The sequence below is a fragment of the Oreochromis niloticus genome, linkage group LG3, assembly GCF_001858045.2.
Source record: "Oreochromis niloticus isolate F11D_XX linkage group LG3, O_niloticus_UMD_NMBU, whole genome shotgun sequence".
Taxonomy (NCBI): Eukaryota; Metazoa; Chordata; class Actinopteri; order Cichliformes; family Cichlidae; genus Oreochromis; species Oreochromis niloticus.
Window position 1 is genome coordinate 450,960 of NC_031967.2, and position 72,089 is coordinate 523,048.

At 42.8% G+C, this 72,089-nt stretch overlaps 1 long non-coding RNA gene and 1 pseudogene across 1 annotated transcript; both read right to left on the minus strand.

Moving 5' to 3' along the window:
• Positions 1-10,698: 10,698 nt before the first annotated feature.
• On the minus strand, positions 10,699-44,553 carry LOC109195247 (NACHT, LRR and PYD domains-containing protein 12-like; annotated as a pseudogene).
• Positions 44,554-53,549: 8,996 nt separating this feature from the next.
• LOC112842749 (uncharacterized) lies at positions 53,550-53,878 on the minus strand. The gene is made up of 2 exons (XR_003214758.1): positions 53,818-53,878; positions 53,550-53,689 (listed from the first exon to the last, which is right to left on the minus strand). It is a non-coding gene; the product is annotated as an uncharacterized LOC112842749 (long non-coding RNA).
• Between the last annotated feature and the right edge of the window lie 18,211 nt (positions 53,879-72,089).

A 72,089-nucleotide genomic window follows, 5' to 3' on the forward strand; every position in this document is an offset into this window, starting at 1 on the left:
CTCAGCTCACCTCATTCCAGGCGCTTGTCTGCTGGAGACCATGAGCCTTGTTAGTCACACATTAGCACCGTGGTAGGAAACAGCCTCCATCATTTCATTAGATCAGAATTTGGACTGTTTCCCTCTGGATGAGAACCAAGTCTGTCAAATCTATTGATCCAACACAAACTATCAAACACATTGGCTCACAGTCAGATTGGCTTTGTATGGATGGTGTAACAGGGGCTGGGAAAGGATGCTGAAAGCTGAATATAATACAGAACAATAACAGGACATATAATCATGTAGCAAACATGATCTTCAACAGGCACACTTCTATTATTCATGATCACAAACACAAAGAACTTGTGCAGCCCTGATATCAGCCCTAATATATGAGTGTGTTTGAAACAGCATCAACATGACAGCTGTAAGAAATCTTCTCTCAGCCTTGTTTGGCAGAAGATCCCTGCAACAAAGATTGTAGCTGAAAGATGACGTGTGTAAAGTTTGTCTTTGGGAGGGTTGAGGCTGTTTTTAGACCTTTGATAGTTTCAATCCAGTTCTGAAAGACACAAATAAAAACAACATCATTAAGATCAGATCATGGAGCTGTTTCCTGCCTTGTTTCTAGCTTCACATTACAAGACTTTACTACAATAAAGATGCTAACATGTATCTGTAGGAACAACATCACTGAATCTAGAACAACTGGAGCCAAACCAGTGGCTCTGCTGGGATCACTGGTGAGCCAACACTTCCTTGTTGGATGCAGATTTCAGGGCTTCCTGTTGCTCCTCCGTTATAACTGTTCTCTCTTCTCAACACATGATGACACAAAGGAATCAGCAGTGACGAAGATGATGCTGAAGAGAAGCACACATGTCACACATATAACAGAGCAGTGCAGTTACACACACCTCTGCTTGACATTAGGCCTCAAACAAAGACACAAAACACTAACTTGACTCTAAATAGAAGAAACTGGCAGCTTTTTCTGTTCTGTGCTTCTTTATATTTGACACACATGCTTCTCTTTGTGCAAACACACATCGCACTATAAGGGTAACCTAGCACACAATGATTGGACAGCACAGTGATGATGCTGGGAGATCCTATACGAAGCAACACAGAAACACTGAGAACTTTAAACATTGATTATATTGAGATAAGCAGCCGACCCAGTCTAGATAAAGGCGAGCAGCTGGGACCGCTGCTGCACCAAAAACAGGTTTCAGTGTTTCCATGTGTGTGTGTGTGATGTCTTTACTTATACTGGTCAATAGACTTTAGTCAACACATGATTGAAAGGTGTTACACATGAAATAAAAACAGTGTTTCATCTTTATTCCTCTGAAGCAGCTGCATTATAACCAATCTGCTCCTTTGTGGCCTTTAAAACAGCTTAAATAACTGTTGTTATATTTGTTTCTGCTCCTCTTGGACAGACGACTCTTGAAAAGACATTTTTGAATTTCAATGTGACTTTAACTGGATAAATATGGGATATATAAACGTCCCTCTGCAACAAACTGATTCCAGCTTCTACCTCATGATAGGAATGTTTTTGTGGCTCAAGATGACCTGATATCTTTCATGATGGAGACATTTGACACATGTTTCACATATTATAGACCAACAAGTTATTCATAGCAGTTTAAATACGGGGAGTCACTTTTGGGCCCAGCAGATAAAACAGAGCCAATATTTCCTTCTTTATTTAAGTGACGTGTGTCACAGATGTGACCTAGTAAAGTGTAGCTGAACATTAGTAACGTTATTAACACTCTCAGCTCGTCCTTGTTCCAGACCTGAAGATCCTCTTCTTTCATTCAGCAGCAGCTTCAGGTCTCTGATGGTCCAGGCTTGTTGTTGGGAAACAGCCCTGCTGGGATGATGGTGTCCTCACAGAAACAGTCAGTGATGCTGTTGATCTCCATCACAGAGCACGTCCCAGTCTGCAGTCTCAGTCCTGCAGGGCCTCGCTGGCTTCCTGACTCCACCCAGTCAACAACAGGAAGTGTTTGCAGGAACAAACTGAGGCTGTGGTCAAACAGGAGTTTCTATCTCCTGGCTCTGACTCTCACTGCGGCCCCGCTGCTGTGTCAACATGTGTTTGTGCTAAACAATGATGGAAAGTGTTATAAATGACTTGTTGGCCTCTGATCTGTCACAAACAGCTGAAACGTGTCTCTCATGAGTCACATGAAGGTTTCTGACAGAAAGGACAAAAAGTAGCTGCAGTCAGTTTGTGTCATTTTTATATTTATTCATCTGGGAGAAAAATCTGAGGGACATTAAAATGTGTTTTTCAACAGAGACAAGAACATAAATATAACAGAACATATTTCAAGTAAACAGCTGGACTGATCAGGTCCAAACACAGAGTGATCAACAAACAGCTGTCATATCTTTATATATAAGCTCTTTATAAATCCTGTTCACTGCAGTCTGTTTACTAATAATGTCAAACTGTTAGAAACACAGATGGGCAGAAATCTGTGCCATCAGAAACTGAATTTGAATTAGTTTAATTTGAATTTGAATTACTCGGATTGAATCTGAATTGTAACTTGAATGAAAGCTTTTGAAAACTGAATTTGAATTAGTCTAATTTGAAATTGAATTTATGGTTTGAAAATGAATTGATTTGCTTTGAAACTGTATTTTATCCTTTAAAAATTCAGCTCTCGAATAATTTCAGATTCACTTCTCACCATTCAATTTCAGTTCCAAAATTCAGTTTTTTGGGACTTACATCCGGTTCCGGTTCAAGCGCAGATTAATAGAACTACAGACTGATAGCGTTACTGACGGAATCTACAGCGTCTTGAGCTGAATTAAGACTTCAGAAGTCATTCGTCATGCCGAATGACCAGCGGATAAACTCTCAGGTTGGTAATAAATGTATTACATGTATAAGAACAAGTGTCATGTTAACAATTGATAGCTGTACAGTAACCTTTATGCTTATTGTAGCTGTTAGCTAAAAACGCTAATTTAGCCTAGTTTGCCCTGATTTCAGCTTTGACAAACAAATATGATCGACTGTTTCTAGTAGAATTCCAAAGTTGTCATCTTGTACCTTCTCAGAGCCCTGTATGCTTGCAGAGACCCCTACAGTAAGGAAACATGCAAAACGCTGTCCAAACCTTTGTATTTGAGCTTTATTTATGTCTTACACAGCATCCCAACTCTTTAGCTAACTTAATAACTTTAGCTAAAGTGAATAGTTAGTCTAATTCATTAGTGCAGCATTACTGGATCACCTCTGTTTGAAGTGATATAATATGATATACAACTATCACTGTGTTTAACTATCATAATAATTCTTAGGGTACTGAGTGCATGCTTAATTAGTTGTTTTTTTTTTTTAAACATGCTGCTCCATTGCTATGTTTGACAGGCTGAAGTTGTCGGGTCACCTCCTAAATCGACCATCTTTTACAGGTGTTTTATGCCAGAAATGGAGTGTCCACTGAAGACTGAAGATACTGAATCTCTACGCCTTGCCATTGATCCCTCCTGTGCCTTCATCTAGACAAGAGACATCAACTTAACCACTCTCACATGCTCTGTACCTACATCACCTTCCCTGACAGTCGTAGCTTGGCTCATCTGAGGGTGAAATTATAAGAATGTGTTATTTTGCAAAGTGCTCTCTAGGGTTCCTAAATAAAATATGGCATTGAGGTCATTTTTTTTTTAATTAATCCCTTCTTCTGAAATATAAGAACCTCTCCTGGTTTAAATGGCACTTTCTGTTCCACTCCCAACCCCAAATAGATGCTGACACAGTAACATGGAAGAGGGAAAGAAGTTGGAAAGGACTACTACAAATAAACCCAATGCCTAACAATGAAAAATGTAAAATAAGAACAATAATAATAATAAAGATAAAAGATGAAGTAACAAGTTATTCGTTTTTTTGTTTATTCCAAATGATCATCCAGATGTCTGTGACATGTGATGACAAACACCATAATGGAAGGCCTTAGTCATCACATGCTTAAACTCATCATATATTTTTGCATATGCTGAACAGGCAGTCAGACATGCTGTAACTGTGGGGTAGAAAACTGCATAAACACCATACGGCAGGGGTCTCAAACTCCAGTCCTCGAGGGCATGGAAAAGTTGCATGAAACCGGCCCTCGAGGAATGGAGTTTGAGACCCCTGTCATATTCCATATGACAGGTGTGGTTGAACTGCATGAAGACTCTGAAGTTTCTCTTGTCTTCCGGCAGGACAGGAATGTAGCCTTGTCCTGTGAGCCACCGTAAGGATGTACTTAGAGTAGAACTGGAGTGTCACCGGCCTCAGGCTCTTCACCTTTTCAAAGACAAAGCAGTCATTTAGATAAAATATTAGATATTGTTTACCTGTAAATGCACAAAGAGAATTTAGAAATGTAATTATTGTCAAGAGTGAACAAGCACTGATAGTGTAATCTACAGCTGTGGCCAAACGTTTAGAGAATGAGAAGTGTTGTTTATTTACAAAGTTTGCTGTTTCAGTGATAGTTGTATATCATATTATATCACTTCAAACAGAGGTGATCCAGTAATGCTGCACTAATGAATTAGACTAACTATTCACTTTAGCTAAAGTTATTAAGTTAGCTAAAGAGTTGGGATGCTGTGTAAGACATAAATAAAGCTCAAATACAAAGGTTTGGACAGCGTTTTGCATGTTTCCCTACTGTAGGGGTCTCTGCAAGCATACAGGGCTCTGACAGGGTACAAGATGACAACTTTGGAATTCTACTAGAAACAGTCGATCATATTTGTTTGTCAAAGCTGAAATCAGGGCAAACTACGCTAAATTAGCGTTTTTAGCTAACAGCTACAATAAGCATAAAGGTTACTGTACAGCTATCAATTGTTAACATGACACTTGTTCTTATACATGTAATACATTTATTACCAACCTGAGAGTTTATCCGCTGGTCATTCGACATGACGAATGACTTCTGAAGTCTTAATTCAGCTCAAGACGCTGTAGATTCCGTCAGTAACGCTATCAGTCTGTAGTTCTATTAATCTGCGCTTGAACCGGAACCGGATGTAAGTCCCAAAAAACTGAATTTTGGAACTGAAATTGAATGGTGAGAAGTGAATCTGAAATTATTCGAGAGCTGAATTTTTAAAGGATAAAATACAGTTTCAAAGCAAATCAATTCATTTTCAAACCATAAATTCAATTTCAAATTAGACTAATTCAAATTCAGTTTTCAAAAGCTTTCATTCAAGTTACAATTCAGATTCAATCCGAGTAATTCAAATTCAAATTTAACTTATTCAAATTCAGTTTCTGATGGCACAGATTTCTGCCCATACAGAAACATCAGAATCGTCTTTGTTGACATAAACCTGTCTGGGATCCTTTGTTGTTCTTTGGATGCAGAGTTACATTATAAATATAAAGAGTTATTTCAGAGTCTCATCAGTTTTCCTGTATGTCTTTATTGAACACATCAGCAGGGCTGAAGCTCTCATGTTAAACACACACTGATCTATGGACACGTTCATGTGTTTCTAACAGCATCATAACCAGGCTGTTATCAGCCTGCACTAACATGATGTCACACACACTGAATGTAACAGTGACAGTTTACATCATCACACAATCAGCTGTGATTGTTTCACTGTCATCAAACTAGTCAACAGGAAGTAGAATCAATAGAAACCAATCATTTACTGACAGCATGTCTGATTGAAATAAGTGCAGATTATGTATGAAGTCTAACTGCACACAGTAACTGTGTTACAATAAGGACTTAACAGCGCCCTCTGCTGGAGTGTTTCAGTACTGCGTTAACTAGAATACACCACCTCCTCCTCCTCCTCACACCACCTGCTACAGCTCTACTCTTCTATGACTACAGTCATCCACAGCACTGATGTGAGGTCACATGGTTCATATGTAAGGAGCACAGAGACGTGCTAGCAGCTGACCTCAGGTCAGTTTAATGACTGTGAGCAGCAGCTGTGTTATTGTCACTGTGACAGGGAGACACTCTCAGACACAGCGCTCATGTCAGCTTGTTCTCATGCAGGAGGATCAGGAGCTCCATGTTTGTCTTCATGTTTGAATCATGATGTGTTTGTGCCATCAGAGTCTGTCATGAGTACTCAGGGTTTCACAGCAGCTCTTCTGGATGCTGACGAGGACTCCAACCTCATGTTTCACCTCTCTGAGCTTCTGCTGTCTGTGAACACTCGTGTTTCTTCTCTGGGCTCATCTGGACAAAAACACCTTTCTGTGTTTGGCTCCAGCCTCATTCTGACTGACAGGAAGTGTGTTATCCATGAGCTTCTTTGTTTCCTGCTGTGTTTCCTGTCTGTGGACAAACACGAGTGTTTCAGCTGAGGACTTGGTTCCTTCCACCTGTCCATACAGGACATCACGCTGTCTTTTCTCTTTAAATGCAGCTCCAGGTCCTTCCACGTGCTGCTCTGTATTTGTGCAGTTTGTAGTGTGTCCTGGGAAACGTAGCACACATGGTGTTCTTCTGGTGTTTCCTCCTTTCACTGAGTGTGAAACACTGACGCTGTGCTGTTGTTCACAGAGGGGAGCTGATTCTAGCTGCAGCTGGACTCTGTCATCTAACTGAATGTGTTGGTGCTGATCACGGGGCTCTGAGGGGGGAGCAGCAGGAGGACTCTGGATACTGACGTCAGTGTATCTGTGGAAGCTCACACAGCGTCTCTGTCATTCAATATTGTGCTATATATTGTATCTATGCAAAGATGAACAGACTGTGTGTTCACTGGTCTCTGTGCTGCTGACTGCTTTGCTACAGCTCTGATGTCATCATCACTCCCTCCTCCACCCTCAGCAGTCCCAGCATGCTGCTGTGGTGCACCCCACCCTCACTCTACACCTGAGCCATAGACCACACCCTCCACCTCAATATACACCACAGTTTTCTCTGCTATGGAAATGAGATCAGGAGGAAATCATTATTATTATTATTTAATAAATGCTCACATTAATGTGGGCTTATTTGTTTCATATTAGAAACATTCGTTGAGTGTTTTTAGTATAAAATGGTGAAAGTCCCTCTTTTTGCTCCTCCCCTCACCTGTGGATGGACGGTGCTGTTACCGTGGTGACAGCTTGGATGTGTTTCAGTCCTGCCTGGTTATCACTGCAGGAATCTTTACTTTCACATTTATTACAGGTAATAACTCTGATTTTTCTGTGTATTATGAACCAAATGTATCCTGATACACACAGAGATGGATGAGCAGAGGTCACATGATGAAAGAACAAACATGGAGTCTTTGATTTATTTAGATATTTATTGATGAATGCAAACAAACCCTGACACTGAACCATCGTCCAGCTTTCACAAAACAAACCTGATCACATGACCTGCTGACCCAAACAGTGAAAAGCTCCATGGCAACAACAACAAACAGCCTCACATATGTTAACAGAGGCTGTTAGAAGCACAGAGTCTTTACAGTCTTTCTCCTGTTTGTACACAGATCTCTGCACATCTTCATCACAGTTACTCACAGACGTGCAGAGTGTGTGGATATCAAAGCTAAGTTTCCACCATGTTTGTAGTCTGTACTGGGACTCATGGAGCATCTCTCTATGAGCACTCAGTGCTTTAAACAGTGAGTCCCAGTTTAACCAGCAGCCTTCACACCACACATCACACAGACATGGAAACTTCAAACCCTCAAACTGAAGACACCATCAGAAATGAATAGATTGTGATGAAGATGAAGAACTGGACCAGTTTGCTGTGGTTTCTTCTGTTCCTGTCAGAAATAAGAGTCTGGCAGCACTTTGCTCTCCTTCCACATGTTTAAGGAGGAAGTGAAGAAGAGTGAGTGAGTCGTCTTCCTCTGTGGGCCCAACATCAGGCAGCAGCCACGTATTTTTAAAAACCCAGCACACTGCTTCAGAAACACTGAGTCCAGGTGACCAGAGTCATGTGATCAGTGAGGTCTTCACTCAGGACGTCACTGCTTCAGGACCTGATTCAGAGGTTTATAAGGACGTGGATCATTGGTGCTGATGTTGTGTGAGAGCTGGTGAACCATGGGGAACATAAATAACAACCAGGCCATCAGCAGTTCTACCCCCAGCTCTAAAACCTACATAATACACTATACATATAGTTATATAGGTTATAGTATGTTATATATAAACGCAGCTGAAGCAGTTTAATTTGTAGCTTCACGCTGCACTTCATATGTTTGTCCACCAGATGGCAGCACAGAGGCCTGTGTTGGAAAGCTTTGAGTAATGAAGCGTTTTCAATCCAAGCTTCAGAAAGCTTCATGTGGTCATCAAGGAACCAACCAGGAAACATCTGCTGTGTGTAAAAACACCAACACAAGAATCCAGGATGAAGACAAGAAACTCAAAGCTCACAAAACAGGTGGAGCTAATTTTGTGACGTGTTTCTGTAAAAACACCACAGAAGTGAATCATCAAAGTTTCCATGTGAGCTGATGATGCTGCTGCAGAGTTTCTGTGAACCTCCTGTGACCCCGCCTCCTCATACAGAGACATCTGATTGGTCTTCAAACTGCATCACGTGGACACATATGATTGTGTAGTATTGATCCCAATGCTGGTATTAGTCCTGGATCAATAACACTGGATGGATGCGTTCAGCATGGAGCCCCTGAGCTGTGTTACAGACAAACATGAAACTGACAGGTCTGTGTCATTCACAGTCTGTAACACTTCTAAACAACAGAGGCTGACCCAAGTGCCTCAGAGCCAGGCACGCTCACATCACAGCTCTCTAAAGAAGTTTCAAAATAAGAGCTGAAAGCTGTGTTTGCTTGTGTTAGCTTATTATTGTGGAGACTAACATTCAGTGATCATGTGTTCAGACTCATAATGATTACTCTCATAAATCCTGATCTTTGTATTTACTGTGTGTTGGATCAATAACTGAGATTCATGGTATCACACAGCTGTGCTGCTGCTGCTGGTGATGTCAGCACATCTGGAACAATCCGAGGTATCTGCTACCAGACTGAGCAGGACGTGAGACCTGTGGACTGTTTAAAGCTGTCCCTCCACAGGTCACTCAGACCTGATCCACACCTCAGTGAGATTCTCTGACTTCCTCAGTAGAGACAGAAACCATTCAGATCTGGGACGATCAGCTGACTGATGATGTCACACAGACTGTGTTTTTCAGGAACAGTGATTCTGATGTGAGCCTGCTAGCTGACAGCAGACCTGATGAAAGCACATGTTGACATCTGTGAGGACAGACTGGACTCTTTGACTGCACCTTGGTTCTCCTCAGAGGTCTGTACAGGAGCATGTCCACCCCCACTGAAGATCTCAGTCACTGTGAAACATAGAAACCTGCTTGTGTGGCCTCTGCCTCACATGTAGATGCAGCTACAGGTTTCTCTGTCAGTCAGACTGAAACAGTGTCCTGATGCTGCATCATTCAGCTCTGTGCCCCAGTCAGCATCACTGTGTCTACCAGTGTCAGTGTTTCTTTTCCTGTAACACTCAGCACAGGCTCAGCTGGTATCCAGTGTTGGACTTTCAGCTGCTGTGATAGATCCTCTAACACAGATCAGCTCTGCTACATGTTGTTAGATCAGTGCAGCTGCCTGTCATGTCCTGATGTTTCTCTGGGTCAGCAGCTTCTCCATCAGAGGTTCACATGGAGCTGATCCAGTATCTCCAGTAACTGTGTTCTGTGCCTCACTGGTTCATCCTTCTGTCTGTGTGACGTCAGTCAGATGTTAAACTCTGTAATCTTCACTGTGTCACAGAGTTCAGTGAGTCCCGTTATTCACAGGATCAATCAGATCATCAGAGAACAGCTGATCAGCAATCAGTGGTGCCAACAGCGCCTCCTGTGGTGAGAGGATGCAATAATGCAATGGAGCATTTTTACACTGAACACTTGCAGTCATGGAAACTGTCTGTTGGATCTGTGTGACGTTGCTTTCTTGTGTTGCTTTCTTGGTTAGAGTTCCTCACAAATGTCCAGATGATTCTTCTAATGAGGCGTCGACCATGTTTTCAGTTCTTTGGAAGAAAACATCGCCCTTTGCCATCCTTACTTTTCTTTGACTTCTTCAAATGCAGCTGAACTCCAGCTGGTATTTGATTGGACTCTGCAGCTGTTTCTGGTCATCAGTTCATTCCTGCAAACCTCTGAACCTGAACAACAATGATGCTGCATTGCTGGCTGATCCCAAAAGGTTGATTCTGTTCATCTGGACGTTTTCAGAAACGTTTGCTCACTGATCAGGTGACTTCTTCAGTCTCAGCTGACTGCAGCTTTACAACCTTACAAACAGCACATTTGCACCATGACTGAAACCAGCAGCAGCTGATATATATGATACTAATATAATACATATACATATATAATCCATACTAATGATGAAGGAACTGAGCTCACAGTGTTCATTCAGTGAACTACTCAGTTTATTTGGGCCTCAGAAATGCTCACTCTGTTTGTACATCACTGTCAGCAATAGACTCATTCTGCTGTGTGGACAGGAACACATGTGACATCACTTCCTGTTTGTTTGTGACTGAAGAGGAAGAAGTTTACAAGGAATCATTGAGAAGAGTTTCAAACATCAACTGATTGAATCCATGAATGTGAAAACGTGTTTGTGAGTGAAAGAGACAGACATGTACAGACTGAACTATCTGTTCAACAGTCAGAGTGTTTCTCTAACAGGAGACACTCTTTACACTCAGCACAGGGACACTGAGGAACCAGGACAGACTGTAAACCCAGGATAAAGAGTTTGAGTGAATGTGGTGTTGAAGGTGTGGAGGTGGATCAGAGTGTCAGAGGAGACTCTGTAGAAGGACAGAGTGCCAGCAGGACAGTCCACATACACTGCTGCTCTGTTAGAGACAGAGGAGGAGGAGGAGGAGGAGGAGGATATGAGTGTTTGTCTGTTATTGTGCCTGACAGAACGAGGACCATCATCAGTGCAGCTCAGACTCCAGGACTGATCATTGTGTCCAAACCAACAGTCACCACTGCCTCCTTTCCTTCTGATGCTTCTGTAACTCACTGATATATAAACGTATCCTCTCCACTCGACCTCCCAGTAACAGCGACCAGTCAGACCATTTCTACACAGCAGCTGAGCCCAAACATCAAATCTGTCTGGATGATCAGGATATGACTGAACCTCCTCCACACGTGTCACCTTCCTGTTGTTGTCAGACAGTTGGAGCTTTGTGTGCACTGTGTTTGTGTCGATTGTGAGTTGACAGGAATCTGATGGAGAGAACAAACACAATCCAGCTGCAGTTATTGATCCATCATCTGTTCATTGATTGACACTTTGATGATGACTCCTGACATGATGAAGATGGTTGAATGTGTGCTGCTTTGTTTTCATGAATCCCATTAAAAACTCACTTACACTTCCTCAGACCTGGTGTCAACCATCGGACTCCAGCAGGCTCCGCCCTGAAAGGAGGAGGGGTCAGAGCAGTCAGCATGCACACATGGACATTACATGGCTCTCACACACACACTGTTACACACTGAGCTCAAAGCTCGGCTCCACTGTTTGATTCAAAGAAATCTACATTTATTTATCAGCACATTTAAAAACAGCTTGAGCCAAAGTGCTGCACAGAGTAGAGATAAAATAGGAAACATACACAGTAATTACTATAAAGACTCGTCAGAATTGAAAGCTACAGAGTACAAATGTGTTTCCAACCGGGTTTTAAACATGTCGAGTGTTGGTGACGACCTGATGTGAAGGGCGACTGTTCCAGAGTTTGGCTGCAGCCATCGATAAAGCTCACCTCTGTTTTTACGGCTAGTTCTGGTCAGAAGCTGCTTATCTGCAGACCTGAGGGCTCGACTTGGATTATTTTGTTAAAGAGAGATAAGATGGAGCCGATCCACTCAGAGATTTAAAGACAAACAACAAGATCTGGAAGTGGATTCTACCACGTACTGGTAACCAGTGGAAACAGCTGGAAAAGCTGGTGATGGGTTGTCTAGCACAGAGCCACCGCTGGAACCAGACAATTCATGAGGGAGAGAACTGTGACAGCGCCGTTCCTTCACTTGACCTCAGTCGCTCTCGTCTGCTCCCTCGTAACACTGCTCTTTATTGAGCTTACATGAATATGCATAAGTTCATTAACATGTGACGTCTTACACAGGTATGAACAAAGAGTACCAGTCTGTGCATAGTGTAGGTATGTGTGTGTGTGTGTGTGTGTGTGTTCCAGATGTGACCCTGTGACCCCAAAGCTGGTGCTAAGAGTCCAGCGGTCCCCCTAACAAAGGGCTCTTATACTTAACCAGACACAGAGTAGGTGTCCTCCTACACCATAAATCAGTAAGAGAAGGTACGACCTCTCTCATGACCTTAAGGTGTGTGTGCATGCCAGAGCACTCTGGAAGGCACACAGAGTCTTCACAGACTACTAAGGATCGAACCTCTATCATCATGCAATCGATTATAAAACTCATATATGAGTAAATATTTCTAAGCAAACCTTACAGCTGGTTTTAAAAGCAGAATTTATCTGTTTCACAAATGAGAAAGAGCTATCGAGAAACACTCCTAAATCTTTAGCAAACAGAGTTCTGAACTTTTCCAGTGGGCCAAGGTCAACATTATTAGATAATGCTAATTCTTTTCCCTTACATTATAACAATGTGAGGAGTTAATGCTAAGTATACTGCCATTAGCAGCTAATTCTAATTAGGGGTGAATAATTATTAACAGCTAATGCTAATATCGTTTTCTCTTCCCTTTTAACAATGTGAACAGCTAGTGCTAGGTAGGCAGATGCTAGGAGCTAATGCTAATTTGACGTGAATTAGCATTATATTAGTGAGGAGTTAATGCTAAGTAGACTGCCATTAGCAGGTAATGCTAATTTTAGGTGAATAGGAATTGGCAGCTAATGCTAATACCGTTGTCACTACCCGATCCGTACCGGAAACCCGATTGGTACCCCGCATGCGCAAATCTTACGTCACTTCCTCTCTTTGCCAACATTGCGACATTCAATATATTTGAATGATACAGTTAGCGCCCAGTTAGCTCCTAGCATTTCTCAACAGCTCTGCCTCCTTTTCGACTACCGGGACATTTAAACAATGGATAATCCGTATACAAACAAATTCATGCTTTTCTCCTCAACAGAGAGCGTCTCCCGATTGAACAACAGCGCAGTAAAATAAGAAGAATGGTGCCTAATTACAGAGTTAATAATACAGACTTTGTGATATGTCACGTGAAGATTCATCAGCCAGATGACGTGTTTATTGACAATTGACAGTGATAGCGGACATCATCATCACTATTCCAATCAATCCTCTCCACACAGACAAGCATAAACACACTCGACTATCACTAAATCAAATTTAACACACGTTTGTAATGACACTAATTCAGTTTACAATAGCGTTCATTTGCTCCATCAGCAGGGGGCGGTATCCTCGTACACTGGGGAGTAAACTACCATTAAACAAACAGAAGAAAAAGAAAACCCCTGCACATGCGCGGTACGGATCGGGTAGTCCCGATTTGTACGGTCCGACTTTGCACATGCGCAGTAAGGATCGGGGAGTCCTGATCCATAACTATCTTTTTATTTTTTTGTTTTTGTCTACATTATATTAAATGTTTCATTATCGGAAACATTTTAAGAGATACTTGTTATTCTTAACATCTTAACAGATACTCTGACCCGTAACTATCGTAAAACGCTTCGACCAGAAGTAGACACCTTTCGCGCATGCGGGGTACCGATCGGGTTTCCGGTACGGATCGGGTAGTGACAACCATATTTTCTTGCTTTATAACAATGTGACCAGCTAATGCTAAGTAGGTTACCGTTATTAGCTAATACTAATTTGAGGTGAATTAGCATTGTCCGTTAATGCCAACAATATTTTTTCTTACTTTTTAACAATATGAGTAGGTAATGTGAACACTTTTTTTCATTCAATTTTAACTTTTCCCCTGCGATGTGAAGAGTTACTGCTAAATAGGACGCCATTAGTGGCTAATTCTAATTTTAGATGAAACAGCATTAGCAGCTAATGCTCATATTGTTTTCCTTTGCTTTGTAAGAATGACAGCAGCTAATGTTACAAAGTCTACCATTATTAACTATTGCTAATTTGATGTGAATTAGCATTATCCAATAATGGTAACCCTTTTTCCCTGCATTATAACGATGTCAGGAGTTAATGCTAAGTAGGCTGCCATTAGGGGCTAACTCTAATTAGGTGAATAATTATTAGCAGCTAATGCTAATATTGTTTTCCCTTCCCTTTTAACAATGTGAGCGGCTAATTCTAAGTATGCTGTTGTAAATAGCTAACGCTAATTTAGTGTGAATTAGCATTATTCAATAATGCTAACACTGTTTTCTCTTACTTATTAAAAATGATAGTAGCTAATATTAATACTCTTTTCCGTTGGGTAACAACGATGTGAGGAGTTAATGCTAAGTAGGCTGCTTTTAGCGGCTTATTCTAATTAGAGGTGAATAATTATTAGCAGCTAATGCTAATAACGTTTTCTCTTTACTTATAACAATATGAGCAGCTAATGCTAATTTGATGTGAATTAGCATTATATTAGTGAAGAGTTAATGCTAAGTAGGCTACCATTAGCAGCTAAAGCTAATTTGAGGTGAATAAGCATTAGTAGCTAACGCTAATACCCTTTTCTCTTGTGTTATAATGATGTGAGACATTAATGTTAAATAGGCTTCCATGAGTGACTCCTTTCCCTCGCATTATAAAGATGTGAAGAGTTTATGCTAAGTAAGCTGCCATTAGCAGCTAATGCTAATACTGTTTTCCCTTGCTTTATACAACTTGAGCAGCTATTGCTAACTAGGCCACTTTGCTCTGCTAAGGATTTGTGTGACCATGATGGAAACTCTGATAAGCTAATGCTGCTAAGCTAATGCTGTTTATGGGCCCTGTTAGAATCAATATTTCATTCTCATTCTGTTGTTTGAGAACAATAACAGAAAAATGTGCACTTGAGAACAAATTTATTGTGAATTCAGCTGTGAATGTAGAGTTTGTCATTATTTAAGCTTTCATTTCCAAATGTTAGCTGACACTTTATTAGGTACACTGGCATCTATCTCAGGTACACCTGTGACCTAGATATTCCTGCAAACAGACTCCTTGGAGACCCCCTACATAAATATCCACGTACTATCCAGCTAGACTAGTGTGTCTGTCCCTGAAAATATTCCTGCATGTGTGATTGTTCATGTGTCATCTGCAGGAAACAAACAGGAAGTGAGTGAAAGACACAGGAAATGTTTCCAGCTCTTCCTCCTCTATCAGACATTCTTCATACCTGAGAGTGTCCAGCCTCCAGCCTGGTTCCTTCAGTCCAGCCGACAGCAGCTTCATTCCTGAGTCTCCTGGATGATTGTAGCTCAGGTCCAGCTCTCTCAGATGGGAGGGGTTGGAGCTCAGAGCTGAGGCCAGAGAAGTACAGCCTTCCTCTGTGATCAGACAGCCTGACAGACTGCAGACACACAAAACAACAATCTATCTGTCAACAATCGTTTTCTCTTTGTCACAATAACATCTATCCATTTACATCCATTCAATGTAACTTTATAAGTGACAATACCCAACAGACAACAACAGTCATCTGAAGCTGTTTAACAGTGTAAGGTAACAGCCTCCAATATTAGAGAGAAAGCCCCAACCATCAGACAATCCACTGTGAGCAGCACTTGGTGATGGTGGGAAGAAGAAGTCCCTTTGACACAAAGATCCTCCCAGTGAAAACAGGCTCCAGGAGGAGCATCTACCATGACTGGTTGCAGGGTGAGGGGAAAGAGAAGAGATGAGCTCAGAGAGACAAGAACAAAACACAAACTAAGGAGAGAGAAGACAAAAGTTAAGGACATGCAGTAGTGACATATAAAAGCATCAGGAGTGAAAAGAGGGGAGAAGAAAGCAGAGCATCATGGGAAGTCCACCAACAGCCTGAGCCTATAGCAGCATAACTAAGGGATGGTTCAGGGTCACCTGATCCAGCTGGAACTATAAGCTTTATCAAAAAGGAAAGTTTGCAGCTGATCTTCAAAGTAGAGAGGGTGTCTGTCTCCTGAACTCAAACTGGGAGCTGCTTCCACACCCAGTCCAACACAGCCAGGCTTTCTTTGCTGCTTTGACAAAACCTCAAATCCCAGTCAGAGATGATGAGCATCATCACAGTGATGATCATTTCTCTGTTAACCCAGGCTTTCTGCTTCAGGATCTGTGCACGCTCACAGAACAAGGAGAGCTTTAAACATCATTTCACTAAATGGATGGACTGAGCTCAGCCTACAGATGAACTGGTGCCAGAGATCATAAAGAACATCAAACAGTCAAATTCAACACTTTAGATGGAAATATGAGATTAATGCTGCAGACAATCATGAACCTGCTGAACTCATGGGATTATTTTACATAACCATCATCTTTATCATTGCATTAATTATCATTTTATTCAAGTGTTTATTGAAGTTGCTGGCATTATGTTATAATTTGTATTACAGGGGTTATCATAATCAAATATTAACATATTTATTACAGGTGCAGTTATAACCACTTTAAATCGTTGAGTTAAATCTATAATCTTAAAAGCTTATATGCTGAGTATTTTGTTACAGTAAAATAGTGGCTGAGCAAAGGCCTGAATGTAGTCAGCTTCTTGTTGCATTTGAGTTTGCCTAGCAACAGGTGACGCAAAGAGGAGGACAAGTCCATGGGGACCTCACCACCATATTTGGATGGATGCCAGAAAGGGGAACTCCTGTCTCTGCAGTTATCTCTTAAGATTGATCAGTGTCTGTAGAAGAGCCAAATAATGTTCTGTACATGCAAATTATGTGCTTGTAAACGCATGAGGGGGCGTCATAATACCCTGATGTTATAAAAGCAATCTGAAGTGTATTTTTGGTTGGGGATTTACAACTGATGGTTTCCAGTTTACATCTCCCCACGCTGCGTGTATTCATTAAAATCAATTGTTTGAACGGCCTTTTCTGGACTATCATTGTTTTACTCTCGTCCTCAATTTCGGACCCTTAACATTTGGTGCATTGGCCTGGGTTGAGGGGAGAGACACTTGGAGATTGAGACTGAGAGGGTCCAAGGTGCTCAAACAGGCAGACACGAGTCAGTGGTCGAAGTGAGTGGACATAAGCCGGCTTATTGAAAGGTAAGGCACTACCTGTTGAATTATTTCCAAACAGTGCTGAATTGGTTCTGACAAAATTAAAAGTCTACTCACTGAAATTACTGTTAAATGTCTGTTTTGATTTTGGTGAAAATCTCATGAGAATTGAAGTTGAAGTAATGATAATGGAACGTTAAGTAACAGTACTGATTAAAGGAAAAGCAGTTGGACTGCTAAAGAGAATTTAGAATAATAGGTAATTGGGCGTTTTGGGGTTTACACTTCCAATTGGTTATAAGGTTGGACCTGCGTCGGTCATACACTTGTTCTGAGGTGTTGATTGTTGTTTCAAAGTATTACAAATTTCTGTAGAACGGCAGTTGGACTGCTAAGAAGCGCATTTTCTCGGAGTTAACGCTCCGTCCTGGATGACGACGGTTATCCTTGACCTATCGTGAATAGGGTTAGTACGGTTGGTGACCGGGGAGGACTTGGGAATCTCCAAAATAACTAGTGGTTGGACCACTTGACCGTTTGGAACGGTATTTGCGCTTTTTTGGGTAGTAAAGCTTGGAGCTTGGGCGTTGGACGCTTTTAAATTGAGTTAGGGATTTTAGAGATTAGACCAGAGACAGGTTGGACCTGATACTGGGTAATTGACAATAAAAAACTTGGAGTTTGTCCCTTGGAGGGTTAACTTAAAATTGTCTAAATTGTCTAGGTTTTAACAGGCCTAATACTGCAGTTGTAATTATAAAGACGTCTGTGTGAATATATTAAGAGACTTGTCTGAGTCTGTGAGTCAGGCTGGTATTATTTTTAGACTGTGTGTGTGTGTGTGAAAATGCAAATAAGGCAGCTGCAAGGTCTCTGGAGTTTTAGGAAGTTTAGATAGAGACCGTACACTTTGCTGAATGGCTGTGTTTAAGACGCTTATTACAATATTGTAAGTAAAGTTTTTATTTCTTGCCATGACTGTATGACTGTTTGCTGGGTTTTAAGATGGGACATATAAAATGTTGATACTTATGACCGTTATTTGGGGTCTGAAGACTGAAATTGACTTTGAACTAATTTCATTAATAAAGATGTCTGTGAGTGATGTCTCTTTTGGTGTGTTCAAGTAAGATGTTCTAGGATTTCTAGATGGGTTTCGTTTCAGTTTGAGATAATATACACAGTTACAGTTGGGGTTTCTAATGCATTGTTGACTTTGAGTGATACATATAGGTGTAAGTTGTTTGATGTTTGTTGGGCAAAGGAGAACTTTAGAAGACTGTGAGTGGTTTTTCCTTTAGTCCGATGATATATAAGTAGTTAGATTTGACAGACTTGTTTACATTTTGGCTTTATGTTAATATAGGTTGCAACGGGCACAGAGGAAACACAGTACAACATCTTAAGGGTTTAAAATAATAGATAAATGAATGAAGTTTCTTAAGGGTTTTTGTGTGTGTTTTTAGGGATAGTTTTTTGTGGGTTTTTAGGGGGAGTGTGTGTTGGTGGTGTTTGTGTGTGTCAAACGGGAGATAACATGTAAACAGAGGAATTAGAGACTAGAATGTCCTAGAAGGCAATAAAATGCAAATTAAGAAGCTGTGAACTGCTTAAACCACAGTTGGTTTCACAAGTACTGCTGCAAACATTGTTGAATGCGTGTGTTTAAGACGCCATTTATGTTTATTAGAGGGTTATAAATAAAGTTTTGAGTTGCTGTAGTGGATGTATAGTAAGTGACTGAATTCTGATAGATGTATATATTCTGAGCCATGAATGGTGGTGTGTTTTATTTTTCAGTTATGTGTGTGTGGTGAGAAGTTGTGTGTGAGACGATGAGAGGTTTCAGTCTTCTTTTTTCTTTTTTTGACTTGCTCTTTCTGATCATGGAAGGCATGTCCAAGATACTCGTATGAAAGCGTATTTTGAGTGATTTTAACTGTGTGAATGCTGTCAGTATTTGATTTGAATCTCTCTGAATGATTTGTCTGAGTGAGTGAAAAAGGGAGAAGTTTGAGAGAAAAGGCAGTGGGTGTGAGATGATTATGAAAGTATTGTGCGAATGATGTGACAAAAACTGACAAAAATGCAAAAACTTAGTATATTTAAAAGTGTGTGTGTGAGAAGAGGGTGTATTGTTTTTAGACCAAGACCTAGTAAAACTAAAAGAGGGTTTGTAGACTGTAAATATGAAAAAACAAGTGTTTGATTAATTTGTAGAAACAGGAAAGAGAAACAGGAAATACTGTGCTCCTGTGTGTGTAAGAGGAAGGTGTGTGTGTGACTGATGATGTCAGGGGAGCACCCAGAGAAATAGACAGAGTTAAATTCTAAGAAGATGAAGCAAATCGAGGTTTTAAGATAAAAAAATGAATATAATACTAATTGTATGCTCTAGTGTGTCAATACAGGTGGGCGTCTCTCAACGTTGGAACCTTGAGTTCAGCAGCAGAAAAGTAGATTAAAAGAATTGGGAGAATAAGCCAGTTTTTGGCTCGAAATTGTGCGGCTGGATCTCTCACTTTGTCCCTGAAGCGGAGAAGAAGTTCAAAGGACAGTCAATCGCCTGATGAAGACCGATAGAACATCGTGGACTTGAATACAGCAGGCAAACGACAGTGCCACTGATCCATTAACACTGATGACGACTGACGACCAGCAGCAGCATGTAAGAGTAATGCAAGATGTACTGTGAAAATACAGGCTGGGCAGTTGAACAGTGGGATAAAGAATTGTGGAAGAGCACTGGACATTGAGTGATATTTTGCCATGCTGGGACTTAATCTGAAAGAAAGACTGTAAAGAAACAGAGAAGAAGACAGCAGCTGAGTTGAGACTGTGTTTGCTGGAGCTTTGAAGCACGAACAGGACATTGTGCAGAGAGGACCAGTGAGAGATGAAGCTGGACGAGTTTGACTGCGAGAATATAGGATATAATTGGATTAAAAATTGAAACCTGAACTCATGAATTGTTTAGGGATGTCCACCATAGCATAACAAAGAGGTAAACATTAGAAAAGGTAAGAATAATGAAAGAAATAATTGTCATTACCTTAATGAATAGAAAACACACATACAAATTGTTACATGTGAGATATTTTTGAAATGAATCAGAAGTGAGATAGTTTGAATCTAAAGCTCAGTGGTGAAATGCATAAATTAAATATGAACATATAGGATGCAATGAAGAAACAGCTGACACGTAGTGTACATTAACATGAATACATAGAAATGCAATGAGAAACTCAATGAATTAATTTAATGAAGAAGCAGTTTACACTCAATTAACGTAAAATGCAAGGAAGAACACGCTTACATGCATGGCATAATTGGTATTTCTGACTAGAGACAGAGAAATGGGTCATTTAAGTACTTGTGGTAATAATGAAAATGTCTTAGTTTTGTTATTTTCAGGGGTAAAGCAGAACCGTACCAACTCTCCACAGCAGCAGTCGGAAGAAAGTTAGAAGTTAACATCACTGGATAAGTTAAGGCAAGTTTCTGGTTGAATTGTTCACAGAATCATGTGTCCATGAACCTGGAAAACAGGCCCTAGCTCCTGGCTGAAGACTAGGAGTGCTTTATTTAAGGTGGGAAATCAAAACAGAGGGTTAGTAATTTGGGGAAAAAGAAAACTGACTGCTTAACTGGAGAATTGGAAAGGTGTCTGACAGATTGCGAAGCCATAGATGCAAAATACCACACACAAACAGAAAATGTATTAACCGTACAAAGACAAGCTCATGAAGCTTGTCTAATCAAAGCTTAATGCATAGAGATATTGATTTAAAACCTGGCTAAGAACATAAGCATATGCAATGAAGATCTGCTTGCTGCTTGTATGAGTGAGAGAATGGTGTGAATGGTTAATAAAATTGATGGAAAGATTTAAAATAGATGGAAAAACACAAGAAAACTATTAAAGCAGTTTTTAAAAGGGTGACTTAGGAGTGCTCTTGCACTGATTGATCAAAGTAAGTGATTAGTATAGAAAGAAAATGAAAATAATTGAATAATATGATAAGTTTAAACATGTATTTCTCTTGTCAAGTTGGCTGTTGAGCTGTGAGTCACTATGCAAATTAGCTCGAGTGAGTGACGACAGAGGAGCTTGCTGTGTGTGTGTGATTGAGGCCTTGAGGAAAGGAAGCAAAGTAGACTGTTCAGAGGTGTAGATTTGGACAGGAAATTTATAATTTAGTGTTGACACATTGTTATAACGTGTTTATATTTTAGGCTGAATCTAAGTATGGTGAAGATACATTGTGGTAAAGGGACCATTGTTGTGTGTAAAACGGTGCAGTTTGGACAAGGTTTTCAGTGGGTTGAATGGGTGAAATTTAAGATTGTTTGAAATTTTGTGGGGCTGTTGTTTTTCATTTTAGAGGGAGTTTTGATAAACATGGACATGTCTAAAAGGGCCCATAGTTTTTATAACAGTGCACTTAGAAAAAAACCTGTCAGGTGATTTTGTTTTGTACTTTGATGAGCTAATAATCAGCTCTCTTTTTTCATTTTTGCTCTAAGCAGGCCTGGAAGAGAGTGAACTGACGGCGCGGACAAATTACCAAGTAAGGATTGCAGCGAGTCAATCCAGTCAAAAGTATAGAGAACTATTTTCCTAAAAAGGAAAAACGAAATAAAACAAATGATTGAGCTCATTTTGCTGATGTGGAGCATCTGATGACGTGCCCGGAAGGCTGCAGATCAGCAAAAAATATCATGTGTGAATGCATGTGAGTGAATGTGAATGACTGGACTAAGGTGGGAACGAGTAAATGTGGACAGACAATTTACCATGTGAGGAAAAGAAAGGGGATGCTTTGTTTTGCTTTTGCCATGAGCAGGACAAGTGGAAGACTTAATTCTGGGGATGCTGATGTTTGCTTGGAGGGAATTTTTGTTTTATTTACTGGGGTTGGATTATGTTATTACATTATAAAATGCTAAATGCTAAAAGGGAAACATTGTTTGATATAACTCATGCTACCATTAACTGAAGAAACACATGATTGATAACTGTTCTGTTTTAAGTTTTCTTTGTTGTAACACAGATTGGATCATAAAGGGGGAGAGTTGAGTATGAAATATAAAGTATAGGTTTTGTTTCCAGGAAATTCTAAGGATCCAGACTTTTGCATGGAGCAAGGACTTTGAGAAGATTTGACATGATGATTAAATTGATTTTATTCCTTAAGCACAGGTTTTCAGGGCCGGAGCAGATCCACCGGAGAGGAGGATTGCTGAGCTGTTCTGAGAGATGATATGACTAACCTTTTTCCTTTAATTTCTTAACCCCGGGTGATGCATTTTGAGTTTTTTGAGTTTTTATTTATTTGGACACATTTGGTGTGTCCAAATATAAAGGGGGAATTTAAGAGGTAATTTGAGATGGGTTCTAGGATCATTATATGACTTTTGGGGTTGTTGATAATTTAGATATGGTAAAACTGAGGCAGAAATTGTTATTTTTAAATAGAGTTATTTTTAAAGTAAAATGAAACTCCCCTGCTTGATTTAAAATAGGCGAGGCCAAAGGCCTGTAGCTTTTAACTGTATAGCTCTTAACTTGCAGGGATGGCGTGGAGTGTAATGAATGAATGCAAAACATGCTTACAGACACAAACATGACATAGATTTAGTTTATAGGGCAAAGGTGGAACACATGGTGCTTTGTTTCTGCTTAGCAACTAGTGAGGCAGACGGTGTTAAAGATAAGTATGTAATAAGTGAACAGGAAACATGTGAGGGTGAGACGGGTGAAACAAAATGTTGTAAATAATGGAAACTTGTGTAACTGGCATTAACAGTAATTTTTGCATGTTAGGTATATGCTTGAAGCAAAAAGAGGTGTAAATCCTGATAGAAATTCTGAAGCGTGCTTTCTAGCGGAGAGTTAGGCTGACATGGGGATGGTGTATATTTTACCCGGGGTGTGTTTAATAAAACTAAAAGTATTGCTCACACACATAAAGAGTATTGAGATTAAGTAAAGTTAATAAAAAGGATAAAGCCCAGAACATGATATTGTGAACCAAGTTTGAATAATTAAAGGAACATTGGATGAACACAATAGATTAGTGAGGTGGAGCAGAGAGAGGTTTTTGTTTTCTATCTTTTACAGGAGAAGATTTCAGGACCACAGCGACTTAGGGGGGCGAGAATCCTGGAAGCCCCAGACCGAACGGAACCAACCAGAGAAAGGAGAAAAACAGAGCACAAATACACCTAGTTGTTTATGTTACAAAAAAGGTCAAAAGCTTGTTAGACACAGGTTATAATGGAAGCATAAAAGGGATGAGAGGAAATTTACATAACATAGAAATCCTGCAACAATTCGTAAATTGCCCAAACACAGTGTTCAGACCGGATATGCGCTACCCGTTAAAGGGGGCGAAGAAATCAGGCCTAAGTCTGAAAAATGAAATGGGTTAACTCGATAGAGGAGGTTTCCAAAGGTTGAGAAAATAATGTAGGACCTTTTACCAGGAGAAAGCTAATTGTATCTTTTACACTTTACAGTGTGCACTGAGGGAAGTCAGGAATAGTTTAAACTAGGATTGAAAAAATTAAACTAGGTGAAAAAGGGGGTGTAGCAAGTAGATTTAGGGCAGCTCACAGCCTGGCGTAAACGCAAGGTGCCGTCACACAGCTTAAGTTATTTGTTTGATTTATTTTATGACAAAATAATAAGGAAACATTGTTTATCAGTAATATTGTTTACAGGGTTCATATTGCATTGAATATGTTTGTCATCACATTCATTCTATTCACAGGTTTAGTTCATTTTATACACATTGCATATCTGTGCTTGTTTAGAGTTGATGTTCTATCCAAGAGGGTTTTAAGCTTCACTGGTGAGAGTGTCCAGGTGATACATGTTGAGGGAAGATGGGAACATAGCAGGTTAATTGCATGCATGCTTACAATACACATAAATCTAGTAGCAGGCCTGAGCGAGGGCCCAAGTGTCTTCTGCTTCTTATTTGAGACCTGCGCCAATTTAGTTTACTTAGTGATTGATGACGAGGGTCCATTCCACTAGATTTCCACTAGAGAGGGACCCAGGAAAGGAGCAGAGACCACTTAAGCATGAAGTGTTTTCAAGTGGGAGCTGGCGTTTTATTACTGGACCACCTAGATGTCGTGAGATTATTGTCTGGTTTGCTGAGTCAGGGGACGACTAGAGAGGGTCAGAGCGAAGGTAGTGGACCTGGGAATGTGACGTCTTTGGAAGACGTCAAGAGAGGGAATTGTGGAATTATAGGGATTATTTTACATAACCATCATCTTTATCATTGCATTAATTATCATTTTATTCAAGTGTTTATTGAAGTTGCTGGCATTATGTTATAATTTGTATTACAGGGGTTATCATAATCAAATATTAACATATTTATTACAGGTGCAGTTATAACCACTTTAAATCGTTGAGTTAAATCTATAATCTTAAAAGCTTATATGCTGAGTATTTTGTTACAGTAAAATAGTGGCTGAGCAAAGGCCTGAATGTAGTCAGCTTCTTGTTGCATTTGAGTTTGCCTAGCAACAGGTGACGCAAAGAGGAGGACAAGTCCATGGGGACCTCACCACCATATTTGGATGGATGCCAGAAAGGGGAACTCCTGTCTCTGCAGTTATCTCTTAAGATTGATCAGTGTCTGTAGAAGAGCCAAATAATGTTCTGTACATGCAAATTATGTGCTTGTAAACGCATGAGGGGGCGTCATAATACCCTGATGTTATAAAAGCAATCTGAAGTGTATTTTTGGTTGGGGATTTACAACTGATGGTTTCCAGTTTACATCTCCCCACGCTGCGTGTATTCATTAAAATCAATTGTTTGAACGGCCTTTTCTGGACTATCATTGTTTTACTCTCGTCCTCAATTTCGGACCCTTAACACAGCTGATCTTCAAAGTAGAGAGGGTGTCTGTCTCCTGAACTCAAACTGGGAGCTGCTTCCACACCCAGTCCAACACAGCCAGGCTTTCTTTGCTGCTTTGACAAAACCTCAAATCCCAGTCAGAGATGATGAGCATCATCACAGTGATGATCATTTCTCTGTTAACCCAGGCTTTCTGCTTCAGGATCTGTGCACGCTCACAGAACAAGGAGAGCTTTAAACATCATTTCACTAAATGGATGGACTGAGCTCAGCCTACAGATGAACTGGTGCCAGAGATCACAAAGAACATCAAACAGTCAAATTCAACACTTTAGATGGAAATATGAGATTAATGCTGCAGACAATCATGAACCTGCTGAATTCATGAACATCAAGAATGCAGCGAGTGGTAAAATAAAGATTTGACCTCAGTGTTACTGTCTATTCCTAACATATTCCTAACATGATAGCTGCACTTTAGAGCTCTAAAACTGGAACTGACACATATTTAAACTCTACATGTTACTCAGTACATTCAGTTCTGACACTCGCCCACAGTCCAACAAAGGAAACATGGAGATCACATCAGTTTGTCACCAAAGTCTAATTATTAGGGCAACTTAACCTGTTATTATCTCGTTAACTCATTAATTGATTAACGTCAGCAATTATTTTAATCACAGTTTCTAAAATCATGATTATTGTGAAAGTGCTCACTGGCTCTGAATATAAAGCCATGGGTCACAGGAGGGATGTTGACCAGTGCTGGCTTGAAATGGGCGTCATTATGCGTCTCAGCCAATGAGAGCATTGAGGGTGGGCCTAATACTACTGCAGCGCTCACATGACCCAGGACAGAAAGAAAGGGGCGGGGACAGAAACATGGAGACAGGTACAGATCTTTGACATGTTCATTTTAAACTGTTCCAGGAGGCAGTGTTGATACAACTAAAGTTATCTGGAAGCAAAGTTGAGTTTTTTATCGTCGGAGTACTTCAAGTCTGAAGAATCACTTAAATCCATTACACACTGTTGATGGCAGCAAACAAACCCAAACAAACAGAGGTGGGAGGCTTGGGCAGACTACGCAGATTCAGCTGGTGGGAGGAGTCTAGATAAACCAAAGAAAGACAAGCTAACAAACGCCACAGTGAAGTGAGTAGCTACAAACTGCAGGCTGATTAGTGTTGTTGAAGAAGTCGGTCTGAGGAACGTTCTTAGGATCAACAAATGACGGCATGTATGAGCCTCAAGACGCAGCATCACAAGAAGAACACATGAGCTGTAGAAAAAGGAGAGACTACGAAAGCCACGGCGTTACAACATGAACCTGCTGTTGGTCTCTCTGGAGACTACTGGACGTGGCTGGGTAACCATGGTTACCTGGGAGTTAGAGAAACGTGCTGAACATGTGATTCATGTTGCACAGCAGTGGGACATTTGAAATAAAGTCAGCACACTCAGTACAGAGAGTGCATCAAATATGATGCTGCTGCCAGACGTCTGCCTTTGAACACGTCCCTGCATCGCGCACAACACCAAGGTTGCCATGGCAATCACAGCTAACAGGGACAACATGCACAGCTGGAACCCTGCAGGTATATTTAACATGATGTATTTCTCAGTGTCCTGTCTGTGTGTGAGAGACAAACAGCCTCTGTATGTGTGTGTAAATACAGCATGAATATGTAGAGGACATGTTTGTGTATATAAGGACATGAATGCTCTGCATCATTTGAATCTTTGATTCTTGTTTCTGTTGCAGGTCTGTGACTGAACTTCTGGGAGGAGAAAAGTTGGTTTCATGCTCTGTGATTCTGTGATTTGTCGTCTCTCTCAGGTGATGGAGAGCTCAGATGATGACTCCGCCTACGTGGTCAAATTCAAGTCTACATTCAGACCAGACCTGGAGACACGCAAGCAAAATGCCAACATTGTATATGTGAAAGCTGCTGCTGCACTGGAGCCAGATTCAAGGAGCTCAAGTGTTTACCCAGATCTTACTGACCTTACTGAAGGAACAGAGGGTTGTTGGAGGGAAACCTGTGGAAGCAACAACATCCGAGCCACCAGAGAAAAAGTTGCCCTATTGGTGCTTCATCAGAGTGTGAACAGGAGGAAGACTCAGCTGAGAACAGTGTGGTGGATACAGAGCAGAGCCCACCATCAGTACAGAGGCCTGTCCATTAGAGTGCTGCTCCAAACATGCAGCACATGTACTTGGCCACAGCTGCAACATCTGTACCTGTGAAAGCTTGTTCTCTGTTGCTGCTCATATTGTACAGAAGAAGAGAGTTTCTTTATCATCAGAAAATGTCAATGAGCTTGTGTCTTAGCAGCTGGCTCGGTGCAGAGGAGGAAGAACATGTCAAGTCAGAGGAAGATAAATGCAGTTCATGTTGTCAACTCAACCTGGACTATTGAAAGAGTTTTTCTTTGTCTTGTTTCTGACTGAGATTCTCCAAAGGAAATCCAGCACAAACACACACTTCACACACTCAAAGTCCTGCACAGTAAATGAGCTGATGAGTGTTTGTGCTGCTGCCTGATAACAGAACAATAGTTCTGCTGCTTCCTGTTCTGAAAACACACATTTATAAATGTTCACTTGTTGTTGGTCAAAGGTATGTTGGTGGCTCTGGACTCTGAGGGGAACTTTGTAAAAAACTAGATCAGATGTTGACGTCCTGGCAGAGACAAAGAACTTTGATTTGATATTTGATTAGATTCATGTTTCAGCTCAGACTGACAGAAATATTTGAACTGCTGCTGTGTTAAAGGGAACACTGCTGTTAGAAAGCACCTGATTTGTTTCTGCACACTGAATGTTGCACTTCTCATTAGTGGTGCAATTGATCAAAAATCTCACGGTTCGGATCGGATCACGGTTTTAAAGTCACGGATCGGATCAATTTTCGGATCAGCAAAAATAGAAAAAAAGACAAAAATTCTACTCGCCGTTTACTTATTTAAGTATTTTTTTCCTATTAAAAAACATTCAACTGAAGAATCATTCCACGTATTTATATAAAAACAAATTAAGGTGCAATATGGACATTATGGACCATGCTGGGCAGCCTCTGCATCCTCTGCACATGGCCATAAACAACCAGAGGAGTCTGTTCAGTGACAGGTTACTTTTCCCAAAGTCAAGGACCAGCAGACTTAAAAAGTCCTTTGTCCCACACACCATCAAACTGTTTAACTCCTCGCTGGAGGGGAAACGGGGACAGAGGAGGGGGGAACAAGTAGCTGTTGTGCCTTTTCACTGTGCAATAGTTTTTGTTAATATCCAGCGGTGTAATAGACTCACAATACTTAAAATGTGCCGTTCCCTTGTATTCTTATTCCTATTTATCCCTTTTGTATTCTCTGTATTTATAAATGTGTATATTTGGTATATTTCTGCTCACATTCTGCAACTTCTGTCGGTGCTGTGCTACTGGAAACTGAATTTCCCGGAGGAACCCACCCGAGGGATAAATAAAGTTTCATCTAATCTAATGTAATCTACAGGGCAGTGCAGGGCTTTGTAGCTACCACTCCGCTGTGATATAACGAGCGGTCACGGTCACGTGGCTTTCCGTTGCCCTGGAGCTCCACCCATTTGTAGTTAGAGCAACAGAAGATGCCTGGTATGGAACGCCAGGATTGCCATAATGAATTAATTAAATACACCATTAAATAATTAATTAAATGTGGCAATAATTAATTAAAATTGGAATTAATTAATTAAATAAATAGTTATGACACATGTAATTAATTAATTATTGACACATTTAATTAATTATTTATGTATTTCACATTTTAATTAATTATTGACACATTTAATTAATTATTGACACATTTAATTAATTATTTAATGGTGTATTTAATTAATTCATTATGGCAGTCCTGGCATTCCATAGCCTGGGACAGCTCAGCCATAACTTTAAACTTCTCCTGCTCATACATGCTTGGAACGATCTTGTCACTGAAGTGGACGCGCAACGAGATATCATAGCGTGGCTCAAGCACGTTCATCACAGTTTAAACCCCTTGTTTTGCACAACAGAGGACAGCTTCCCATCTGCAGCTAAACACCCCATTAGCTTTTAGCTTTAGCCCGGTCGGACTGGGCAGCAAAGGGCTGCTTAAATGCCGTAACTCCTCTGCTCCGCTACTTGGACCACTAGCGCTGACCATAACTACCGCTTGACAGACTGACCAGGCGCACCATACACATACTTTTTTTTTCTTTTTCGAATCTTCGGATCACGTGCGTACCGAACCGTGGAGAGGGATCGGTTCGGATTTCGGATCAACCGTGATCCGTTGCACCACTACTTCTCATACTGCAGTACTATTAACATAAGGACACAATACACTACTTTGAACTCATGATTGAATGTTGCTGTAACAAAGCCATTAATGGTGATTCAAAGTGTTCATGGTTTCCCAGCACAACAAATGATTGTACAAGTGTGACTGATCCACTTTCTAATGTGTGTGTAGCCACACTGTGTGTCCCTGTGTCACAGGTGAGTCTGTGTATCCAGGTTCTATGAGGAGAACAGGATATAGTGACTGAGTCCAGCAGCTTAAAGTCTGACTCCATCCTCCATTTAAATAACTCACACCAACAACTGAACAGCTTTGCCTTTGTGTAGCTGACACTTCATTTTAATGTCCTTCTATTCTGGTTCATCTGGTTTCAGTTTCTATGAGCACACAGGTTTCATCAGTGACTCTGTGACCTCAGTAATCTTTGCTGGGCCTTAATGCTCTGAACAAAGCTGCGCATCACAAGACTAAATAGAATCAGTCTTTCATTTCTCACTGCTGTTTGACTCCAGCTCTCAATGTCCCACCATAACCCATGGAAAGAATTACTGTCCATCCAGGCTCCTGAACATGAAGCTGATGAAGGTGGAGTATTGTGAAGGCTGATGGAGATGATGATGAGGAGTCCAGGAGCAGTGGGTGGATGGCAGCATCAGCATGAAGGATCAGTGTGAGAACACATCATCATCCACAAAGAAAACCAGTCTGAGTGTCTGACGCTCTGGTTAGAAAGACGCAGTCCCAGCAGTTAGCTTGTCTGCTAGTTAGCTGAGAGCTAACTCGTACATTGAATACCAAACTGTGTAAACCAGGGGTGTCAAACATATGGCCCGTGGGCCAAATCCAGCCCTCGAGATAATTTCATGTGTCAAATATTGATGAATTTTCAGGCTTGCTGATAATCAATGTGAGCACGGCTGAGATGTTATTCTGATGAGCAAACCATGTGGCCAAACACTTTAGGAGACAGACTGGGATCATACCATTATGTGAAAGAAGACATGTCCCATAGACAGCAGGGTAGTGGTAGAGACCAGGTACACAGAGAAATGGGAGCTGTACTGAAATGCAAGCGTGTCAGGAAAGAGTGAAAAGGCAAAACGAGCAGCATCTGGCTGCATGTCAGTGATACTGGAGACCACAAAGCTGAGTGCAACATTTATATAGGAGATATACAGGAGACGCTGAGAGTAGGACTGATAAAATTAGGAGCTGGCTAAAGTGAGACCCATTTTTATTTCCACCCATTTTCATTGTGGAGGACAAAAGGTTTCAAACTGGTCCAGGTCTTAAACCTCACGTGTTCTTCCTAATAGCAGTAAATGGATAAAAATAAGGCTTTTATGAAAACACTGAATACAAATTGCTGCCTTTAAAAAGACTAAATGTACAGTTCAGCATTGAATACTACATAAAATAAACTATATATAAAGTGTGTCTGAATGGCAGAGATGCAGAAATATGTGCCTGTAGCACAGAGCCACGGCTCAGTGTCTGAATGAGTCTCACAGACCTGAATGTGCTGTTGAAGCCATTTATAATTATAACGTAATTCTTTACTCGTTTGATCTGCTCCTTACCACAAGCCACCAGACGTAGAAGGTTTTGGACTTTTAACTATATTTTCTTAAGTTTTACAACTTTTCTTACTGTTAAAAACCTCGTTATGGCCATTCATGCTATACAAAGTAATTAGACATGTGTGGTATCTACAGAAATGTCAGAATCTCAGCTAAAAGGTCACAAAACCATCTCAACAACCACCAAACAGCTGAAACAGCAGGTGAACAGATTACACAACAAAGATGTAAACACAAATCCCCCTGATCATCTGTTTTTTAAACATGAAGCGTAGTTTTGGACGTTCATTTACTGCTGGTTCAGTGAATTTTGGTTGGACAGTGATGAAACCTGCAGTCTCAGAATCTGTGAGAAGTCTGCTTTCAGCACGCAGCAGCATTGTTGTGTTGTGTGCTGTGGATTCACCTCTGCAAACTCATCACTACCATCATGTTTCTACTTAGACAATAACAAAGGAAGCAGTTCCCAGGAACTACTTCCTGTCTTGTTAACATAAGAGTATGTTGCCCTTCAAAACACCTCCACTTCTCCTCTTATTAGAGGGCTGCCTTATTATTAATCTGCTAATTCTGTCAGTTGATGAAAGAAACATGCTTGATCTCACCTGAGAGTTTCCAGTGTACAGTGTGGACTCTTCAGTCCTTCAGACAGAAGCTTCACGCCTGAATCCTTCAGGTTGATGTTACTCAGGTCCAGCTGTCTCAGGTTAGAGATCTGAGAGCTGAGACCTGAGGCCAGAGCTTCACAGCTTCTCTCTGACAGGTCACAGTGACTCAGTCTGAAAAATAACAGATAAACAATTACAAAAATAAAACACTTATGTTGACGTGTAATGAGATACTATTATATTTAGCAATATTTAATCTTGTTTTTGTCAGGAAACTGAGCACTGATGCAGAGCAACATGTGGAGAGAATCAGAGGAGAAGAAGAGAGAACAGCAGTAAAACAACACTGAATTGTTCAGTGTGCTTTTGATATCAACAAAATGTGTCAAACTTCTTTATTTTGTATTTGTTTTAGTAGAATTGATGATTATCACTTAGATAACAACCACAGCCAGGTCTAAATTGGTAACAGTTACACACAGAAATATTTCAGAAATGTGGACAATTTGTGCTCCAATGTATTCAGTATTGAACAAACTGAGTACCAATGACCACTTAATATCTTTGATATTTGATTTGAGTTGTTCCACCTGATCTGTGTTAACTAGGATAAACATTTAAAAACTAAAGCTATGATCACAGATTTACTTACAGAGCTTTGTTGGAGGCTTTGACCACTGGCAGCAGCCTCAGAAGAGCCTTTTTAAAGGCTCATGTTCTCACTTAGATCATTTATTTCTACTTACATTTCTTTCTGGGAAAAATGGGGATTACTTTGGAAACAGGAAGTATTTTCCCCAATAAGCAGCCCTGGATTAGTAAATCACTCCAACATGTTCTCAGGCAGAAGAAGCTGTCTTGTTATGAGGGAGAGAAGAAAAAGATTGAAGCACAGAAACTTGTTGAAAGAGAGATAAAGCAGCTAAAATCAGGTGTAAAAGTAAAGCAGAGGATGAGCTGAATAAAGGAGACTCAAGGCTGGCTTGGAAAGGAATGAAGTCCATGGTGGGGATGCAGAACAAGGAGCAAAGATGAATGTGATGCTGAATCAGCAGAAGACTTGGACTCATTGGATTCCAGCTTTGATATCATTGATTTCAATGAAGAGCTTTGTGATTGTAGCAAAGGGCTGGTAGCTCTGAGAGTCCCACTGATGAGGTGTCTGTGAAGGTTCTCATCATCTAAAGAGCTTAGAAAAAAAGGCATCTGGACTTCTTTAAGTTTCTTGAAGACGTTTCACCTCTCAGCCAAGAAGCTTCTTTATTTCTAGGGTCAAATGGTGGAGAGTCCCAGATTTAAGCCCTGTGGGAGAGTTCGCCAAGGGGGTCATGAACCCCCCTGTTGATCCTCTACCTAATCACACGAGCCAAGGTGTGAAAATGGGTGTAGGTCACAATCAGCCAAGGTTGCGGAGAGCTCATTGTGAAACCCAGCCCCACCCTATCATGTGATTTCTTGAGGTTAGCCTGCGTACAAACAGACTTCAGCCATATGAGAGTGAGTGTGAGTGAATGAGAGCACACAGGACACTCTGATCTCTGAATGTGTGACTCAGTGAAGAAGAGGATTGTACTGGATATACTGTGACTGACAGAGTTTAAAGACAAAGGTGTTTGGATTAAAATGGATTAAGCTAAAGTGAACGTGCTAATGAAATCTGAACTGACTGAAATGTGAAGTGAAGATAATTCAGATGTGAAAGAGAGAAACTGATAATAAGGTGGGGCTGGAGATCAAACACCTGATTGGCTGAGTAGATATCAGATCGACAGTTTCACAGTTTTCCCTGTGGATTATAACTTTAAGAAGATGTGACATTCATCAAGGAATCCTGCTCTCCGGATTATTTCCATGAACACTGAGCTGGAACACATCTACAGTGCTGGAAGTGCCCGTCTCACCACCAACCTCTCTGTGCACATTCACTTTTTAACCCTTTGTGAGACACTAAAGGTGTAAATCTGAGTATTTCTCTATGTTAGTGCAAACACCTCTAATAGGTTGGTTTAGTCTTTCCAAGTCATAACTTCCCTTGGATCTGCGGTCCAGGCTCCTAAAATCATCCTAGTTTAACAAGCACTACAATCTAGAGGAGAGCTGCACTAACAGCTGTGACTGATGAGATCTGACCTGCAAGGATACTCATGTTTATGTGTATCAGGACAAGCAGGGAAGACCTGGACATCAACTCTGTCAGGCTGCCTGAGTCCGCTCACCCACATCAGCTCAGAACTCTGCATTATCTACTGAGTCAGACTCAGAGGATCAGGGATCAGAAGTTCTACACAGAGCTGAACCAGACTTCCTGTATAGAGGTCTGTGGGCCTACTGATCCACAGTGTCAGCACAACTTTCACATCATATTCATCTCAGCACAACTAAAACATGTGACTGACCTCAGAGTTTCAAATCGACATCGTGGATTCTCCAGAAGATCACACAGCTGCTTCACTCCTGAATCCTGCAGGTTGTTGTAGGTTCCACTCAGGTCCAGCACTCTGGGATACGAGGGGTTGGACTTCAGTGCTGCTGCCAGATAATCACAGCTGATCTCTGACAAACTACAGTCCATCAATCTGTATAAAGAATGAAAGATGTAAGTTTATTAGACAAAGTGCTTGAAATCATTCAGTGTTTCATCATCTGTTCAGAGCTGAAGAAGGTTCAGAATGTAGAAGTTTAGAAAATGGAAACTCCAAACAGCTGAAGCCAACAGGAAGCAGCTTCAAACAAACAAGAGAAAAAAATGAATTCTTCACATTGAAGTTGTACATTTATCATAAAGTTGTCAAGTTTTGCCGTGTGAAATAAAAAAACTGAACAGGAATCCTCAGAGTTGAACCCTCTGCACAGAGGTTCAGTTTCCTCTTCAGGTCCCAAAGTGCAGAACAACAAGGTTTCAAACAGCTTCGTTCCAGCAGCCACAGAAATGCAGAGAAAACTCTTTGGATCTCTTGGTTGTGTTGGATGATGCTGTGTTTGCATATCTGGTGTCTGTGTTGCTTTGTGAGGATGGATCATCTGCTGCAGCCCCAGATAAACAGAGCTGGACCTGAACCTGGTAGCTTCACTTAGAAGACACTTGTGACGGGAACGTGTGAGAAGTTTTGTGCAGACAAGTGTTGGTTTTGAGTCTGGGACGAGGTCTCCACAGTCTTTGTGGAGGTCCACGTTCTGCATACTGCCTGTGAGAAGCTGCAGACATTTCTCCTCCAAATCCACTGAGCAGCTGCTCGTGGTGGTATTAGCTTCATGTGTGCGTGTTAGCATGAAGCCTTGGTGACACTCTGCTGTGGACACGGTCACAGCTGGACGCGTGATGGACGAGTCGTCCTTCCTGTTAAACTTCTTTGAGGTGAGCTTGAAGCTGCTGCTTGGGGCGCATGCACAGCTGCTTATTGTACTGCAAATGTTCTGCAGACGAGTCCACGCGCTCACAACAAAGCTCAGTGTGGACGACGCTGTGCACGCTCCAATGCTGATTGGTTGGAAAGTGGGCGGGAACAGGAAGAGAGCGACAGCAGCGTTCAGCACAAACATGGAGGATCAAAGAAGAAGAGCATGAGAAGCTCAGATGGAGGCTGCAGTGGACACTTTTTCATTGTTTTAACACTCGCTTTCACTTCAGCTTCACCAACAACAGCACAAGCAGAGCAGCCCACTGACTGCGTGGCCGTGACGGCGCCCCCTGGTGACTGTAAACCACTACAACATGTAGACGGCCGTCTGCTGCTCATTTCTCTGCCACCATCACAGGAGCTCTTTATCCTGTTCTTCACTCTCATTGGTTCTTTGTCTGCTTGTTTTTTACAACAGTCATCATTGTGATTGTTCAAAGAAGACAATCAGCTGTGACTAAATGCAGCTCCTACAGCAGTGATGGGAATAACTGCTGAAGCTAATCCAGTATCAAAGCTCAGGAACCAGCAGCTCCCACCTCGTTTTCTTTGAACAACTATTTTTAGCTGCTGTGTTTCTGTGTTTCTGCAGACCTCAGACATCCTGCTGCTCTGCAGAACTGAAGCTCTAAAGGGCTCAGCCTTTATCTCCAAGAAACAAAGCTGATCATGGAGACCCAGCAGGTCAGCTGATCTGTGGACAGCACCAGCATCTTTAAGTAAGTCTGAGAGCTGAGCAGTCTTTGGAAGCCTGTCTGATAGTCTCAGAGCAGCATTTGGATCATTATTTGGCTTTTCTTCTATTATTGTGTTTAGTTTCTGCTTCACAGATATTCTCTGAGATGTTCTCTGAGATGTTTCCCACTGTTGGACAAACTTTCACAGTTTCTTCATAAAGGAGATCTCCTGTGGAGTCCATCTGTGACAATATGTTAAACACTGAATTATGATTCATATCTGAATGTACTGACTGTTAATTATTGATGAGAACATAATCAGTAAATATAAAGATGTTTGAGTTTGGCTTTGATGAATCAGAATAAAAGTAATAAAGTAATGATTTTAGAGACAGGCCTAACTCAGGCCAGCTGACAGCCTGTGTACAAACAGACTTCAGCCATATGAGAGTGAGTGTGAGTGAATGAGAGCACACAGGACACTCTGATCTCTGAATGTGTGACTCAGTGAAGAAGAGGATTGTACTGGATATACTGTGACTGACAGAGTTTAAAGAGAAAGGTGTTTGGATTAAAATGGATTATGCTAAAGTGAACGTGCTAATGAAATCTGAACTGACTGAAATGTGAAGTGAAGATAATTCAGATGTGAAAGAGAGAAACTGATAATAAGGTGGGGCTGGAGATCAAACACCTGATTGGCTGAGTAGATATCAGATGGACAGTTTCACAGTTTCCCTGTGGATTATAACTTTAAGAAGATGTAACATTCATCAAGGAATCCTGCTCTCCGGATTATTTCCATGAACACTGAGCTGGAACACATCTACAGTGCTGGAAGTGCCCGTCTCACCACCAACCTCTCTGTGCACATTCACTTTTTAACCCTTTGTGAGACACTAAAGGTGTAAATCTGAGTATTTATCTATGTTAGTGCAAACACCTCTAATAGGTTGGTTTAGTCTTTCCAAGTAATATCTTCCCTTGGATCTGCGGTCCAGGCTCCTAAAATCATCCTAGTTTAACAAGCACTACAATCTAGAGGAGAGCTGCACTAACAGGTGTGACTGATGAGATCTGACCTGCAAGGATACTCATGTTTATGTGTATCAGGACAAGCAGGGAAGACCTGGACATCAACTCTGTCAGGCTGCCTGAGTCCGCTCACCCACATCAGCTCAGAACTCTGCATTATCTACTGAGTCAGACTCAGAGGATCAGGGATCAGAAGTTCTACACAGAGCTGAACCAGACTTCCTGTATAGAGGTCTGTGGGCCTACTGATCCACAGTGTCAGCACAACTTTCACATCATATTCATCTCAGCACAACTAAAACATGTGACTGACCTCAGAGTTTCAAATCGACATCGTGGATTCTCCAGAAGATCACACAGCTGCTTCACTCCTGAATCCTGCAGGTTGTTGTAGGTTCCACTCAGGTCCAGCACTCTGGGATATGAGGGGTTGGACTTCAGTGCTGCTGCCAGATAATCACAGCTGATCTCTGACAAACTACAGTCCATCAATCTGTATAAAGAATGAAAGATGTAAGTTTATTAGACAAAGTGTGAGCTTGAAATCATTCAGTGTTTCATCATCTGTTCAGAGCTGAAGAAGGTTCAGAATGTAGAAGTTTAGAAAATGGAAACTCCAAACAGCTGAAGCCAACAGGAAGCAGCTTCAAACAAACACAACAAGAGAAAAAACTCTGAATGTTTCACATTAAAGTCGTACATTTATCATAAAAACAGGAAAAAGACTTGAAAAAGTCGTGTTTTTCCTTCCAGGAACCACAAGGCTTCACTTTTAAAGGTGAAGTGTGAAAGAAACAGACATATTTGAAGTCCAACACCTTTTTCCAGTCACATGATTAAAGCAGACAAACTACAAGCTCATTTTCATTCCAACAAGTCATCTTCTGACCCTTTATTATTATTGTTATTATTCAATATTTATGGAGGATGTTTTTAAATTAGGCTCAATTATGTGACAGACATTTCATCCCATGTCAGTTTGGCCTCATCCTGGGCCGGATTATCCAGCACACACTCTGACCACAGGCCCAGGGGCCACGCACAGCTGGGCTCCATCCAAGAGACAGGAAACAAACCAACACAATAATAAAAAGCACCATGTGATCTTCTTACATCTTCAAGACAAACATAGTAAAAACATATTTGTTTCCTGATAAAATGATGTGACAGGTAGAAGAGAGTAAAGTGGTGGTGTTACAGCCTTTCTCCCCTCTGCTGCCGAGGCTGTTAGTCTCTCCCAAACTCAGCTACAGGACTTCCAAATGAATGAAAGCAGCAGAAGTGGCTTTACAAATGAAAGAGGAAGAGGAGAAGAAGAGGAGAGGGAGGCCACCCTGACCATCACTCCAGATGAAAACATCACACTTCCATTAAAGTTGGTGAGAAAATGTTGAGCAGGATGAGCTGCTGGCTAATCTGGAGGCTGTAGCAGCAGCTCACAGTCACAGTGGATTTCCACTCATGAAAAAGCTCTGGCTGCTTCAATTCTCATCTCATATCAGAGACTTTAGTGAAGCTGGACTGTGATGCTTCCATATTCAGCCCAATGTGCTCTGTATTGTTTTATGCAGGTCATCTAAACAGGGATGAGCAGCTCATTTCACTATAAAAGGTTGGAACTGTAAAGAAAACAAACAGAGCTCATAAACTGAAACTGATTTCATTTTTTCAGCTGGAACATTTTAGTTGTTCCTTTTTCAATACATACATAATTATATTTACAGTGAGTCTTATCATTCCCCTTTTCCCTGCCAGTCACCGCCAATGTTCCCTCTAATGTTTCATGTGTCTGAGCGAACACACAAACTCCCTGAGCGTCCCTTGGACCACTGTGAGCGACATCAGACGTGTGCACTGTGGTCACGCCAGCGTCTAATCCATCCAAGTTACATGGTTTATTAAAGTAATCAAATTACAGCATTTACATTTATGTTAGACTACTTTTAATTAACTGCTTTAGCCCACTTACAATGAAAATGTAAAAAAATCTTGTTCATGACCTGTGTAGGATGTTAACACTATTGGAAGGAAAAATAACTTGAACTCCAATTTTGAAAACACAACTTTATTTTTTCTATTTTTATAAAGCTCTGACTTGTATTCTGAGTCTGTGGTCTGGGAGAGAGTCTGTAACTCTGTCTGCAAAATACAGGAAATAATGACCAATGTTGGGCAATTAATTATATAGTTACTTCTTCAAAAAAGTTACTGAGTTTTGCAAACAACAAAGTTTGTTGCAATAAATACTGAATACTATCATTGTTATAAACAACGACAGTATTCAGGAAGAAAACCAAACATTGCAGATATTTTATCATAACTCTGGTTTTACGGCCGATCAACACAATTTAAAAACTGGTATAAAGTCCACACTTTGTCCGTCAGTTGTTGCGTCTGTCCTGCTCACATCTCCAATGGTTGGACACGTTGTCATTAACGTGGCTTCACTCCACATCAGCCGCTTTGCTAAAACACCGGTGTCGGCACATAAGGACGCTGTCATAGCCTGTCAGCGACGTTGATTAGCTGCGTATATACGAATGTGAATCGCATCATTGGCTGGACTGTGGATAAGGTGGCATCGTTCTAATCACATACAGGAGCAGCCAGTCACTGACTAACTCTGCAAAACAGAATTGTTAAAGTTTTAATTTTAATTTCAATTCAGGTTAGATTTCTTTTGTGCGCAACGCAGATTTTCTGTGTGCAGAGACGTGCCAGCAGTGCACAATTGTGCACGTGCGCAGCTTAGAGGGAACATTGGGCACCACCACAGTTCACTTCAACAAAACTTTACTTCAGATTTGTTTTCATGTTTCGATCCAGTGATGAGAGCCGTTTCCCCCATGTCCAGTCCTTGTACTAAGCTAGGCTAAACATGTCCAGTGCCTGTCTCTGTGCAGCTTTTAATCTGATGTTAATAAGGTAGAAATGGAGGAAGAAGAAAATGACTTCATCAATCAACATGCAGCTACCAACCCAAATGGTGAGGTGGTGGTTAGTTATTACTGTTGTTGATGATCCCCTACATTATCCTACATTCAAATATATTCTCCAGCTACAATAGTGTTTGTGTTCCTAACAGGATTTCATGAACGTGTTATTGTTCATGTCACATCTGTATGAAACAAAGAGGAAGTTTATCCTTCATGATCACAAACTGTTCCAGCAGGTAAACCTGAGATCTGTGTGGAGCAGCTGACCTGTACGATGTGCTCAACACAAACATTATTCACCATCAGTTACTGTGTGACTGAACCACGTGGGTGTATGAAACATCGCTCTTAGTTTTAATAGCACATGGCAACATTCAGACGTGAATCTATACAGTAACACTTTGATTTGTTACAGTGAGGAGACTGTTGAAGGGAACGATGAGGGGAAACTGTAACAGCAGCAACAGAAGCCAGGAGACAAAGCTGAGGTCTGGGTTCCTCTATGCTGCACACAGCCTCCTGCTCCTGGACTTTAGTAAACACATAAATATCTCCAAGTACACTTACTTCAGAAACTCTATTAAACTCATTACAAGTTTACTTCAGCTTTAAATTACTCACAACATCAGCACACATGAGTAAACAAAGTAACTCACACAGCTACTGTTCAAGTTTAGTCATCTTTAGTACAAATACACCTCATTATTATGAATCTCACAGCTACCTGCTCATTGAACTGAACAATAATTCTGTTTTACCATTAAAATAAAATACATGACTGTAAAGAATCTTCAGACAGTAATGAAGAATCTCCTAAGCAATCCAAAGATAAAGAAAAGTTCACCTGCCAATTCTATAAAGCTTGGTTGTTTATACAATAATATCATTTAATGATCAGCAGTGGGGATGTTTGGATCCTGACCTGAGAGTTTCCAGTGTACAACATGGACTCTGCAGTGCAGCAGACAGAAGCTTCACTCCTGAATCCTGCAGGTCGTTGTTACTCAGGTCCAGCTGTTTCAGACTAGAGGACTGGGAGCTGAGAACTGAGGACAGAGCACCACAGCTTCTCTCTGAGAGGTTACAGCCACTCAGTCTGGAAGAAAACAAACAAACAAATTAATTAAATCAATCAAATGAAACATGGTTTAATGCCAGCATGCAATACAATTATTGGTTAACTAAATAGCTTCATTAAAACAACTCTTCTTCTATATCAGCACTTACTCCTTGTAAGCTCCACCTGCTCCACCTTCTGAGTCAGAAGACATGAAAACAAACTGTAAATCTAGTAGAAACATGATTGGAGATCTTCTCAGATCCATTTGTACATTTAGAGCCTGATACTGAAATATAGCAGCACGGACATTCACAGCAGCAAAGGGTTCTTGCTGATCTGAGCTGGCTTGGCCCTGGCTTACTGAAGATTAAAGAAAGCAGAATTAGCTGTTCAAAACCCACCACGCTGCCCGCTGTGACTGAAACAATGGGACGGGTCGTGACTTCTCAAAATGGGCTCATTGAACGCAGCACGGATAAGAGCTTGAAGAAGCTCATGGCGGTCGTGAGTTCTCAGACTTTGCTCTTTGAGCGCTAAACTGCTAACCTCTCGGAGAAGCTCGTGGCTCTCCAACGGGAGATTGAGAGACGAGTGACCGACTGTTAGATCAGCTGTGACATGCAGTTGTTGGCACCAAAGAAAACCACCATCATTTCATGCGGCTAACATACCGGCGCCAGCTGTGGTCTCAAGGCTGGAGCTGAACATAACAAATCTCACCCTGATACCAGACGGTGTTTAGACTGTTCCTTCACATCCTAAGCATGCTTATCCCCTCCCGGTGCAGACGGTGGGTCGAGGGGACCAGCACAAATGCTGCAGGCCCAGATGCGCTGTCTACACCGGCTGTCTCTCACCTGTTACCCATCCCTGTTGCTTGTCATGTGTTTCTATGGCGCATTAAGAGTTTTCATGTGCTCTGTGCTAAGGTCATTTTTTTCTGTTCTCAAACTGATCTCCCTGTTGGAGCTCAGTCTGGGGGGAGTTCTTTTTTCTCCTCATCTTTCCTCATGTTGTGCATTTTCTGCTGTTCGGTTCTGGGTCGCTGCTCTAGCGGCTGACCGGCCAGCTACCTGGCCTGACCTATCTCCCCAATGTGATGTTTGTGTATTGTATGTACGGTTGGCAAGGTCAGGATCCTAATTGCCCCTTGAAAATAAATACAGTGTTCTGAATCTGAAAAGATTACAGAAGACGACTCTGTTCAGTAAATATTACGCTCATGCTGTCAAGAAACACCAAAGGTAGGTAAAACTCTGGTTGTTGCAGTTCCAGTATGACATGCTTTGTACTGCTCTGCTGCAGTTTGTGACACCTGGTGGATGAGCTGTGAAGGATGATGAAACAAACACTTCACTCAATGTTTTTCTTCTAAACTGGATGTAATTTTGGCAGCTGAGAGTTTTTCACAATCTGTCCCAGCTGCAAATAGGAACACAACAAATAACTAACTTTACCCACTTGGATCCTTATCATTCAAGATTGTGAAAAGAGTCTCTACTCAGAGAATACTGGTGATTTTAGATGAGAGAGATGGAAGATGATGAAGGGGAAGAGTTTTCACAACCTGAGGCCTTTTGTCTTCACTGTATAGGACAGAGAAGACAGGAAGTGAGGAGAATAACACACAGGAAATGGTCTTGGGCAGACTCAAACCAGGCCCTGGAGTCACGACTCTAACCTTCAGTACATGGGTCACATGCTCAGCCAGGTAAGCTACAGCAGTCAGCAGTGTGTGAGTTCATTTGAAGACAATGATGACTATAAGTCAGGTAAAAACAAAATACTATCATCAACCAACAAGGGGACAACAGTGAGCTTGAATGACCAAGCTTTGACCAAGGGTGGCTCACTCCTCGGTCTTCTTGCCCAAGGAGTGAACCACCCTGCATGGCTGTCAATGTGGTGCAACCAAGGCCATCATACAGTACAGGCCATCCAAGCTGATTTTTAACTTTTCCTCCCAGATACCACCTTAAAAATCATCTAGATTAGGATATGTTGGCTGATCTGGATTGTGTTCTAGATCCAGTCACAACAAACAGAGCTGTTGTGTGTCCAAGGTGAACAGGAAGAACATATACATGCATAAAGTCAATAAAGTCAGAAGGTTTGCTTTAGACTGTGCTGCAGTTTATCATCAAACAGGCACCATGCTGCCAATAAATGGCATCAAGTCTGACTTTAGTTTGTTCTTTTTTTTTAATCAAGATTAAATTTTATAGCAACCACAGCAGAGATGACCAGGGAAGGTGTGCTTGAGGGGATAAAACAGCTGGTTTCAGACTGAAGATGAACTGAGGTGCTGCACCCAAGTCTGCAGGTTCAGGGAGGGACAAACATCTGCTGCAACCAGACTGGAGTGAGAGGAGAGAGCAGGCCAACAACAACAAAGGAACAACAAACACACTGTGGAGGACCGAAGCAGAGATTAAAGTGGAACTAAGGATGTTTCTCTGGCTGCCATCATTCACTGAGTAATTCAAATGCTTTAATGCAGCACCCACCATGCATGTAAAAGCAAGTGTTTCACCAACATTTGTGACTAAAAATAGACCTGCAGTAGAAATGTATCTAGGAGCATGCATGTGAATATAAAGTATCACAACATCAGGCACATGCAGCCTAAGTGTTTAAACAAAGACTGATAACATAACAGCAGCAGTGATGTCAGAGTTTATGGTGGATTCAGCGTCTCGAGTGCACCGAGTTCTGGAGCCATCAAAGAGGTTACAGTTGTATTGGAGAAATCCCAAAACTTTAGGATACAAATTCATACAAAGAAAGCCTGGTGAAATAAATTACTGACACAGTTGGATGTTAAAGTAAAGACATGAGTACAAATGTACTCACAGAGCTTTGTTGGAGGCTTTGACCACTGGCAGCAGCCTCAGCAGAGCCTCCTCTGAAGCAGAGTATTTCTGCAGGTCAAACTCATCCAGATCTTCTTCTGATGACAGTAAGATGAAGACCAGAGCTGACCACTGAGCAGGAGACAGTTTATCTGTGGAGAGACGTCCTGATCTCAGGGACTGTTGGATCTCCTCCAGTAGAGAACGATCATTCAGTTCATTCAGACAGTGGAACAGATTGATGCTTTTCTCTGCAGACAGATTCTCACTGAGCTTCTTCTTGATGTACTTGACTGTTTCCTGATTGGTCTGTGAGCTACTTCCTGTCTGTGTCAGCAGACCTCGTAGGAGAGTCTGATTGGTCTGCAGTGAAAGACCCAGGAGGAAGCGGAGGAACAAGTCCAGGTGTCCATTTGGACTCTGTAAGGCCTTGTTCACAGCACTCTGGTGGAGAGATTGGAGTTTTAGTTTGTTAAATAATTTAGATTTCTTGGAGGTTGTTTGTTGTTCCATCAGATTGAGTCCAGACTTGATGAAGGTCAGATGGACATGAAGAGCAGCCAGAAACTCCTGAACACTCAGATGGATGAAGCAGAACACCTTGTCCTGGTACAGTCCTCTCTCCTCTTTAAAGATCTGTGTGAACACTCCTGAGTACACTGAGGCTGCTCTGATATCGATGCCACACTCTGTCAGGTCTGATTCATAGAAGATCAGGTTTCCTTTCTGCAGATGATCAAAAGCCAGTTTTCCCAGTGACCCAATCATCTCCCTGCTCTCTGGACTCCAGTGTGGATCTGTCTCAGCTCCTCCATCATACTTGACCTTCTTCACTTTGGCCTGAACCACCAGGAAGTGGATGTACATCTCAGTCAGGGTCTTGGGCAGCTCTCCTCCCTCTCTGGTTTCCAGCACATCCTCCAGAACTGTAGCAGTGATCCAGCAGAAGACTGGGATGTGGCACATGATGTGGAGGCTTCGAGCTTTCTTGATGTGGGAGATGATCCTGCTGGCCTGCTCCTCATCTCTGAATCTCTTCCTGAAGTACTCCTCCTTCTGTGGGTCAGTGAACCCTCTGACCTCTGTCACCATGTCGACACAGTCAGGAGGGATCTGATTGGCTGCTGCAGGTCGTGTGGTTATCCAGAGGCGAGCAGAGGGAAGCAGTTTCCCCCTGATGAGGTTTATCAGCAGCACATCCACTGAGGTGGACTTTCTAGGGTCAGTTAGGATTGTAGTTTTGTGGAAGTCCAGAGGAAGTCGACACTCATCCAGACGATCAAAGACATTCATCATTCATCAAGGAATCCTGCTCTCCGGATTATTTCCATGAACACTGAGCTGGAACACATCTACAGTGCTGGAAGTGCCCATCTCACCACCAACCTCTCTGTGCACATTCACTTTTTAACCCTTTGTGAGACACTAAAGGTGTAAATCTGAGTATTTATCTATGTTAGTGCGAACACCTCTAATAGGTTGGTTTAGTCTTTCCAAGTAATATCTTCCCTTGGATCTGCGGTCCAGGCTCCTAAAATCATCCTAGTTTAACAAGCACTACAATCTAGAGGAGAGCTGCACTAACAGGTGTGACTGATGAGATCTGACCTGCAAGGATACTCATGTTTATGTGTATCAGGACAAGCAGGGAAGACCTGGACATCAACTCTGTCAGGCTGCCTGAGTCCGCTCACCCACATCAGCTCAGAACTCTGCATTATCTACTGAGTCAGACTCAGAGGATCAGGGATCAGAAGTCCTACACAGAGCTGAACCAGACTTCCTGTATAGAGGTCTGTGGGCCTACTGATCCACAGTGTCAGCACAACTTTCACATCATATTCATCTCAGCACAACTAAAACATGTGACTGACCTCAGAGTTTCAAATCGACATCGTGGATTCTCCAGAAGAACACACAGCTGCTTCACTCCTGAATCCTGCAGGTTGTTGTAGGTTCCACTCAGGTCCAGCTCTCTGGGATACGAGGGGTTGGACTTCAGTGCTGCTGCCAGATAATCACAGCTGATCTCTGACAAACTACAGTCCATCAATCTGTATAAAGAATGAAAGATGTAAGTTTATTAGACAAAGTGCTTGAAATCATTCAGTGTTTCATCATCTGTTCAGAGCTGAAGAAGGTTCAGAATGTAGAAGTTTAGAAAATGGAAACTCCAAACAGCTGAAGCCAACAGGAAGCAGCTTCAAACAAACACAACAAGAGAAAAAACTCTGAATGTTTCACATTAAAGTCGTACATTTATCATAAAAACAGGAAAAAGACTTGAAAAAGTCGTGTTTTTCCTTCCAGGAACCACAAGGCTTCACTTTTAAAGGTGAAGTGTGAAAGAAACGGATATATTTGAAGTCCAACACCTTTTTCCAGTCACATGATTAAAGCAGACAAACTACAAGCTCATTTTCATTCCAACAAGTCATCTTCTGACCCTTTATTATTATTGTTATTATTCAATATTTATGGAGGATGTTTTTAAATTAGGCTCAATTATGTGACAGACATTTCATCCCATGTCAGTTTGGCCTCATCCTGGGCCGGATTATCCAGCACACACTCTGACCACAGGCCCAGGGGCCACGCACAGCTGGGCTCCATCCAAGAGACAGGAAACAAACCAACACAATAATAAAAAGCACCATGTGATCTTCTTACATCTTCAAGACAAACATAGTAAAAACATATTTGTTTCCTGATAAAATGATGTGACAGGTAGAACAGAGTAAAGTGGTGGTGTTACAGCCTTTCTCCCCTCTGCTGCCGAGGCTGTTAGTCTCTCCCAAACTCAGCTACAGGACTTCCAAATGAATGAAAGCAGCAGAAGTGGCTTTACAAATGAAAGAGGAAGAGGAGAGGGAGGCCACCCTGACCATCACTCCAGCTGAAAACATCACACTTCCATTAAAGTTGGTGAGAAAATGTTGAGCAGGATGAGCTGCTGGCTAATCTGGAGGCTGTAGCAGCAGCTCACAGTCACAGTGGATTTCCACTCATGAAAAAGCTCTGGCTGCTTCATTTCTCATCTCATATCAGAGACTTTAGTGAAGCTGGACTGTGATGCTTCCATATTCAGCCCAATGTGCTCTGTATTGTTTTATGCAGGTCATCTAAACAGGGATGAGCAGCTCATTTCACTATAAAAGGTTGGAACTGTAAAGAAAACAAACAGAGCTCATAAACTGAAACTGATTTCATTTTTTCAGCTGGAACATTTTAGTTGTTCCTTTTTCAATACATACATGATTATATTTACAGTGAGTCTTATCATTCCCCTTTTCCCTGTCAGTCACCGCCAATGTTCCCTCTAATTTTTCATGTGTCTGAGCGAACACACAAAGTCCCTGAGCGTCCCTTGGACCACTGTGAGCGACATCAGACGTGTGCACTGTGGTCACGCCAGCATCTAATCCATCCAAGTTATATGGTTTATTAAAGTAATCAAATTACAGCATTTACATTTATGTTAGACTACTTTTAATTAACTGCTTTAGCCCACTTACAATGAAAATGTAAAATAAAAACTTGTTCATGACCTGTGTAGTATGTTAACACTATTGGAAGGAAAAATAACTTCAACTCCAATTTTGAAAACACAACTTTATTTTTTCTATTCTTATAAAGCTCTGACTTGTATTCTGAGTCTGTGGTCTGGGAGAGAGTCTGTAACTCTGTCTGCAACATACAGTAAATAATGACCAATGTTGGGCAATTAATTATATAGTTACTTCTTCAAAAAGTTACTGAGTTTTGCAAACAACAAAGTTTGTTGCAATAAATACTGAATACTATCGTTGTTATAAACAACGACAGTATTCAGGAAGAAAACCAAACATTGCAGATATTTTATCATAACTCTGGTTTTACGGCCGATCAACACAATTTAAAAACTGCTATAAAGTCCACACTTTGTCCGTCAGTTGTTCCGTCTGTCCTGCTCACATCTCCAATGGTTGGACACGTTGTCATTAACGTGGCTTCACTCCACATCAGCCGCTTTGCTAAAACACCGGTGTCGGCACATAAGGACGCTGTCATAGCCTGTCAGCGACGTTGATTAGCTGCGTATATACGAATGTGAATCGCATCATTGGCTGGACTGTGGGATAAGGTGGCATCGTTCTAATCACATACAGGAGCAGCCAGTCACTGACTAACTCTGCAAAACAGAATTGTTAAAGTTTTAATTTTAATTTCAATTCAGGTTAGATTTCTTTTGTGCGCAACGCAGATTTTCTGTGTGCAGAGACGTGCCAGCAGTGCACAATTGTGCACGTGCGCAGCTTAGAGGGAACATTGGGCACCACCACAGTTCACTTCAACAAAACTTTACTTCAGATTTGTTTTCATGTTTCGATCCAGTGATGAGAGCCGTTTCCCCCATGTCCAGTCCTTGTACTAAGCTAGGCTAAACATGTCCAGTGCCTGTCTCTGTGCAGCTTTTAATCTGATGTTAATAAGGTAGAAATGGAGGAAGAAGAAAATGACTTCATCAATCAACATGCAGCTACCAACCCAAATGGTGAGGTGGTGGTTAGTTATTACTGTTGTTGATGATCCCCTACATTATCCTACATTCAAATATATTCTCCAGCTACAATAGTGTTTGTGTTCCTAACAGGATTTCATGAACGTGTTATTGTTCATGTCACATCTGTATGAAACAAAGAGGAAGTTTATCCTTCATGATCACAAACTGTTCCAGCAGGTAAACCTGAGATCTGTGTGGAGCAGCTGACCTGTACGATGTGCTCAACACAAACATTATTCACCATCAGTTACTGTGTGACTGAACCACGTGGGTGTATGAAACATCGCTCTTAGTTTTAATAGCACATGGCAACATTCAGACGTGAATCTATACAGTAACACTTTGATTTGTTACAGTGAGGAGACTGTTGAAGGGAACGATGAGGGGAAACTGTAACAGCAGCAACAGAAGCCAGGAGACAAAGCTGAGGTCTGGGTTCCTCTATGCTGCACACAGCCTCCTGCTCCTGGACTTTAGTAAACACATAAATATCTCCAAGTACACTTACTTCAGAAACTCTATTAAACTCATTACAAGTTTACTTCAGCTTTAAATTACTCACAACATCAGCACACATGAGTAAACAAAGTAACTCACACAGCTACTGTTCAAGTTTAGTCATCTTTAGTACAAATACACCTCATTATTATGAATCTCACAGCTACCTGCTCATTGAACTGAACAATAATTCTGTTTTACCATTAAAATAAAATACATGACTGTAAAGAATCTTCAGACAGTAATGAAGAATCTCCTAAGCAATCCAAAGATAAAGAAAAGTTCACCTGCCAATTCTATAAAGCTTGGTTGTTTATACAATAATATCATTTAATGATCAGCAGTGGGGATGTTTGGATCCTGACCTGAGAGTTTCCAGTGTACAACATGGACTCTGCAGTGCAGCAGACAGAAGCTTCACTCCTGAATCCTGCAGGTCGTTGTTACTCAGGTCCAGCTGTTTCAGACTAGAGGACTGGGAGCTGAGAACTGAGGACAGAGCACCACAGCTTCTCTCTGAGAGGTTACAGCCACTCAGTCTGGAAGAAAACAAACAAACAAATTAATTAAATCAATCAAATGAAACATGGTTTAATGCCAGCATGCAATACAATTATTGGTTAACTAAATAGCTTCATTAAAACAACTCTTCTTCTATATCAGCACTTACTCCTTGTAAGCTCCACCTGCTCCACCTTCTGAGTCAGAAGACATGAAAACAAACTGTAAATCTAGTAGAAACATGATTGGAGATCTTCTCAGATCCATTTGTACATTTAGAGCCTGATACTGAAATATAGCAGCACGGACATTCACAGCAGCAAAGGGTTCTTGCTGATCTGAGCTGGCTTGGCCCTGGCTTACTGAAGATTAAAGAAAGCAGAATTAGCTGTTCAAACCCCACCAGGCTGCCCGCTGTGACTGAAACAATGGGACGGGTCGTGACTTCTCAAAATGGGCTCATTGAACGCAGCACGGATAAGAGCTTGAAGAAGCTCATGGCGGTCGTGAGTTCTCAGACTTTGCTCTTTGAGCGCTAAACTGCTAACCTCTCGGAGAAGCTCGTGGCTCTCCAACGGGAGATTGAGAGACGAGTGACCGACTGTTAGATCAGCTGTGACATGCAGTTGTTGGCACCAAAGAAAACCACCATCATTTCATGCGGCTAACATACCGGCGCCAGCTGTGGTCTCAAGGCTGGAGCTGAACATAACAAATCTCACCCTGATACCAGACGGTGTTTAGACTGTTCCTTCCATCCTAAGCATGCTTATCCCCTCCCGGTGCAGACGGTGGGTGGAGGGGACCAGCGCAAATGCTGCAGGCCCGGATGCGCTGTCTACACCGGCTGTCTCTCACCTGTTACCCATCCCTGTTGCTTGTCATGTGTTTCTATGGCGTATTAAGAGTTTTCATGTGCTCTGCGCTGAGGTCATTTTTTTCTGTTCTCAAACTGATCTCCCTGTTGGAGCTCAGTCTGGGCGGAGTTCTTTTTTCTCCTCATCTTTCCTCATGTTGTGCATTTTCTGCTGTTCGGTTCTGGGTCGCTGCTCTAGCGGCTGACCGGCCAGCTACCTGGCCTGACCTGTCTCCCCAATGTGATGTTTGTGTATTGTATGTACGGTTGGCAAGGTCAGGATCCTAATTGCCCCTTGAAAATAAATACAGTGTTCTGAATCTGAAAAGATTACAGAAGACGACTCTGTTCAGTAAATATTACGCTCATGCTGTCAAGAAACACCAAAGGTAGGTAAAACTCTGGTTGTTGCAGTTCCAGTATGACATGCTTTGTACTGCTCTGCTGCAGTTTGTGACACCTGGTGGATGAGCTGTGAAGGATGATGAAACAAACACTTCACTCAATGTTTTTCTTCTAACTGGATGTAATTTTGGCAGCCGAGTTTTTCACAATCTGTCCCAGCTGCAAATAGGAACAAAGAAATAAATAACTTTACCCACTTGGATCCTTATCAGTCAAGATTGTGAAAAGATTCTCTACTCAGAGAATACTGGTGATTTTAGATGAGAGAGATGGAAGATGATGAAGGGGAAGAGTTTTCACAACCTGAGGCCTTTTGTCTTCACTGTATAGGACAGAGAAGACAGGAAGTGAGGAGAATAACACACAGGAAATGGTCTTGGGCAGACTCAAACCAGGCCCTGGAGTCACGACTCTAACCTTCAGTACATGGGTCACCTGCTCAGCCAGGTAAGCTACAGCAGTCAGCAGTGTGTGAGTTCATTTGAAGACAATGATGACTATAAGTCAGGTAAAAAAATACTATCATCAACCAACAAGGGGAAACAGTGAGCTTGAATGACCAAGCTTTGACCAAGGGTGGCTCACTCCTCGGTCTTCTTGCCCAAGGAGTGAACCACCCTGCATGGCTGTCAATGTGGTGCAACCAAGGCCATCATACAGTACAGGCCATCCAAGCTGATTTTTAACTTTTCCTCCCAGATACCACCTTAAAAATCATCTAGATTAGGATATGTTGGCTGATCTGAATTGTTCTAGATCCAGTCACAACAAACAGAGCTGTTGTGTGTCCAAGGTGAACAGGAAGAACATATACATGCATAAAGTCAATAAAGTCAGAAGGTTTGCTTTAGACTGTGCTGCAGTTTATCATCAAACAGGCACCATGCTGCCAATAAATGGCATCAAGTCTGACTTTAGTTTGTTCTTTTTTTTTAATCAAGATGAAATTTTATAGCAACCACAGCAGAGATGACCAGGGAAGGTGTGCTTGAGGGGATAAAACAGCTGGTTTCAGACTGAAGATGAACTGAGGTGCTGCACCCAAGTCTGCAGGTTCAGGGAGGGACAAACATCTGCTGCAACCAGACTGGAGTGAGAGGAGAGAGCAGGCCAACAACAACAAAGAAACAACAAACACACTGTGGAGGACCGAAGCAGAGATTAAAGTGGAACTAAGGATGTTTCTCTGGCTGCCATCATTCACTGAGTAATTCAAATGCTTTAATGCAGGACCCACCATGCATGTAAAAGCAAGTGTTTCACCAACATTTGTGACTAAAAATAGACCTGCAGTAGAAATGTATCTAGGAGCATGCATGTGAATATAAAGTATCACAACATCAGGCACATGCAGCCTAAGTGTTTAAACAAAGACTGATAACATAACAGCAGCAGTGATGTCAGAGTTTATGGTGGATTCAGCGTCTCGAGTGCACCGAGTTCTGGAGCCATCAAAGAGGTTACAGTTGTATTGGAGAAATCCCAAAACTTTAGGATACAAATTCATACAAAGAAAGCCTGGTGAAATAAATTACTGACACAGTTGGATGTTAAAGTAAAGACATGAGTACAAATGTACTCACAGAGCTTTGTTGGAGGCTTTGACCACCGGCAGCAGCCTCAGAAGAGCCTCCTCTGAAGCAGAGTATTTCTGCAGGTCAAACTCGTCCAGATCTTTTTCTGATGACAGTAAGATGAAGACCAGAGCTGACCACTGAGCAGGAGACAGTTTATCTGTGGAGAGACGTCCTGATCTCAGGGACTGTTGGATCTCCTCCAGTAGAGAACGATCATTCAGTTCATTCAGACAGTGGAACAGATTGATGCTTTTCTCTGCAGACAGATTCTCACTGAGCTTCTTCTTGATGTACTTGACTGTTTCCTGATTGGTCTGTGAGCTACTTCCTGTCTGTGTCAGCAGACCTCGTAGGAGAGTCTGATTGGTCTGCAGTGAAAGACCCAGGAGGAAGCGGAGGAACAAGTCCAGGTGTCCATTTGGACTCTGTAAGGCCTTGTTCACAGCACTCTGGTGGAGAGATTGGAGTTTTAGTTTGTTAAATAATTTAGATTTCTTGGAGGTTGTTTGTTGTTCCATCAGATTGAGTCCAGACTTGATGAAGGTCAGATGGACATGAAGAGCAGCCAGAAACTCCTGAACACTCAGATGGATGAAGCAGAACACCTTGTCCTGGTACAGTCCTCTCTCCTCTTTAAAGATCTGTGTGAACACTCCTGAGTACACTGAGGCTGCTCTGATATCGATGCCACACTCTGTCAGGTCTGATTCATAGAAGATCAGGTTTCCTTTCTGCAGCTGATCAAAAGCCAGTTTTCCCAGAGACTCCATCATCTTCCTGCTCTCTGGACTCCAGTGTGGATCTGTCTCAGCTCCTCCATCATACTTGACCTTCTTCACTTTGGCCTGAGCCACCAGGAAGTGGATGTACATCTCAGTCAGGGTCTGGGGCAGCTGTCCTCCCTCTCTGGTTTCCAGCACATCCTCCAGAACTGTAGCAGTGATCCAGCAGAAGACTGGGATGTGGCACATGATGTGGAGGCTTCGAGCTTTCTTGATGTGGGAGATGATCCTGCTGGCCTGCTCCTCATCTCTGAATCTCTTCCTGAAGTACTCCTCCTTCTGTGGGTCAGTGAACCCTCTGACCTCTGTCACCATGTCGACACAGTCAGGAGGGATCTGATTGGCTGCTGCAGGTCGTGTGGTTATCCAGAGGCGAGCAGAGGGAAGCAGTTTCCCCCTGATGAGGTTTATCAGCAGCTCATCCACTGAGGTGGACTTTCTAGGGTCAGTTAGGATTGTAGTTTTGTGGAAGTCCAGAGGAAGTCGACACTCATCCAGACCATCAAAGATGAACACAACCTGGAAGTCTTCAAAGCTGCAGATTCCTGCTTCTTTGGTTTCAGTAAAGAAGTGATGAACAAGTCCCACCAAGCTGAACTTTTCCTCTTTCAGCACATTCAGCTCTCTGAAAGTGAATGGAAATATGAACTGGATGTCCTGGTTGGCTTTGTCTTCAGCCCAGTCCAGGCTGTATTTCTGTGTTAAGACTGTTTTCCCAATGCCAGCCACTCCCTTTGTCAGCACTGTTCTGATTGGTTGGTCTCTTCCAGGTGAGGCTTTAAAGATGTCTTCTTGTCTGATGGTTGTTTCTGGTCTGTCTGGTTTCCTGGATGCTGTTTCAATCTGTCTGACCTCATGTTCATCATTGACCTCTGCAGTCCCTCCCTCTGTGATGTAGAGCTCTGTGTAGATCTGATTCAGGAGGGTTGGGCTTCCTGCTTTAGCGATGCCCTCAAACACACACTGGAACTTCTTCTTCAGAGCAGATTTAAGGTTACGTTGACAAACTGCAGCTTGAAGTTCTGAATGAGAAGAAAAATAAACACTCAATTCCAAAAAGAACTAATCTTTAAAACATGTTGCTCCATCTTCCATCTCTGGAAAATGTTCATTTATCCAGCAGCTTAAATCTTTAGATAAATCCTCTTACTGCTCTGCAGACGGTCAGCCAGCTCCTCCTGCTTCATTCTCCTCAGGAAGTCCACTGTGATCTTCACAAATGCCTCTCTGCTGCTGCTCCTCTGACTCTCTAAGCATTCTGGGTAATCTGGACTCAGAACCTTCTGGATCTTCTTCAGCTCGTTCTTCACAAAAGTGATGATGTTGTCCTCCAGCAGCTGGAACAGAATATTTATGAATGAGCCGATCAGACTGAAATCATGGAGCCAAACATCAGATCCATGTTGGACACACTGACACTGGTCTACAAAGAGCAGCATGGAGATGACTGTGGACAGAACAGATGTAACAGTAGTTGTTGTTCATGTACAGACCATAAATATGGAGTCCAGCTGTGTTTGATGCTGCTGGGCAGACTGACCACTGGGAACCTCTGAGCTCTGCTGGTCCACTCTGTGGAGGAACCATGAAGGATTAGATCAACACAGGATAAAGATCCAGGAGTTTCTGCTCAAATAACTTCATCTGAATCAAGTCTGTCAAGTTTTAAACTCTCAGATTGTGAACATATCAGTAATTTTCAGTCTGTTTTCATGGACGTCCTTTCAGTGGTGATGTCAGGGATGATTTTGAAGAAGCTCATTAAACTGAACCATCAGCAGATCACTGCTCCAACACCAGAACATGATCCGAGGTCTCCCTCCACCACCAGAACACCAGCTTTACTAACGTGGTAGATCAGTGTAGTACAGATCAATAACTGATGAGTCATTTGATCAAAATCACTGAGTGCTTCACATCTGACCCTCTGATGTTTCTGTGGACATTTTGCATATTTAATGAATGTCTGACAGTTTTACATTCATTCTATGAATACAGTGAAATGTTGTGTTATTGTCTCCATGTTTTTTCCAGCATCATAAATTCTTAAGTTCAGAAAATAAGATTCTTTTTCACAGCTGGAAAACAACAACATTTATTCTCTATTGAAATCTGCATCGTCCACTCCAAAGGTCACAATCTGAAGGTCACATCTGGTTTTGTTCCCTGTGATTAACTCTGAGCATCAGCATGGTGGGATTATCCACTACATCCACACCACTGTGGTTCAGTGTTGTCCTGATGGAGTAACAGCAGCCAGTATGATCCAGGCTTTAGCTGCTGGGTCTCTGTGTGACCTCTCAGACTGTTTCACAGATCAGACACAAAGAGAATCACAGCAGCTCTTTAAAGACAAACATGAACCCACTCAGGTCACACGTTCCCCACAGATATGAGCATCACTGTCCTCCAACAGCAAATGACCAAGTCTAACATTTGGATCTTTTCTCTTTCATTGTTTTCTTTTTATGAATCTTTGTAACAATCTGAGGATGTTTCAGGTCAGATTTATCCAGGAAACACAAACATGTAAAGGAGTCATCACAGCTCTCTGACCTCGTTGGTCCAGGTTCACCACTGAAGGCTGGATCATGATCTTTGGACCGGTCACTCCTCACAGACGGACAGCTGGACCCTGCAGACTGTGACCTCTGACCTCTGCAGACACAAACATGACTGAAGCAGCTGTGATCACACAGACTGCAGATGATGCAGCTGTTTCCTGTCAGTAACATCCTCTTAGATTAGAGTTCAGCTTTTTACAGGAAAACTGGACGAAACTGATTTTTGTTACAAACTCATTTTCATTTCCTCTCAGCTCACAAACACAGTCAGAAAATCAACCAGAATCAACACTGATTATAATGTCAGTGCAGAATTATTTCTGTTACTCAGGGAGTTCAGCTCTCTGACCTCGTTGGTCCAGGTTCACCACTGAAGTCTGGATTTCCACCTTTGGACCGGTCACTCCTCACAGACGGACAGCTGGACCCTGCAGACTCTGCTCTGTCCTCCTCTTCCTCCATCATCATCTTCAGTCAGTCTGAGAGGTAAACCACAAACACTCAGTGAGTTCACATTAACAGGAGTAACTGAGTTACAGTCGCTGACCTCTGACCTGTCATGTGACCTAGAAACCAGGTCAATATGTCTGTAGGTTCAGTCATCCAGGTCATGTGATCTAAGGAGCTTGGAGAGAAAATAGACGTCTTTAAGTTTCTGGAAGACGTTTCATCCAAGAAGCTTCTTCAGTTCTAAAACCAAACGGTGGAGAGACCCAGATATTTAAACCTGAGAGGGAAAGAGACGCTCACCATTGATCATGTGATGAGTCACATGATCAATAGTGGGTCAACAATATAACAACAATATAAACACTTATTTCAAGGAGGAAACTGAGAGCCTGTTCACCAGGAGCACAAACATCTGGAGCACAGACATCTGGAGCACAGACACCTGGAGCACAAACATCTGGAGCACAGACATCTGGGGCACAGACATCTGGAGCACAAACATCTGGAGCACAGACACCTGGAGCACAGACACCTGGAGCACAGACACCTGGAGCACAAACATCTGGAGCACAGACACCTGGAGCACAAACACCTGGAGCACAAACATCTGGAGCACAGACATCTGGGGCACAGACATCTGGGGCACAAACACCAGGTGCACAAACATCTGGAGCACAGACATCTGGAGCACAGACACCTGGGGCAAAGACACCTGGAGCACAGACACCTGGAGCACAAACATCTGGAGCACAGACACCTGGAGCACAAACATCTGGAGCACAGACATCTGGGGCACAGACATCTGGGGCACAGACATCTGGGGCACAAACATCTGGAGCACAAACATCTGGAGCACAAACATCTGGAGCACAAACACCTGGAGCACAAACACCTGGAGCACAAACACCTGGAGCACAAACACCTGAAGCACAGACATCTGGAGCACAAACATCTGGAGCACAGACACCTGGAGCACAGACATCTGGAGCACAGACATCTGGAGCACAAACATCTGGAGCACAGACACCTGGAGCACAGACACCTGGAGCACAAACATCTGGAGCACAAACACCTGGAGCGCAAACACCTGGAGCGCAAACACCTGGAGCACAAACATCTGGAGCACAAACACCTGGAGCACAGACACCTGGAGCACAGACACCTGGAGCACAGACATCTGGAGCACAGACATCTGGAGCACAGACATCTGGAGCACAGACACCTGGAGCACAGACACCTGGAGCACAAACATCTGGAGCACAAACATCTGGAGCACAAACACCTGGAGCACAAACATCTGGAGCACAGACACCTGGAGCACAGACACCTGGAGCACAGACACCTGGAGCACAAACATCTGGAGCACAGACATCTGGAGCACAGACATGTGGAGCACAGACATCTGGAGCACAAACACCTGGAGCACAAACATCTGGAGCACAGACACCTGGAGCACAGACACCTGGAGCACAGACATCTGGAGCACAAACACCTGGAGCACAGACACCAGGAGCACAAACATCTGGAGCAGCATGTTGATACTGTTGGTTGAGATCCTGAAGACTGAAGTCCAGGCAGCTCCAGCAATGATCCACTGATGTGTTTTTATTCCATGTATGAATGTTGTTATTGACAGAGATGAAGTTTGTGTGTCAGTGATGCAGTGACTGTTGTTGTTACCTGTACAGGCTGGTTAGACTCTATGAAACAGATCAGACAGATCTCTGCATGTTAGAAGAGACTATTAAAGGTCATGAATGAGACAAAGGCAGGGAGGCGTCCTTTACAGCTAAACAGCAGAGTGAGAGAACAGCCAGCACCTCTACATTTATCACATTATACAGCACATGTATGATACTGACAGGGATGATAAGGATTTAGTGATTCCATCATTGATATTACTTATTGATTCTCAGTAGCTCTGCTCTGACAGTCACCACCATCACTGAGCAGCATATCAAAGACATTTGTGCACATTAACTGCATGTTGTGGGTCAAATGTTTGTGCATGTTGGAGGCATTTCCTCTTTGTTGTGATCAGTGTTGGTCATTACTCAAAACAGTCATTATTACACATATTACACAGAACAATTATTAAAAGTAATGGAGTACATTACTTCATTACTCCTCATAACATTACTTTGATGTTACTGTGTAAAATGATCAAATGAGCATGTAACAATATAAAGCTGAGGTACAGCCCCACACACCAACACAGATCCTGATGAGGTCACGTGATCTTTCTCTGAGTGTTTATGAACACAAAGATGAAACAGCACAAAGACACTTCAAAGTGATTCTACTGTAGAAACATGAACAGGTAGAAACCTGCAGCCTGACTGCTCATCACTGTGTTACCTGTTCAGGTTTAGCAGCAGCAGCTCACTTTATCACGGTGCTGGTCTGGGGTCAGTGTTACTCAGCTTCAACGTCACTCTGGGTTCTTGGCTAGCTTAGCGTTAGCTTAGTGTTAGCTTAGCGTTAGCATGCTGTGTGGCTAGCTCAGCGTCAGAGCTCTGCAGGTGTCTCGTGTGTAAATATTAATCACAGTGACAGTAAAGGAGGTAAAGGGCTGTGACGTCATCACGTACGCTGCGTCCTCTGTGGGCTCTGAGTGAACTCACAAAGTACAAACTACAAGTACACAAACACGAACGTAGCTCAGAGTGAGGACACACTCGGCCTCGTTGGTCCAGCTGTGAGTCCGTTACCGTGAACTATGGAGCGGCAGATTTGTGCTGAACTAAGCTGCACACAGCTGATGTTAGCCAGGAAACATTACACACTGACTTTAATGGAGAGACCGGAAATACAAACACACACAGTTTGTTGTGTGAAGAAATCAAACATGAGCTGAACAAACAGTAAAGTTCCTAAAGACAAACTGTTAAAGGAGGAAACAAAGCAAACTTACAGTTTCTTCACACACCAACAACAAGCTCCACTGCACGAAGTTCAGGAAGTGAAAGTAAACTTTGAGCAGGAAGGAAACGCCCAAAGAGACGTTTGAGGACAATCAGGAGCATTGGACACTGTGTGCTGCGTTCAGAGGCACCTCGGAAACTCCCCACCTCTGGCAGGCTGTGATTTATTTCGGCTGGTTTTCCAGTTTGAAGCACAAACATCTGTCATCACTTTGTTGTTCTTCCTGCAGCGTTTGAATATTTCAGCACTGAACTGATGTTTGTTCAAAGCTCATTTCAACCTGTTGAAGTCATGAATGAAAGTGCAGACTGAGAGTGGATCACATGATGTTTAAGGTGAGTCATGTGACATGTTCAGTATTGTCACACATGTCTAGATTGTCCCTGATATCATAACTGCTCAAACACTGATGATTATATTTGAAGAATTATTACTGATGGCAGCAAAGTTTGAATGGAGCTCTCTGTCTGTGCTGATTTGTCGCCCTCTGGAGGTCAAAACACAAACTGCATGATGTCACTGTAACTACCACAGTGACAGGAAGTGTTTTTATGACTGAAACACTGAAATGATGCTAACGGCTGTCGTTAGGCTCACTGACAGCAGTGCTGATGTGTTCATGTCAAACACTGGCTCAGGTCAGACTCCTTCATCCTTCTCCAGCGTGAGGCCGCCCTCAGACCCACAGGAGCTCTGACCTTTGACCTCCTGACCCTAACCATTTTAGTCTTGTTGCATCTTTAAATGCAAATCCATCCAAACTGTAGCCGAGCAAAAGAAGCTGGAAGTTATTCTATGAATAATGTTGTCGAAGGAGCTTGGAAAGAAAAGCGTCTGAACTTCTTTAAGTTGCTTGAAGAGGGACTTGGACGTCTTAACACCCACTCACATCCTGGGCCATTTGATCACAGGAAATCACATGATAGCGTGGGGCTAGATCTCACAATAGGTTCACCCAAAACCTTGGCTGATTGAGACCCACACCCGTTTTCACACCTTGGCTCGTGTGATTAGGTGGAGGATCAACAGGGGCTCAATGTCTCTGAATTTAAACTGAATCTAAACACACCGTGCACAATGCCAAGTTAGATAAGGGTTAAAAGAACAAGATAAGAATAAATAAAAAGATAAAAATAAGGATAAAAAATAATTTTAAAAAATTAAATAAAAAGATAAATAACTGCAAATAAGTTCAAATAAGTAATTGAAGACACATGTCAGGGCTCGCAAATTCGCAAACTCTTTTTGGTCGCAAATGCGACCAAATTTTTCAGTGGTGCGACTAAAAAAAATATTTGGTCGCACCTGTGGGACCAACTGTTCGGGTAACAAAAAAAAAAATCTCTGCAACTCTCCGTGTGTCAACAACAGACACACATTATGCCCCTATCGTGGACTAAACCAATCAGAGATAGTCAGGGGCGGGACCTCTCTTATTGGCCGTGGTCCAGTTGAAAGTGCAGGTGGAAGAGAGAGGTGAGTAGCTAGTGATAATGTGGACTCGGGCTCATGTGGGTATTTTGGGTAATGAAAGCGCAGATAGGTTGGCCAAAGCAGCTGTTAAAAGAATCGATATAGATGCACAGATACAATTGTCAAAATCTGAAGGGAAAAGTGTAGTTTGGACAGAAAGTAACAACTTCTGGCAAATGGCATGGGATAATGAAACAAAAGGGAGACATTTATATAGGGTGCAAAACACAATAGAAGCTAAGAGGAGTGGCGGATTAAAGAGACAGGAGGAGGTTGTTGTCAGTAGAATACGTACAGGCCACTGCTTTTTAAATGGTACTCTTTTTAGGATAGGTAAACATCCGACTGGGTTGTGTGATGGGTGCAATGGTATGGAGACGGTTGAGCATGTACTCCTTAGTTGCAGGAAGTATACAAGTCACAGGAGGGTGATGTAGGGTGAAATGAGTGGTGGAAGGGAACTTACGTTTGAACGAGTGGTTAAAGAGTTAAGTCATGGTGAAGGGAAAGTGGTGGTTTTTCGTTTTTTGAGAAATACTGGTCTCATCAAGAGGATCTGAGGATTCAGGAATGACGGACGATTAACAGCCAGGAGATGGCAGTAATGCAACAGTTTTGGATGCAAGCTGCCGTTAAACTTGACTGAAGAAGAAGAGGTTGAAAGTTGAAAGTGCAGGTGGAAGAGAGAGGTGAGTAGCTTGAATAAAGCGATATCAATTCATTAACGGATTCCACACAAAGACATAAACACAGAGCGGACCCGACGCATCAGAATCAGCTTTGTCTTTCTCGGCTTTCTCACCCCACGGCCCAAACACGGACACGCTGTCTGAGCTGCAGGTTTTGTCTCTCCAACCAAAATTCGCCGAGCCAGCAGCAAAAGAAGCAGCAAACTGCGCTTCATATTTGATCAATGTCGTCATGAATTCCCTCTGAGTTTTGCTGTTTTGCTTCCACCACGATAAAAATCACACTTCATGCACAGCTCCCTCTCTCTCTCTCTCTCTCTCTCTCTCTCTCTCTGTACATCAAGAACAGTTTCCCGTCTCAAATCTCTGTTTTCTGCATTATTCATTCGCTTATTACCCACCAGTCTACCGTTGTTTACAGCACTGTGTTTTTCTTTTTTCACTTAAATGACCTCAGACAAGAAAGCCTAATTTCTGCTGTTCAATACTGAAGAAATTTAAACTTCTCAAAATTATGCAAAATTACAGGATATTGCAGAATATTTTTAAGGTTATCTGCTATAAAAAGCCAGACCAGGAAAATCTCCTTCATGTTTTTCTGTGTTTTATTCTCAGTTACTTTGACACAAAGGCATCTGCTGTGATGTTCACAATTCTGATGAAGTCTCATGTGTATCAGTACTGATAAATGATCAGAATTATAATATTTCTGACTGTCTGAGGCTAAATTGAATCGAATCAGGACTTTGAGAACCAGAATCGAATGGATTATAGAAATCAGTGATGATACCCAGCCCTAGTGAGCAGCCTAGGCCTGACAGAAGTGGATGTAGCTGTGGGTAATAAGAAACGATGAAAAGAACTATTGATAACTTTTGTGTTAAGTTAAGGCCTGATCCGTCTGAAATTCATAGCCAGCTCTGACACGGTGCTATCAATCTTTGAATGCTGAAAAAACAGCAAAGTATCCAGAAAACACATTATATGCTGCAATAAATGCACTGCCCAAGTGTCCCCTCTCCCCACTGCCTTTCAGCAGCAGGCAGCAGCAAACAGGTCGTCAGAGGAGCCAAGATGATGATTAAGTTTAACATTTTCTACAATATTGACAAAGCAATTTAAGCACAAGTTTGTTAGTTAATCATTTAGAAATGAATATTGTCTGTATGGACTTGACCAGCTGTGTGGTGTTCAGTGTCCAGGTGAGGTCCTCACTGATGTGGACGCCCAGGTACTACTGCTCACCCTCTCCACTTCACGCTCCCGGGTAAACAGCGGCTGGTGAGGCCTCTTCTTCTTCCTCGTGTCCACTATCATCTCCTTTGTCTTATCAGTGTTGAGGGTGAAGTTGTTGTCCTCACACCGTGACACCAGACCAGCCTCCTCTCTCCTATAAGCCACGTCGTCCTCTCCAGTGATGCGACCGATCACTGCAGTGTCATCCGTGAACTTCAAAATGATGTTGTCTTTGTTGGAGGCGACACAGTCATGGGTGACCAGGGTGTAGAGGATGGGGCTGAGGACGCAACCCTGTGGGACGCCAGTGTTTGTCTGCCAGTCAAAAAGTCCTGTAGCCAGTCACAGAGGGTGGAGGGTGCAGGCCGAGTGTAGCCAGTCACAGAGGGTGGAGGGTGCAGGCCGAGTGTAGCCAGTCACAGAGGGTGGAGGGTGCAGGCCGAGTGTAGCCAGTCACAGAGGGTGGAGGGTGCAGGCCGAGTGTAGCCAGTCACAGAGGATGGAGGGTGCAGGCCGAGTGTAGCCAGTCACAGAGGGTGGAGGCTGCAGGTCGAGTGTAGCCAGTCACAGAGGGTGGAGGGTGCCGGCCGAGTGTAGCCAGTCACAGAGGGTGGAGGGTGCAGGCCGAGTGTAGCCAGTCACAGAGGGTGGAGGGTGCAGGCCGAGTGTAGCCAGTCACAGAGGATGGAGGGTGCAGGCCGAGTGTAGCCAGTCACAGAGGGTGGAGGCTGCAGGTCGAGTGTAGCCAGTCACAGAGGGTGGAGGGTGCCGGCCGAGTGTAGCCAGTCACAGAGGGTGGAGGGTGCAGGCCGAGTGTAGCCAGTCACAGAGGGTGGAGGGTGCAGGCCGAGTGTAGACAGTCACAGAGGGTGGAGGCTGCAGGTCGAGTGTAGCCAGTCACAGAGGGTGGAGGGTGCCGGCCGAGTGTAGCCAGTCACAGAGGGTGGAGGGTGCAGGCCGAGTGTAGCCAGTCACAGAGGGTGGAGGCTGCAGGTCGAGTGTAGCCAGTCACAGAGGGTGGAGGGTGCCGGCCGAGTGTAGCCAGTCACAGAGGGTGGAGGGTGCCGGCCGAGTGTAGCCAGTCACAGAGGGTGGAGGGTGCAGGCCGAGTGTAGACAGTCACAGAGGGTGGAGGCTGCAGGTCGAGTGTAGCCAGTCACAGAGGGTGGAGGGTGCCGGCCGAGTGTAGCCAGTCACAGAGGGTGGAGGGTGCAGGCCGAGTGTAGCCAGTCACAGAGGGTGGAGGGTGCAGGCCGACTGTAGCCAGTCACAGAGGGTGGAGGGTGCAGGCCGAGTGTAGCCAGTCACAGAGGATGGAGGGTGCAGGCCGAGTGTAGCCAGTCACAGAGGGTGGAGGCTGCAGGTCGAGTGTAGCCAGTCACAGAGGGTGGAGGGTGCCGGCCGAGTGTAGCCAGTCACAGAGGGTGGAGGGTGCAGGCCGAGTGTAGCCAGTCACAGAGGGTGGAGGGTGCAGGCCGAGTGTAGACAGTCACAGAGGGTGGAGGCTGCAGGTCGAGTGTAGCCAGTCACAGAGGGTGGAGGGTGCCGGCCGAGTGTAGCCAGTCACAGAGGGTGGAGGGTGCAGGCCGAGTGTAGCCAGTCACAGAGGGTGGAGGCTGCAGGTCGAGTGTAGCCAGTCACAGAGGGTGGAGGGTGCAGGCCGAGTGTAGACAGTCACAGAGGGTGGAGGCTGCAGGTCGAGTGTAGCCAGTCACAGAGGTGGAGGGTGCCGGCCGAGTGTAGCCAGTCACAGAGGGTGGAGGGTGCAGGCCGAGTGTAGCCAGTCACAGAGGGTGGAGGGTGCAGGCCGAGTGTAGACAGTCACAGAGGGTGGAGGGTGCAGCCAGTCGCAGAGGGTGGAGGGTGCAGGCCGAGTGTAGCCAGTCGCAGAGGGTGGAGGGTGCAGGCCGAGTGTAGCCAGTCGCAGAGGGTGGAGGGTGCAGCCAGTCGCAGAGGGTGGAGGGTGCAGGCCGAGTGTAGCCAGTCGCAGAGGGTGGAGGGTGCAGGCCGAGTGTAGCCAGTCACAGAGGGTGGAGGGTGCAGGTGTAGCCAGCTTGTGTGGGATCACAGGATTGAAAGCTGTAATCAACCAAAAGTAGCCTGATGTATGAGTCTGTGTTTTCCAGGTGGGAGGGGTAGCAGTGAAGGGCAGTTTTCCCACAAAACAGCACAACCAAGGACTCAGAAGCACAACATCAAATACAACAAGTTAAAATGCTGGGTCACAAAGACCCGTGACAGACTCACCTTTAACTGCCCAAGACTGCGTCTGAATCTTTGGACCAACTTCAGGGATGAACTCAGTGATGTCAGTAAGACAGAAAAGGTTTTCACATCAAGCTCACTGGGTGTGTTGCAGACTATATAGTTAGTGTAGTTGTTGTTTTGTGTGTCAGTTCTACTACTAAGTGTCACAGTTGCTGCAAAAAAGCCACCAAGTAATAATAATTTACCTTCAAATCGTTCCTCCAACTCATTTAGTCGCATTCAAGCAGTTTGTTTCTTACAAAATCATCCAAGAAATGAACCTGACAGATAAACTGTAATATTTAACCAGACCAGATCTGTGTAATACATTTCTGTGTCATGTTCCTGTTCCACACAGGTGCAGACTGTGGAAATCTCTGTGCCATGTAGTGGTGAGGTTGCTACCCAGTGTGGTTATGGGGTTTAAATAGAGCGGCTATTGGACGAATTTCACCAATGTCACCAATTTTCTACAGAAATATATTTCAGAGGTTACTGTTGACATGAAAATCTCACCAGATGTGGCAACAACCCATCAAATCCACACATGCAAAGTAATCAAACCACACGTTTCCATAGATTATGTGTAACAAAGAGAAATAAGACGGGAAAAAGTCTTGAACACACTTGCTGCAGTTTGTTTAACACTTTGTACAAAAGCCTTTGTGTATGATGACATCATCAAGATGTTTCCTGTGTGGACAAATTAGTCGTACGCATGTATTCTGTGCGCTGTGGGCGTGGCTCTACACAGAGTGACAGATGGTCTCCGAGGTAACCACCATGAGATGCTCAAATGCTCTTAGCTTGCACATCACATGTGCTCAGATGTTTCTCCACATCAACAGGGCCCCGTCTATAAACTGTGAGGATTCAGGTCAATGGAAGAAGAAATGACATAAAAGTTTATATTAAATAAACTGAAAGTAACAAACCCAAAGCAACAAATGAGTTTTGCATCAATCATTGTTTTTAATTTGAGATCTACGTAAGAATGCTAATCACAAACTGCTCATGAACTTCTACCATGGAGATCCTTCTGCTGCACACTGTGGTTCAGCTGCTGTGGAGGACAAGAGGAAACTGCAGCGGGTGGTGAGGGCAGCAGAGCGGCCCTGGGCCCGACACTAATCTCCCTCACAGACATTTATATACTGGCAATGTCGTCCTCAAGGACCCCCTGGACACTCACTCCACCCCTTCCCTCTGGTAGGTGCTACAGGTCCATCAGGTCGATGACAAACAGACTCAATAAAAGGTTTTACCCACATGAACTTACACTGCCCCACTGTGTGTGTGTGGAACAAAGATGTGAAGCAGCATAAGACTCACATGTGATGCTGTCCTACATGCATAGAACTAAGTGACAAAGTGACCATGAAATAAAGAAACGTCCCATCACAGATGTTTGCCTTACAGCTGTGTTCAGCTCACAGAATAAAGAGTTTGAGTCTCTCACTGACTCAAACTCCTGCAGTGACACTTGCAGCCTTGCAGATTAGTTGATCCTGATGCATCTCTGGAGCTGCTGCTGTCCCCCAGCAGACAACAACAACATAGATGCTCTCACTGGTCCACTTTACCCTCTAATCACATCTCTGACATCTGCAGGTTGCTCCAGTAGAGACTCTTGTGCAATGCCAGGTGTTTGTGTTTGTATTTGTCTGTAGGTACACATTAGATATGACCATAGACACACACAGGAGCACAGATGGTTTCCATCTCCACCTGCTTCCCTCTTTCTTCACACAACTGTGAGGATGATGAAGAGGTTTCAGGACGAGGTGGTCAGCAAGCACAGGATGAAGCAGGGCCATGAAACTCTCTCTGCAGCAGATGTTTAATAAGACTCAGCTTTAGGGATCTTTTTCCACCTGGCAGCAAAGTAACAGCTTCACTCATGTGAACAGTCACAATGTTAAATGTTTCTATATTTTCATATATTTTTATACGTCATCTGTTGATGCTGCAGAATAAAGTCTGTTAACAGAGTCCAGGATGTGTAGAGCAGGTCCAGCTCTCCCTTTACTGTGTCCACCTTCATCAGCCCTGTGAAGTGACACAGAGTGCATGTGTGTCTGTCAGCTGTTGTTTATTGTGAAGAAGACAGATGGAACAAATGAACACACACTTTTAGAGAAATCTGAAAAAGAAACACGTGCTTGGGCTCCTTCTGTGCTCGTCTTTATTAATGCTGATCTTTCTTTCCTTTTGTTCTTTGGCACAAGCTTCAGTCTTTTCTCCAGGGCTCCTTCACACTTAGAAACACACCTACATTCATTTATACACAAACAGCCCGAGCCTGTACAGCCAGTGTGACAAGTGAGCTCTCCAACTCTCCCCATGTTTATTACTCTTTCTTACCAGTGGTTTGGCATCTCCCCCTAAAGTTTCTTTTTTCTTTTTCTCATAGATCCACCCTGCGTGCGCGGGTAACCCCTTTCCCTCCGAATGCGTGTCAGCCTCCTCCCCTGGTTTCCCTCTGTTTATTCATCAGTATTATCTCATCCCGTGTAAATAAGTTTGACACAGTAAATAAAGAGCACTCCCTGCATTTTCTGCGCTTCTGTGTATTCTGCCATAGAGTCCGTTCACTCAGCATAACAATAGAGGTGTAGTTTATGTCTATGGACAGTGAACACCTGTGTGCACACCTGTGTGGATCAGCTTGTATTCAAAAGGTTTCCCCATGTAATGCTCTGCTAGAGGGTGTAGAGAGCCATAGCCCCGTCCCCCAGGGCATGAAGCAGGCATGGAGGAGATCCAGCCTCCATCCCTGCTTCTGTCTGTCCCGTCTGTAACAACTGAAAATAAAATAAATAATAACAACAAAGGTCGATCAAATGGACCAATGATGATCTATTTGGCAAAGTAAATCCATTGGGTCTCCTTGTTGGTCTTCAGACAACAAATCTGACGGCTAAAGAACCAAATGGGACAGACAACAAACAAACAAACAAAAACAAAAAAGTAGAAAATAAACGATCACGTTTTGAGTTGAAAACAGTGACAACAGATACAAAATCACATAGTTCATAATAAAAATGACTGCTGTGAATCTTCTAAATCCAGTGGATGATGTTCAGGTTGTGTTTGTGCTGATTACAGAACCATGTGATGTGATGACTACAGTGAAGAAGAGCAGCATATACTGTCACACAGCCCTGATAGCAACATGACTCTGGACCAGATCTGTAGACCAGGTCTGGACTGGAGTCCACCTGTGCAGTGGAACAGATCAGGATCTGTTTGTTGTTGTCACCTCTGAAGAGCTTTGACGTTCAGTTTTAGACAGTTAAAATCATTATTTGCGCCTAATAAAGATCCAGTGTTTCTGGTCTAAATGTGTCATATAAATGCATAAACCACAGGATTTACCACTAAGAGCTCCAGTCTGGCCAGAATGCCGTCAGCCCCCTGTGTGGATGTTATAGCGTGGACAGGGTGAAGGCCAGATCAGTGACAGATAGAAGAAAGCAGAGGAATAGAAGAAAGAAAAGGGACAGAAGAGAAGGGTGGTGGGGGAAAAGTAGAGGGTGAAGCAGATGTACACAATGGGTCTCCACCTGCTGCCACAGATGGAGCTCCCACAGCCAGGGGAAGGAGTACTAGCGGTCCAGTGCAGCGGCCAGCCAACCGCTGCAGAGGCCGGCCACTTCAGAGAAAGCCAAAGACGGGACCCTGGACCCCAAGAACCACCCGACACCTGGGGGAACCCCGACCGCGCAACTAAGAGGAACAAGCCATCCCCGGAAAACAACCCTCATAGGAGCAGGCCAGCAAGTCTCGCACCAGTTGTGACATCACATCCTGTGTCGTGCGACACAGTCGTTGTGGTGCGTTGGTCAGTATCGCTTAATGTTTGTAACTTGATCCATTGTGCCGTGGTCGTTGCAATCATGCTCATTTTCCACCATTTTAATGACGATCCTGCACCGAAGCTCAGAGACACACGAATACACAGAGTGAGATGTTGAAGCAGTTTGAAAACTTGAATTTGTAGAAAGACCTTTGCAAAAAACACCCTCAACAAAGTCGTGGCTTCCAGTTTTGGCTTCTCCTTATCAGCTGGTGTGACGTGATCCTGTCTGAATGGTCTAATGTAGGAGGAGAGTGCAGCGCCTTCTCCCGCCTTAACCACAGTTAGAAACGACTGCATCTGTGTGCTGACCAGATGAGTTCAATGACCATTGTGGGGGTATGATGGTGCCAGGAGTGGTTCCAGGGGTGGCACCACAGGGGCACTGGTCCCAGCTGAAATTTGATTGGCCCCTGAAGTGCCCCTGTGCTGTCACTCATCTGTCCTTTGCGGGAGTGCTCATCAGATTCAAATCCAAGTCCCAACACTAGTGGTGCTAATGAGAAAAATGGGAATTTCCAGTGTGAAATCTTACAGAAGAAGATTTGAACATCCTGCAATGAAAGCTTTTCAACAACTGGTTAGAGTCTACATTTTGAGAAGTTTGTTGGTATGTCATAAATCTGTATTTACCCACAGCTGTCATGTAGCTGAAGTCTGACAAACATTAAATGAGCCCCAGTGCTCCCAGTATCGGTGCAGAGATCCAGTTTAATCGACTGTAACACGAGCTTTGTAATATAAGTCCCGGCGTGTGTGGTACCTAAAAAAAACTGAATCTCAGCTAAAAGCTCCTTTAAACCATTTCTGCAACCACCAAATACAGCAAGAACAACAAACAGTTAGGAGCCGTTACGTCATTTCACAACAAACACAACGCAGCCTCGTTAGTGCAAAACTGCAGCTAGCAAAACATTGTTTAAAAGCTGAGATCTGACAGATTCCAAAACTGCGAGTTTCATCACGCTCCGACCAAAATTCATCGAACCAGCTGAAACAGCAGACCACAAATATGCACAGCGTTCAATAAAATATAAGGTAAAATTCGCTCCTTCCAACGTGTGAACATCCAGTCGGGACTCCAGAACTTTCCCCTCCTCACTCGATCTCCCACAATGCCTCAGAGCCGTTTCCCGTCAAAAATCACAAATTTTGCCTGGCTACAGACATTTGATTGGACCAGGGTGAGTGTTGTAAATTTATGGTTACGTGTATTTTTTGCTCTGCAACTTCTGATTGGTGGACCTGACGTAAAAACGGTGATGTTAACTTGATGCTCTTGGCTAAAATTATTTTAAAAAGAGGGTCAATCATGCAAATCTGCCAATAGAAGCCAAAGTTACAGCCCCTCAGAGTTTAAAGAGAAAAGGCACGTTTCCAACACTCGGTTATGCAAAGGGAAACAGGCCCACAGTGCCTGAGTGGGTAATTCTTCAAATAATATTCAAAAACAAACATTTTTAAGCATGTAAATAAAATTAAATCATTTCTGCTCTTCAATACCTAAGAAATTAAAACTGGCAGATGGTACCAAAATGTGAAACGCCTGGCTATCTGTGCATTTAGTGCTGTAAGGTTTCACTGTTTACCTGCAGAAGCATAAATCTTTGCACAGATAATGTTCATATGTGGATTCCTGGTTTTCTGGAGTTAATTGTGACCCAAAGCGTATTTTTAAAGTGGTTCCAGGCAATAAAATCTAAAAATAAATACATCTACTTCCTTTTTCTGTGTTCCAGCCTCAGTGACTCTGACACAGTGCTGTAATATTTACACCTCTGATGAAAACAGAGTTTGTAGTCGCAGAGAAATACTCGACTCATTTTGGGCATTTACGAGCAGGAACCTCAGAAAGCCCCTCGGTGCTTCACTGGTTAAGAAGCAAAGCAAACATTAGTTAACAGTAATGTTAATTAAGGCCCAAAGTTTAGGAAAGAACGTCAGCACTTCACTAATGAATGTAATGCTGATTCATGTACTTGTTTTGTAATGTGCATGTTGTGCATGTTGTGCGTTGATATTTCCCATATTCTTTGGCACTGATAGATGACATGAAAAGTCTCAGGCAGGACCTGAGCCTGACACCATCCTCCCACACAAACTGGTGGCCAAGCTACAAGACCTGGGGCTTCCATACAGCACCTGCACGTGGATCTATAGCTTCCTCTCGGGCCGTAGACAGAGAGTCAGAGTTGGCCATCACACATCCTCAGCCCTGAGTCTCAGCACTGGCTCACCCCAGGGCTGTGAGCTCAGTCCACTGCTCTACTCTCTCTACACACACGACTGCACTCCTCGCCACCACAGCAACATCTTTGTGAAATTTACAGACGACACCACAGTGGTGGGGCTCATTTCCAAGGGAGACGAGTCTACGTACAGAAACGAGGTGGAGCAGCTGACGTCATGGTGTAAGGCCAATAACCTCCTCCTCAACACTTCAAAAACCAAAGAACTCATAATAGACTTCAGAAGGAAAAAGGCAGAGATCCAACCACTATTCATTAATGGGGACTGTGTAGAAAGGATGGCAAGCTTCCGCTTCCTGGGAGTCAATATAGAGGAGAACCTTTCCTGGAGTGTGAACACCTCCGAGCTGCTGAAAAAGGCCCAACAGAGACTTCCTGAGAATTCTGAGAATTCTGAAAACAAGTTTCCTGTAATTTCTGAGGAATATTACAGTAAATCTGGCTGAAACCTGGCACACAGGTACAGCAGGTGTCCAGAGGAGGAATTTTTTCCTTTTTTTCCTGTTTTCGCGCTTAAAACACACACACACAGAAACGTGACGACAGTATTTAGAAAAAAGCGTGGCTGATATATATGATCATAACTCTGGATTTACTGGCCTGTAATTAAAATTTAAAAACTTTGAAGTCCGAACTTTCAATGTGGGCTGAAACAGAGACTCAGCTGCAGCTTGTTGCTGTGTCAGCTTACATCAGTCATGTGATTTGGAGGTGCAGCGTGTCCGTGGACCACAGAGGGTTAATAACACTCACCTTCCTTCCATTTCCAGAGTGTAACATCCACCCACCTGTGTAAAATCCGAAATTCCCATGGTGTTGTTCACAATGTGCTCTGGCACAATCATAAGCATCGCTTGCTACTGAAAACAAGAAAAAAAGCCGTCCTGCTATGGGCTGAACCATTTGTTAATGGAGGGGGGGACACTATGCAATATATTCAGTTTTAGCATTTATATTCACTGTTGACTGTAACTACGCTCAAACTGTTAATGCTATCTTATTTTAATAAACAACACTGTCATATGCAAAACTGGGGTGGCACTTGGGGTGGCAAGGGATCATTTTAGGGTGGCACTTGCCACCCCATGCCACCCTTCTAGATCCGCCCCTGGTGGGCATAGACCCACCAAAGCAACACTCAGCTCACCTCATTCCAGGCGCTTGTCTGCTGGAGACCATGAGCCTTGTTAGTCACACATTAGCACCGTGGTAGGAAACAGCCTCCATCATTTCATTAGATCAGAATTTGGACTGTTTCCCTCTGGATGAGAACCAAGTCTGTCAAATCTATTGATCCAACACAAACTATCAAACACATTGGCTCACAGTCAGATTGGCTTTGTATGGATGGTGTAACAGGGGCTGGGAAAGGATGCTGAAAGCTGAATATAATACAGAACAATAACAGGACATATAATCATGTAGCAAACATGATCTTCAACAGGCACACTTCTATTATTCATGATCACAAACACAAAGAACTTGTGCAGCCCTGATATCAGCCCTAATATATGAGTGTGTTTGAAACAGCATCAACATGACAGCTGTAAGAAATCTTCTCTCAGCCTTGTTTGGCAGAAGATCCCTGCAACAAAGATTGTAGCTGAAAGATGACGTGTGTAAAGTTTGTCTTTGGGAGGGTTGAGGCTGTTTTTAGACCTTTGATAGTTTCAATCCAGTTCTGAAAGACAGAAATAAAAACAACATCATTAAGATCAGATCATGGAGCT